Source organism: Periplaneta americana, chromosome 14 (assembly GCF_040183065.1).
Source record: "Periplaneta americana isolate PAMFEO1 chromosome 14, P.americana_PAMFEO1_priV1, whole genome shotgun sequence".
Lineage (NCBI taxonomy): Eukaryota > Metazoa > Arthropoda > Insecta > Blattodea > Blattidae > Periplaneta > Periplaneta americana.
This window is the reverse complement of record NC_091130.1, coordinates 80,194,226-80,266,314: the sequence shown is the minus strand read 5'-3', so window position 1 is coordinate 80,266,314 and position 72,089 is coordinate 80,194,226. Positions and strand designations below refer to the sequence as shown.

At 34.8% G+C, this 72,089-nt stretch overlaps 1 protein-coding gene and 1 long non-coding RNA gene across 2 annotated transcripts in view; one reads left to right on the top strand and one right to left on the bottom strand.

Annotated features, from left to right (window-relative positions):
• LOC138713500 (uncharacterized) overlaps positions 1 to 3,016 on the bottom strand; it is a 34,482-nt gene extending 31,466 nt beyond the window's left edge. Inside the window, exon 1 of the long non-coding RNA XR_011335877.1 lies at positions 2,659 to 3,016. This is a non-coding gene — a long non-coding RNA (uncharacterized lncRNA). The remainder of the gene's footprint in view (positions 1 to 2,658) is intronic.
• A 17,463-nt stretch (positions 3,017 to 20,479) lies between these two features.
• LOC138713498 (uncharacterized) lies at positions 20,480 to 56,124 on the top strand. The gene is made up of 2 exons (XM_069845666.1): positions 20,480 to 20,882; positions 52,455 to 56,124. The coding sequence occupies exons 1-2, from the start codon at positions 20,544 to 20,546 to the stop codon at positions 52,941 to 52,943; spliced, it is 828 nt and encodes a 275-aa protein (XP_069701767.1). The 5' UTR covers positions 20,480 to 20,543; the 3' UTR covers positions 52,944 to 56,124.
• The last annotated feature ends 15,965 nt before the right edge of the window (positions 56,125 to 72,089 follow it).

Below are 72,089 nucleotides of genomic sequence, written 5' to 3'. Positions count from 1 at the left end.
ACTGGGACATCACTTTTTTTTTTACTTGCATTTTTATTGTGCAAGTACGATTATTTAATCCTGACAGTCGCCGGAGATGTGCGCCTGGCTCAGGCGAGTCCATTTAGTTACTCCAAGTGGTGTTTAGGTTAGTCACTCGCTTGCCTTCGGAGCGATCGGATGTCATGCGTTCGGTACTTGACTCCCACCCCTTGCAGTAATGTTCTTCCTCCCGTCAGCCACACAAACTTACGGCCGCTGTTGCATTCGAAGTCTGCTATACCTGGTAAAGTTTATCTTGTCTCAGTAGCAATACAACCAAGTCACTTCAAATGAGGGTGGAGATTATAGAGGGTTGTAAATTTTCAGGATTCCTTTCAAAATCTTGTTATTGCACAGGCTACCGGAACTCAGGTTCTTTAAAGACAAGCTCAGTGACGGAACTACACAGTACGAAGAGAGATATTTTGTTATTTTATTTTGCGCTACAGAATTTATCAACTAGTCCCTTCCGCCACTGGATGGATGGACGGCACCGCTCCACTCCCCCTTCACCATAAAAACACAGACGAAGTAAGACATATCTCCTTTCTCTCTCTTTTCACAGTGAGACAAGATACATCACACAGACTTTAGCAGTGAAGTAAAGAGTACAGAGTTAGTGTGTTTCAGAAATATGGTTACGTTTTCTATAGAAGAAAGAGAAATTATTGAAGTTTATTTCCAGGGCAGGTATTTATGGAGATTAATTTTATCATTTGTGTTTTTTAATATTGGTGTTGGCGGAGATTGTTGGCGATTGATTTGTACTCTTGGTGGATATTAATGGAAATTTTGTAAAATACAATGAAAAATGGAGAGGAAGATGCTAAACAGTAAACATCACACTCAAACACAGACTACGTAACGAAGACGTAAGGAGCCAAACACACCTCAAAGACGCAGCAGAAACGGTGGACACACATCCTTACGACATGAGACCCAAGGATTGTAAACTCAACGCTGGAAGACAGACGAACGAACTTAGATCGCCAAGAACAGCGAAAGACCGACAACAATGGAAGCTCATCACAAACGGTGCTATTCATAGACATTTCGCTAGACCGCGCTACGAGCGTGCTAAACAGGATTCGTGTCATATCATATCGCTGACACTGGTTTATGAATACGAAAAACGTTAGTTCACTGGATCATCCACCGAAAGCCCGCGCTAAGAATGTTTATGAATACGGGCCATAAGTGACTTTTGCAACCCAAACAGTGACTAGTGAACAATGAACCCTTCAACTATGACATTACAAAAGTGACCATCATTCCCGGAGTGGCTAACCGGGAACTGCTTGACAAGCCGCCCTGCATAGTCAGGAGGCCCTTGCCCTTCAAGGGATTTCGTGGCTAATTCTAATTCCTAAGAGATAAATATTACTTTCCAAATAATTAACATTAAAGTTTCGTTGGATCCTGGTAAAGGTGCGGTATAGCCAATAGACAATATTTGTTGGATTGAGACTGTATTTAGGCTAACACACATTCATTAAAAACGAAAAAAACTTGCAGCCCTCAAATTAACACTTTCAAATTATTAGTGAAATGTTGAATTCTCCGTCTTTTGAGTTCACTAATGTAATTAGAACATCTGGAATACCATGCAATGTAGTCTACTTCAATGTATAACAAATTCAAATAAAAAAAAGTCCGAGAGAAGAACTCAGAATATGAAATTTGCTATAAAACGACGCAATAATAATTCGCGAATGTGTTTCGCGATTTGTCGTGACTGTTTTATCCGCATATTATTAATCAGAATCACTTAATTGGTAAAGATTAGTAAAAATCTATTGCATATCTATTTTGCCGTGATTTTCGCGATCTCCATAAACACCTGGCCTTGCTTATTTCACACAGGTACGGTGAGTAGCATGACTGAATAACTTTATCTGTGTGGATTGGGCAGAAGTGAAGATGAGAGTTACCGAAAATACGGTAATATGCTGAATAAAGTATCCATTATATAATGAATAGAACCGCCTGAAGAGTTGAGTTTGTGAAAAAAAAAACTGTTACTACTCTACTGTATTTTGATAAAATACCGTAAAAGTAATAAACAAACTGAAAATCGTAATATCGTATTTTCCTGTAACATAAATGGATACACTACTTTTCTCTCCTCCTATAGCTAGTAAAATGGTTTGTTTACATTTTGCATTAGTAACACCAAACTCTTGTAATGGAAAGGGGTAACAGTGCTTCCGAGTATACCCAGGTTAATGTTAAAAATGTTGGTAAAATAAAGTGTTGTCCCTGTATGTATATTTCTATATAAAATACCTTTTCTTTTAAGTTTTTTTCAACATTTTCGAATTTTTGTCTCTTATATTAACCTTTCTCATTTAATAGGGGACACACCTAAATCAACAAGACTTGTATTTGAGCCGTTCAGAGCAGAAGTGGTGTAAGTCAAAAATGGGTAATGAGGGTTAAAGTAAAAATTCTGTAAAATACAGCGCAAAGTAGCAATTAATATGTCCTTCGTGCTATCCACTGATTACTAATAATTTCAATAAACTGAATATTAATTGCTACTTTGCGCTGTATTTTACAGAATGTTTACTTTAACCCTCATTACCCATTTTTGACTTACACCACTTCTGCTCTCAACGGCTCATTTAATGAACTTACATTTGCTGTAGAATCAACGTATTCTTCATAATTAGTAGAGTCATTCTCAGGATTCTGCGTCACTCTTTCAATAGCATCATATTGTATTTTTATTTCTTTGCGACACATACTGCACACCTTTTGTTTCTGTTTTAAATTAGGAAATACATTAAGCATCCACGACATAACATTTCTTAAATTTTTCTTGTAATTACAATGCCGTGATTTCTCGAAGGGATTGCAGCAAACATAATACTTAAAACGCGACTCCATTATATCACACGAAACTACCACATATCCACATACTACAAAAACTAAAGACACTGCTCTTGAAACAGACCGCACATTTTGTATGTACTGTACATTCGAGACTCTATAAACTGTGAATCATGCATGATGGCGATGGCTCGACAGATCTGCGTCGCAGATAATTCAGACGAGAACGAACTCGCGCGCATGGCAGTGTTGGTGTAAGATTGGTTCAAGTGCTACAAACCAATACACTCACATTTTTTTTACTGATGTTCCCGAAGCCTTCCCAAAATAAAACTTACACCAAGGGGAGAATGCTTTTAACTCTATAACATATTTTTTCCCGCGAAGTAATTTATGGCCTGCATTTTTAGATAGGCCCTATTCATTGTTAAAAATGTTTCACGTGACCATTCAATAAAAAATTCGTTACTTTAATACAAACCTACAGCCGCGGACACACTGTAAGTATTGGAACAGAGGGTTTTGACAATGAGTTACGCTTATAATTACTAGAGATTGAGAGGTATTGGTTTGTTTGATTATGAAGTGTATTCTTCTCTTCCTATTGTACATTAATCTAAAAGGATATTATAAACTCCCTTCCTACAGGATAGAAAATTATTATCCTTTTCACATGATTGCTTTCTGCTAGGACAAAAGTATTGGAACGCACCCTTTGAGTTAGTACACAAACCCCTTAAATCAATATACAAAGTACTTGGTAGGTGTCGTGTTGTTAGTATATACGTATTCTCCTCTTCATAGAGATAAAGTTCGCTTTGTCATTACTCGATCAGTAACGATTACAGTGAACATGGAACGTAAAAGAACGGAGACCAGCTCTGAAATTAGAAATATAGTACTAAAACTATTAAAACGGTGCAAAACTTATGCAGCAATCGCAGAGTCAGTACAAAAAAGTCGAACAACAGTCTCCTACATTGTTAAATGATACAAGAAATGCAAGACGGTTCAGAGTCAAACCAGACCTGGCAGACCATCGAAGCTAAGCCCAAGGGAACAGAGGTAAATAGTGCATCAAGTAACGAAAACTCCAATGGTTTCTGCAGTGGAGATTACAGCAAGCTAGTGAAATTCGAACTTATAAAAAAAAATACTAAACTCGTAATTAATATCAGTACTATATTAATATATAATAATTATTTTATGTATTGCGTTTCGTTGTGGTTACAATTCAAGATTATAGTCAGATAAATGTAAATAAATACAGCATATGGTGTGATACATGCACTTGGATGATCAATAGAAAATACGCACGGAGACAACACTAGAATATCAAAATTATTAGGAGTAATCGTAAGTAATTATTCTTAAGCATATATTTCAAAGTGGCATTCGGTTTTCGGAGTTTCTACGTGACAAAACAAAATACATTTTTAGGTTAGATCTCATGAATCGTAAACTGTATAGTCAAAGCAATAAATTTCATGTTGTCAGACAAAATACATTTTAATATTAGATCATATTAATCTATTAATTTCCAACATAATGTGCGAGAGGTCCAGAAGGAAAATACAGGCCTACTCTTTCACAAATTATTGAACCATTTAGAAAACACCTCCCAACATAAAGATGAGATGTAGTAAATAAAGCATCGTTATTGTTAATAGTATATTATTATTATTATTATTATTATTATTATTATTATTACTGTACATGGCATTGTGATTTTACCCTCTTTGGTGATATCTGATATTAGTTGGCAACACTGAAGAGACGGCCAAATTAGCCTTTTTGAAACTGGTCTTACGTGATCCTAACTATATATTATGCAACACAGTTTCAAAAGACAGCAGGGGCGGTTTTTCGGGTGAAGCTCGTGAAGCGGCGCTTCATCTGTTTACTAAGCGCAACTTCACTTATTTACAAGTATTTTAATATTTCATTTTATTTCACTTCATTTTTGTTTTTTACGTTCTGCATTGTTATATGTTCTGCACTTAGGTATTCTGCATTACATAACACTAGTCCCATTGTCACTACTGGTTGGCGCAGAGTGGAGAAGGGTGACAATTGCAGCTATATCCCTCTTTCAGAGTTAGAGCTTCTCAATTTGCGGATTTGTTTACGGGTAACCATGGCAACGAACCCTTGTAAGATTTCTATGGAGTCTGTCTGCGAGGGTACTTGAATCGCTGACAAAACATTTCTCTTGTAGCTGCAAACACCTTATAGCCACCTGACTTGGCTCTTTTGAAAGGAAAATAACGGCAGGCGAATACAATGAGATAAAATTCCTTGTCTTTCACAGTGTTCACACTTCTTTGTACCTGTTAATTTCAGTGTGTGAGACGTGTGAATAGAGTGATAGTGTTATGTCTTGTTGCTAAAACGATATATTAGAAGATTAAGTTAACTAAGCAGTTATTTACTTTTAGTGATAGTTTTATAATTATTTTTAAAAGTGGTGACTCAAATATTTTTATTAACAACGAGGAATGTATCCTATAAACAATATAGTGTGTAGCATGTTACAGACACCATTTTCGCGATGGACTGAAGATGATGAAAGGGGCATTCCATGTCAAATCAACACAAAAAAGTAGAATTTTCAACCCGACCACCTCAGATTTTCATTAAATTTGGTGAGATGGTAAAGAACCTTAAGTTAAGTAATTATGTAAAATTTTAGCCCTCAATAATGCACGATATCCCTACAGCAATTCTGTCAATACGAGAAAAAATGTAAAAATGTCGCATGCTATGTCAACAAAAATAATTCATAACTTCTCTTCTAATTGAGGTAGAATCTTAAACTTGGGCTTATTTTAAAGCTAAGGGATCATACGTTTCAATAAAAATAGGTTTGCATCAAAGTAATGAATTCCTTATTGAATAGTCACGTGAAACACATTTTAACATTGAATATCTATAAATGCGGGACATAAATTATTTCGCGAAAAATGTATGTTATAGAGGTAAGAGTATTCTCCCCTTGGTGTAAGTTTCATTTTGGAAACGTTTCAGGAATATCAGTAAAAAAAATATATCAATATATTGGTTTGTAGCACTTAACCCCGTCTTACACCAACACTGCATGCGCACGAGTTCGTACTTGTCTGATAAGCTGCGTCATCGATCTGTCAGGCAGGCACCGTGCAAAGGTCTGGAAATCGTACTGGTGGCGCCGCGCAGTGTCTCAATTCCTAATTAACTACAGGCTAGCATTCATTCACTAGTTATGTGTGATATAGAAATTACATGCGGCTTTCTGCCGATAAAAAGTTGTAATATTAATAAGAATAGGTTCGTTCATTCATAGTGTTCTGACCAAGGACAGGTCTTTCACTGCAAACCCAGCATTCTCCAGTTTTTACGTATTTAATAGACGCAGTGGAAAGTTCAGTACTTTTAGAGGAGTGTAAAAATGTAACTACAGAGTTCCTGAAATATCAGTGTAGTTGTTTGGCATTTAAATCAGATTTCAGACCATTGAATGAGGCGGAATAGTCATATTACGAAAACATTGATATACTTACATTTGATGTCATGACGTGTGTAATATTTATATGTATATAGTGTCTCTATAAATTACGTATTTTAATGTGATTTAATTCTAGAAGAAGTCTTTTTTATGTTATGTTTTATTTAACGAGTAGTTCCTACTTCTTCAGCTGTTAATCTGTTATCATCAGACATCGGATTCTAGGGCAAATGCCTATTTTGTTTCTTTAGGAGAAAAGTAAAAATAATTATTAATATTTGTGTTTCATGGAAATTGAAAGGTATTCAAAGAGTTTTATAGTACCCTAAAATGCCCTAAAACGGTTATTAGAGCCTAATTTGTTTATATTCGCCTAAAAATGCCTAACTCACTGTAAAGTTTCGCATTTTACTCTTACTTTTTATAATTTATACATGCATTCACTGCGAAATTTAAGGCATTTAAAAAGTGGAAAGTTTGCTTCACACCGGCCATGAAACCATTGATAAAGGAAACAAAATGTTTTGAATCTCACGACACTCGCAATAGATTTCACCGAATTTAACATGTTTGGAGGCATAAATGCCGACAAAGAACCAATCTTAGTTTTGAAGCAGGCAACAATCACAACATGTGCTGCTACCGATTCAGAGATATACTATACTATAAAAATGACTGTTTTCGGTCTGAAACCGATTAGCTGTACTGCCCTTCAGAGTGTCATAAAATCACAATTTTTGGAGAAAGAGTGTTTTTGAAATATTTATGAAAAGTCGTAAAACTGCGAATTAGTAGGGTAAACCGTTACAAAATATTTAAAAGAATGGCCCTCCTAGTGTTAACACTACCAGGAAATGCAACAATAAGTGGGACTTTGTATTTTTGTCCAATTGAATCTCAATAACAACGATTCATTTGAATGCTCGTTAACAGTTGCTCTTTCCCTCACCTTATTTGTGTTGAGAAGTTTTGAGCGGTAGGACGTTTTCCTGTGAAGTTTAACGCGATAATGCCGAAAAATATAAGTGCAAAATCTACATTGATCCGGCAATGGCTAACAGAATATTCAGAATTCACTTATGATGGAAAAATAATATTCTGCAAGATTTGTGGCAAACAGGTATGTAACAATAGTTGAAATATATAAATTCTATTAATTTTAATGAGTAGGCCTATAATATTTATACATTGACTGAGCTATCCCGAGGTATAATTCTTTTTAAGACCACTACACTTTAACCTTTTAAATTCCGATACGGTAGTTAAAGTATTTGCAGGTCATTAAAATTTTGATTGTTCGAACCCACTAACTTTGTGATAGAAATAAGGCAATATAACAATTAGGATTTTATTTTAATTCAGTTTACTTTACATTTTTAGATTTCGCAAGAAAAGAAGTGCCACCTAAAGCAGCATGTGCAAGGAGCGGCTCATAAGGCTAAAGCTCAGCAGAAAAATCAACTGCAACAAACTTTACTAACACAGCCTACTTCATCCAATCTCAGCAGCAATTTCTATGCTGATTTAACCAGAGCGTTTGTTGCTGCTAACATTCCCTGGAATGCAATTGAAAATCCGGTTTTAAGACAGTTTTTACAAAAATACTGCAAACAAAATATCCCATCTGAGTCGACCCTAAGAAAAAATTACTTAGACAGAATATACAATGAAACTTTAGCTTCCATTCGGGAGGATATAGGTGATTCTTACATATGGGTCTCTGTGGATGAAACCTCAGATCCTATGAATAGGTATATAGCAAATATGGTAGTAGGAAAACTTAGTCCTGATGGACCTTCGATTCCACACCTCGTATGTGTTAAGGAACTTTCGAAAGTGAATAGCAAAGCCATTGCTTATTTTGTAAATAAAGGCCTACAGTCTTTATACTCAGGTAATATAGACGATTCTAAAGTTCTGTTGTTTTGTACTGATGCTGCCTCATACATGGTTGCTGCAGCTCCACTTCTTAAAACATTTTATCCTAACCTCACGCATGTAACGTGTCTAGCACATGGCCTTCACAGGGTTTCTGAAACAATCCGGAAGGAATTTCCTCTTGTCAATTCGTTTATTTCTAACACAAAAAAATGTTTTTGTAAAGCCCCATCCAGAATTTCAATATTCAGAGAGAACTTTCCAGATATCCCACTCCCACCTCAGCCGGTTGTTACACGATGGGGAACCTGGATTCAGTCAGTGGTGTATTATTCTAAGTATTTTAAAGAAGTGGTCACAGTTATTGATAAATTACCTGAAACTGATAGTGCAGCGTGTGTGAAAGCAGTGAAAGATTGTCTGAATGACTCATGAGTGAAAAACAATATTGCCTACATAACATCAGACTTTTCTTTCATACCTGCAAGCATTGAACAATTAGAACGTGAAAAACAATCTCTTTGTAGCCAAATAGCAATAGTAAAGGAAGCTCAAGTGAACATACATTCTGCTTTGGGCGAAACTGGGAAAAAAGTTAAAAATAAGTGGGACAACGTATTAAATAAGAATGTAGAATTTTCATTGTTGGAAAAAGTATCAAGAGTGATATCGGGGGAAAGTGTAAATGTTCCAGTAAGTACTGATGTTTCTATTGCACCTAATTTAAAATTTGCGCCTCTCACATCAGTTTCGGTTGAAAGAAGTTTTTCTGCTTTCAAAATGATTCTCAGTGACAAAAGGCAAAGGTTAACTGTGGAGAATTTAGAAAAAATTCTGGTGGTGTACTGTGCAGATAATTATAATAAAGTCTGAGCATGGAACTGAATTTCAATAACTTAAAATGAGTAATCTTGATATCAATAATCATTATTTCATTAGTTTCAATATATTAAATTTGTGCAGCTCTGTTTATAAATATAATATAGTATTATTTTTTAATGTGTAAACATACTTTTTTGTGCGTATTTTAGTGTATAACTAAAAATTTCAGTGAAAGAAATAAGTATGATACCTTGATGTGCCTAAAATGCCTATTTTCATTAAAATAGAGCCTAATTTTACAAATTTTGAGCTTATTTTAGGCGCCTAAAACTGCAATTTTTAGTGCCTAAAAATCCGATGTCTAGTTATCATGCAGATACGGTAAAGTAACAACAATGATCCCTTTATCGGAGAGGTTTGTTTTTATTCCGGAAAAACCTGACTTCATCACCATCTTCTAACAGAATAAATAATCCGCAATCAGCTGTTATGAATGTGTCACTCGATCTGCCACCGTAGCATTTAGATTTGAAGGCCACCATTTGATCCACGTTACGTGGCGTTTCACTTTAACTTCAGTACAATCAGTTGTCACTCTGCATTTTGAGTAGTGTACTTTCTTTGCAATATTGCGGGCATTGTTTCGTGAATACTTTTTCTGCTAGGCCAAAACACAAAACTACAGTAACCAACAGCAATAAAGTGGTGGTAAAAATACATCATAATTATAGTTGTCCGATGAACTCCGAACATCACCCTCATAGCAGAATACGATAATTCAGTTTTCAATTTAATTTGAAAATATGAGCAGACGATTTTCTTCACTAATCTTACTGTATGATTGTGTTTCAATTGGCAGCAATTTTAACAATATAGCCAAAACCACAAAATGTCACTCCCACTAAGTCTGGTAGTTCTGTCTCATCTCTTTTTGAAGAATAATCTTGGAAAATTTGCATTTCATTAAACATATCATCTGTTCCTGAACTCTTGCCATAACATTTCTTATGTGACTTCAGTTCGGGACGTAATGGAATAGACACTTGAGTAGACAATTCTCACAATTCAATTGTGAAAGAAAAACCAAAATCACTCAGAATGGCTTCACTTACTTCTGCCTGTATGGCTGGGTATTTCATTTTTCGAAATAACACTTGTTGAGCATTCACCTTCCATAATACTTAAATTTTCATCTTTTCTTCTCCTTTTTGCGTCTCTTTCATACCTTTTCTAAGCTAGTTGAGATGAGGCAACCTTTTTCTTTAATCTATTGGTAAAATACTGGGAACAGTATGTTACTTTTGGGAGTGTCCTGCTCTCTGTCCCAATAAAATGAATACCGCAAATTCTTATTGCGAGTGTTGGTTCTCAAGGTGAACCATTAGCACTTGAAGTCAAGAATTAAATATCGATATGAATACGTTTAACAATAAATATATATTATTGTTTCTAATATTATACGTATATATATATATATATATATATAACTCGGCAATTATGTACTATGGATTTTTTTTTTTTTTACTTTTAAATATAATAGCATATACAACATTGGAATTGAAATTACAAATTCCCGTCGTTGTTAACTTAATGATTATTTATAAACATAATATAACATATACCTTCTATTTTTTACATTAATATATAATAATACTATGATTATTTACAAGCAGTGCAGCCTACTTAATTTCGTCTGCGCTTGGATCCACAATTACCGACGTTCCGCTTCAGTTTTCTGTTTTGGAAATGAATATTCCTATAAGAATTACTGCACCCAAGAACACAGTAATTTGTGTTACCTTTCCGCTTTTTAGGATTATCCATATTTCTAATCATTTAACCTGAGACGTTAAAGTACATTCATACGCTTCAAGCATAACTCTATCGCTGCTGTCCTGCAGTTAGTAACAACAGTCGCCACCAGAGGAGCTTGCACGGTGCCTATAGTCTTCAATTTATACAGATCTGTTTCAAGTGCAGTGTCGTTAGTTTTCGTAGTATGTGGTAGTTTTGTGCGATGTAATGGAGTCGCGTTTTAAGTTATAGGCCTATGTTTGCTGCAATCCCTTCGAGAAATCAGGGCACTGTTATTAGAGGAAAAATTTAAGAAGTGTTATATCGTGGATGCTTCATGTATTTCCTGATTTAAAACAGGAACAAAAGGTGTGCGCTATGTGTCGCAAAGAAATAAAAATATAATATGATGCTATTACGCAGAATCCTCATAATGACTCCAGTAATTAAGAATACGTCGACTCTACAGCAAATGTAAGTTCATTAAATACAAGTCTTTTTGACCAAGGTGTGTTCCTTATTAAACAAGAAAGGCTACAACAAGAGAAATATAAGAGACAGAAATTTGAAAATATTGTAAAAGACAAAATCTTCGATATAAAGATGCCGAGGAACCAGGACCTTTCTGATTCTGAAATTTTGTCTCAGTTGCAGGAAAATTTTCAAAATGCAGGTAAAAGTGAGAAAATCACCATTTTAACACTACTACCTAAAAGCTGCAGCGTAAATAATATAAAAAAAGAGTTTCTTTCAGCTTTCGAAAACATAATTCGGAAAGCAAAACTCCTGGAAAAGGGAAAGGGAATTTTGTGTTCACCAAATCCGAAACCTGGAAAACCCTTGCTCGCGGCTGTTGCCGGTAAACTTAAAGAATTCTGTTGTTCTGACGAGATAAGCAGAATGATGCCTGGTAAGAAATATTTGTTGTGATTAAAGAATCAGGGAGTAAATCACATGAGCAGAAATTAATTATATGCAGTGTTTAAAAATTCTAACCCTAACCAAGAAATTGTATTCTAGCTGGAGATAGTGGATTATACTGTCTGTGTTTGTGTCCTATCAGAATGTAAAACTTATGCCGGAAGCAATTTATTAAAGTTTCAGGTCTACGTGGATTTCAAGAAAATTTTTCTTTATACTTTCCAACTTAACATTTCTTGGCTACTATGGTGTGCAATCCTCCTCATATAAATTGCTTGTTCAGGAAATGTACAGAATGTCCTGAACCATTCAAAATAAGAGAGGGTTTAGAGAAATGTTTCGTATAAAACTTCAGTGAATCAGTGACCTACAAGCAGTGGATGACGACTGACCGATCAACGCCTGAGACTATAATGAAACCCACAGACAAATTTTTGGACTGTCTCCTGGAGAAACTTGGTGATTTACTGACTCACTCATTTATATCATCTGAACAAAGTAAGTTTCTACGTGTTATGAAATCATTTCTACAGCCATGCCAGCTTGTTGTGTTATGCGACATCGCTGAAAACTATTATTTCGTAATCCAAGATGAAATTCAGTCATATCACAGGACTAATGTGCAGACTACCATTCATACTTTCGTAATATAACATAACGAATCGTCATCCGATACAGTCTCTATTAAAAATCTGGTAATAATTTCACAATGCCCGAAATATGACTCTACAGCTGTACATCTGTTTAAAAAATATCTAATGGAGATATTAAAACTAACATCTGTAATTCACCACAAAAATTATGTATTTCTCCGATGGATTCTCTGCTCAGTATAAAAATAGAAAAAAATTTCCTGAACCTCACATTACATGAAGAAGATTTTGGATTTCCAACAGAATTGCATTATTTTTGCATATCGCATGGCAAAAGAGCATGCGACGTTGTAGGTGGTACACTTAAAAGGTTTGCGGTTTGTGCTAGTTTGCAGAGACCATCCGATAAACAAATAACTACACCTAGGGAATTGTACGATTGGACAAGGCATCATCTCCCAAACATTAATACCGTTTATGTGACTGAAAAAAGCTATACTGAAGAGGAAAAAATGCTTGCTCTTCGATTTGCAAAATCCACCGCAGTGCCTGGAACACAAGTTTCATACAGTCCTGCTGTTTAGGATGGGTATTATACTTGCTAAGCAGTTTTAAAATGCAGTTGAAACAACGCAGTATCCTGTCTGGAAAGATGATCAGGCTATTTCATCTCAGCAATGAAAGGTAAGCATTTCTTACAGAACTTCAGGTTTAACAAAATCCATGTGACAATAATTTATTTCAGGTAATAATTTTAAAAATTCGAATTATGTACTACATGTTAAATTACATAGCGAAATTCAAGAATATGATCAAATATAATTAAATACAACGAATGTGTGGGACATAATTATCGCGACTTATACAGTTAGCTTACGCTTGCAGTGACATAATAATTTTTATCTTTATAACCTATGAAGATTCCAAGTTGAAACTTATCAGTTCATTATATCACTAATTGAGGCGTACTATATATTTTTTTCATTAAAATAGAACCCCTGTATTTTTAAATATGAATATATGAAAATTGTTTCACCATGTTTTTTTTAGTGTAATTGAATACATGCAGAAAACAAATATAAGTAATAAAAACTATCGCATATTAAGAAAGTATCACCCATATTTTGTAAATTTATCTGGAGACGTTGTTGAGATATATAATTTTAATTGAAGCGGCGTGCTTACAAAAATGTTCATGTTTGAAACGCCACTGACAGAAAACGAAAAGCACAGCACATATGAAACTCGGTAGTTTAAGTTAGCGCGGCAGGTCAAACAAACCCTCAAAATTTGAAAGAAATCTGAGTCGGTCGGGTTGAGTGCCTTGTTGATTTGATATGGAATGACCCGAAAGAGATGTAGTATTAGCGGGGAAACCACCGGCGTGGCTCAGTCGGTTAAGGCGCTTGCCTGCCGGTTTGAAGTTGCGCTCGGGCGCGGGTTCGATCCCCGCTTGGGCTGATTACCTGGTTGGTTTTTTTTTTCGAGATTTTCCCCAACTATAAGGTGAATGTCAGGTAATCTGTGGCGAATCCTCGGCCTCATCTCGCCAAATACCATCTCGCTATCACCATTCTCATCGACGCTAAATAACCACGTAGTTGATAGAGCATCGTTAAATAACTGACAAATTAAAAAAAAAATTGTTATCGGGGAAACCAACATTTGTTATTAATTTATCGGCAAAAAAGTTGAAAAGGAAAGGTGCAAAATCTTACAACAAACATTTTAAAAGTGCGTGGTTCAATGAATATCAGTGGCTGTGCGGTAGTTCTTATTTGGAAAAATTGTTCTGTTGGCCCTGTTTGTTAGTTGGAATAAAAAAAATCGCATGGACCTCGGATGGATTTTGTGAAAACAGATGAAGTTTTTGTCAGTTCTTTTGAAAAGGCTAAATAAAGGGGTGAATTTTCAGGGCGGAAATATGTTAAGCTGTCAGAATGTGAACTTTTTCAAAAGTACAAACAATTATTTTTGAAATTCTTGACGTCATTTTCATGCAAGTTAACACTACATATCAAGACATTGAACAGCTTCAGTTTTGCTCTTTTGCCAATACTTCAAAATTTTTTCAGTATTCAAATATTTTTCCTTCTAATGCTCCTGCCACTCTACAAAAGACTTTCCTAAATTTGTTCAAAGTAAGTCGTTTGGAAACAGAACTAGAGCTTCTCAATGCAGATCATGAGTACCAGAACATTTCCTCTGATGCAAGCACTAAAACTTGTAAGATAAAACAAAGACGTATTGAAGAAACCTATAGGCTCTTTTCCCTTATTGTGACATTACCGTCAACAAGCGTTTCAGTGGAGCGAAGTTTTTTTGCACTCAACTGCATAAAGACAAATCTTCGCAATTCAATGGCACAAGAGAGATTAACATCATTGGCGTGCATCTCCATTCACAAGGACTTGCTACATGATCTGATTGAGAAGTAACCATTTCATGACATCAGTGACAATTCTCCATCCGTAGAGACAGACGAATCAACTTGATCTACAAAAAAATAGGTAAGTCGTACATCATGTTCCTTAATAAAAGAGCTTCACCAATTTTTAAGGTTACGAGCCGCCACTGAAAGACAGGCCGAATTTACAGAGTTTCAAATTTTCTTAGGCATAAAACCCGTCTTTGCTACCAGCAGTGAAAAAGGTCCTAGAACATTATGGAGCTTTTATGCTATATTTTCAGGCACAACATTGAAATATTGTCAGGTATCCTCCACGCAAAAGGACTTGTTAATGAAGATCAGAGGTTTTGCTATAATTATCCAATTTCTTCTCAGTCACTTAAAAACCACAATAACAGGACATATAAGTTTAAATTACACTGTATGTATGTAAGATAGCAAACAGAGTTACATGTTTAATTAATGTGATTGCTGTAATGTTTTAATGTGTAAATTCATACATTTAATTGATAAAAATGTAGTATGTTAGTGTCTATTTCCTCATTTATTTCTTGTTAGATACATACAGATGAAGTGCATATGAAAAAAAAATTAGAAAGTGGTAGAAATCTGGTAAATTTTTTGTTCAAAAGTAGGTGAAAAATATTTTTTTTATCTGGCAACACTGCACACGAGTTATGGTGGGTTTTGGGTTTAAAGCCTGTGATTGCTAGATTGTAAGGGTCTTAAGTTAATAAGAATTATTTAGTTAGGATGCGAAAACGATTCAGTGAGGCTCTTTATAGAAAACAATGATAACATGAATTAGGAAAGAAACTGAAGTACTTAGAAAATTTAAGACAAAAAGACTTTTTTTTTCCCCCAAGAAACCGATGCGACTATATCTTCAGTGTTGTGTGATACGACTTCTGTTACAACTACGTACTGTAATTACGACAGTGGAAGTGAAATTAATGTCAATATTGATCAATGTCTTAACGAAACTAATAACATCGATGAGTGTGGAAATGAAACATGTAAAATTTGTGGTGATCCTCAGCGTTCTGGGCAATAAACCGGGCAACTACAGACTATTTCATTAGTCGTGGGATGAAAAAAAAAATTGGAAAATTTCAGATCAAGCAAAAGCAGGACGGTGATCGCTGGAGGTACTGTACTACAGCCCCTAACAAAACTTTAAGACCGCCTGTGCTAGTGGGATGTTTTTTTTTGCAATAAACACATGTGCCCCGTGGCTGCCCTGGGTTCGTTGCAGCCGTGCCAAGTCCCGAAGAGAGACAGCGAGTGAGTGAGAAAGAGACGGAATACCGATCGCTGAGAGGGTTGCACGCGTGCAAGGGGTAGAGTGAGCCAGTGAGGTTCATATATGGATAGCATATTTTATGACACATAGGAAGAATTCAAGAATGACAACAATTGGCCATTACAAAATAATACAATAAAATAAAATTGTCCTTTCTTCTGTAGTTAGGAAGACAGTAATGACATTTCTTCGATTTCTTTCCCTTTCAACTATATCAGGGAATATTGTTTGAGTAGAATGAATGCGTAACACTGCTTCCAACGCAACATCGAACAAACATGATCTAGTTTTACTCTTATTCAGGTTCATAACTGAGAATATGTGTTCGCAAAGGTATATACAGGCAAATATAACAATTAACTTGCATGTCAATGCGTGAATAAACGGAAACTCTTTTTTGTTCCAAGTTCTTATAAAACGCAACGAGGCCGCCTGGAATATTGTAATATATATCTTTCAAAATTGTGTGACACTGAAGCCTTATCAATTCTCTTTGGAATTTGACTGGAGCCTGCTCAACATTTACATAAAAGGGCGTCATAAAAATGTTCACAAAGTTCCTACACGCGGCGACAGATTGTTTCTGGAGAGAGACTAATTTACTCAAATAACGTCATCAGGAAAATCTCTGAAGTTGAAATCATGCACTCCTTTACAAACATTCCTTCTGTAAACGGCCAACTACTTTTGGCGATATTTAGGACAACAATATAGCTTGCATGGACAGCTCTTTCGGAACTTGGCTCAATGTGCTGCGACAGAAAGGAAAAATTAATTTTTAATGACTTAGTCACTATACAAAAAATACATACACGTTAAACGGACAGGAAATCCTTTAACAGTTTAACAAACGTTTTTATAATAATTCCCATACATTGTTGACAATTGTTCAAAATAAACTTACTATAACTTAACCATTAATTTAATCATATTGCCCTTAGAATACTTAATTCGTTGAAATGATCTCGTCGTAAGAAGGTCGCACTTTGACCTTTAGTTTCGTTATTAATGTCTTTGTCTCTTCGTCGATAATATGAGCGTGGGTATCAGAATGTTTAACTCTAAGTGACGCTTATGTTGTACGTTTTTGTCTGTACATTGATATGGTATATTAAACATTGAACATTGTTGTGAGATTAGACAAGATACAAGCCCTTCCAAGAGCGGTTAAATCCTGAACCGACTATCGACGCACTTTTCTTCATTCTTATTCAAAGCAGTTAAGCACAAACGATAGTACACCACATGGATGAATGAATGACTGATGGAACGTATAACCCAGCAATGCCTGGAGCATATAATAGAACAGACGAGTAGAGTTGATGATCGCATGCATTCGTACACCACCATAGCCGCAGCGGTAGAGAGGAGTGGGGGTCCGTCCAGGGCAGGCACAGGGCAACGTCCGGGCGCCATAGCCCTCAAACGCTGTGTTGGAATGGTCTGCCCTGGTACATGAAATAACTCTGCACAGACACACATCATGTACCGCGTGGCTCGCCGAAATGCGGAACCCGAATCACACAAGTGAAGTGGGTAGGCATTAGATACACACATACACATCTTTCTTGCAATGGTATGTTTAACTTTCATGTTATTAATTCGTAATGTATTTTATTAAAGATAATGCTGAAAGACATACATTTAGGTACAAGAATCATAGTAATTGAGGAATTGGTCTTAAAAATTATTTTTTATTTTTAACACTAAAACTTTAACAACATAGTTTAAAGATTCCTGGCTCCTCTCAAAAAATGTTAAAATAACTCAACGGAAAAGTATACTGAAATATGGTGCCAATGCATTACCAAATGCTTGGGTTCTTTTTTTATGTACAGTCAATGCAGGTGACTCTGTACCAATAATTATATATTTTTTAATTTATTGTCAAGCTATATTTTTTGGATAGAACTAACTTCACAAATTATTAAGTAACCATCATGGTTTCTCTAAATTACATTAGAGTTAAATATGTTTTTTATTATTTTTTGTGTTATGAATATATTAATTGTGGTACATTCTTACCCGCCGGGTGACTTTGTACCAGTATTTATTTTTAACAGATTTCTCCACAATATAAAGGTTTTTACACGATAAGGCGAATTCATACCAACTTGTTACAATTTATAACTCTCTACTTTACATCCTGACTTTTTGTTTACATTTTTTCACATTCTTATACATAGACACGATTAATAAATATTTTATAAAAATTAGTGCAGAATAATCCAATCTTATTACACATTTAAGAAATAAAACTCAGTCAAATTAATATATCCATAATAAAAGCAAACATAAGTTAATTGAGAACAATTTCTAACCTAACCAGTGCTTTGCAAGAACATCATTTTCAATGCAATAAACGCCTCCTTTTACCTTCCTAACACAACCTTGTTAACTGTCTTAATCACACATTCAACAACATAAAGTAATTCGTCTTTTTCTTTAGGCCACTTCCATGATCCCTTTAGACCCCGATGCATACATGACACTTTCACTTGCTGGTTCTTTGGATTAGTACATACTTGTGACTATTCCTAGGGAAAGCGTTCCTTCGTAATAATTAACAATGACAAATTAATTCACGGCAAACAAAGTTCCATTTTGTACATCTTTATCTGCTCTTCGATTTTTTTCTGCTACTACATGGCTCTTCAAATGACAATTCACCATCAAGATCGTCTTCAGAAAGTGTATCAGTTGAATCGTCAAAAATTAAATCATCTTCAGCTTCAGATTCTGAAGTAGGTATTTCTTGAATGCGAGCTTTTCTTGATTTTCTTGTCTGTGTTTTTCTCTTTTTTTGAAGTTTTTTTTTATTCTCTCTTCTTCTTTTTCGTTTCCTCTAAGTACTTTGATACTTCTTCACAACAGACTCTCTTGCCAGACTTCTTGAAGAGATCTTTGTGGTACTGAAATCTTTTCTGCAGTTCTCAACAAACTCTTTAAAGACTTCACCCACTGACTCCTGTACCTCACTAGAAGTGTATTCACCACTATCTCACACACCACGCTGGCACGAACAGTAGACACCTCTTTATCGGCTTAGTATTTACTCATAGGTCACAAAGGCCAGAGGGAGAGAGAACAGTGATTCACATTCTTTCCGGACGCAGATTTAACTTGGGCGCGTAGTTAGGGTTACCATCCGTCCGGCAAAAGGAGGACATGTCCTATTTTTTAATAATTTTATCCTGTCCGGCAGGCATTTAAAAGAAACTGAAATGTCCGACATTTCGCATTTCAACTAGAATTAATATGAATATTGAATAATTTGCGATATTATGCATAGAATATATAAACAAATGGTGAAAACCTACGAAAGAATTTAACTGCTTTCAATGGTTGAAGCTGGAGCACATAAAATATCATGACCTATTGACATGCATTGAATTCTTACACTTTAAAATGTCACTATTCATGATTCTAAGCTATTTTATCAATTTTATTCTTCAATGTACAAAGATATGCCAATCAAATTAATTTGGTCAAAGATTTAAGTTTAGATAAACAATGGTGTAAATACTTCAATTCCAATAGTTCTGCGAGCACTGAAACTTTCTCAGACCTCTTAAAAGTAGGTCTATGTCAATTCTATTTCTCTATCCCAAGTCACAATGAAAGTGCTGAGAGAGTATTTTCCCTAATATCTGCTTAATGGACAAAAGAACGGGGCAATCCAAAGAACGAAATCGCATTCTAACGGAGACAGTCAGAGGTATCATCATGATGAAATATAATTTCAACGACATGTTCTATGAATAGATCCATAGTTATTTGGTACAAGATAGAAGTTTGTCTCTTCAGGTTCTTGTGCACAAAGTGGACTCCACCGATAAGTAGGGTACAGATGTAATACTGATCCAGCAACTAGTAAGAAAACCAACTAAGTTGAGTTTTTATCTTTAATTTTGTTCATACCACTTTTTAAAAAGTCCTCCTTTTTCAGCAATGTCCTCTTATTTTAGATTCTTTGTTCTCCTATAGAATTTTTTCTCGTGGTAACCCTACGCATAGTATATTAAACTAATACAGATGACAAACTTTTGTTAGCGACTGTACGTTATTAACATTTGAAGTTACACTTAATTTTCTTTTGTGTATCATTTCCTCTTTCTTTCTACTCTCATTTATTGATTTATTGAAATCTTTGTCTTCGCTTCGATTACATTTTCGTAGATCGTTGACGGGGCAGCATTTATTAAATGGGCCGAGACGGCAAAAATGTTACATACAGCCCTGATGACTGTAGGACTTGACTACATTCAGTAGGTCTAATCTAATACCGGTATCAATGTAAGCAGTGAGTGACCTGTTACTAAGGTATGCGATGCGGTGCGCTGTTGCCAATTTGCGCTAGGATCGATTCTGTCTCGTATCGTGCGGCGGCAGCAGCCAAGGCCACCTGCTTGCAGCTGCGAGCACGCTAGCTAGCTTGCTGCCTGCTAACAGTCGACGGCACAGCTCCGCGTGCGACAATCCAAGATGTCGCCTCCCCGACTCAGTGACGATATGGTGTTAAAGTTCCTGCAGCTCTACAAACGAGAAGTTTGTCTGTGGGAAACAAATCACGTGCATTATAAGGACAGGACTACGAGGATCTTTGCTGTAAGGAGAATTGTTCAGGAAATGAATCTAGAAGGCTTCGGTGAGCAGGAATGTAAGATCAAGATTAAAAACCTTCGCTCTCAATACTGCAAGGAACTCGGCAAGATACGCAACAGTGAAAGAAATGGCGGTTCTATCCACGTGCCTTCACTATTCTGGTTCGGCCTTGCTGATGAATTCCTGCGAGACAAGGTGCAAATTGACGACTATTTCCAGGTAAGCTCTCACCAGTGACAAATGCTGTAGCCGTTGGGAAAACTATCCCCGTACAGATAATCATAACTAGGCTAGACATAAAAGCGTTTATGGGTTCTGTTACATTCATGTTGTTTGCGGGAGTTAAAATGTCAGTTTGCATATTATTTTATATTTCGTTATTAATTATTGTTGTCACTGCCGACTGAGCGCAGAAATAAGTAACGAGTGTGAGACGTGCTTAAAAGTTCCTTCCACTACTCGTTCTGTTCACTGTTTATACGTTAAAGTACGCTGTACTCTTACCACAAGTCAATGCGTCCGACTTACTAAATAAATACTACAGTATATACAGGGGCGTATTTAGCTCTATGCAGACTAGGCAGCTGCCTAGGGCAGCAGATTTGAGGGGGCAGCTTTTAAGCTTTAAGCTGTACTGTTATTTTTATTTTATTATTTATTTTTTAACATTTTATTCATAACTCTTTAAAAGAGTGGAAAGGATATGAATAACATTGGCAACAATCAGTTCAAATTTAATCAACGGTCTGCCAACGGAAAAAGGTCAGTTTTTCAATAATAGTGTCACAATGCGATCATAGAACTTTTTTTCAATGTTATGCCCTCTTACCGTGAGAGTCTCACGTGATAACATTAAAGAACTTCCTGGTCTACTATATATTATCGCCGCGGCCTCATGCTTAACATGTCGGCAACATACAATAACGTGCGGTGTGCTTTTAAAACATAATTTTGCCGACCGATTGTTGCTCTGTAGGTTTCACTATAAGCGTCACGTTGTCACGTCTACTTCCTCGATGAGAATAAGCACTAGTTTGTTATATTGTTATGTGGCTATTATTATAATTATAATATTATTATTTCATATACGAGTACGTTGAAATTCTTAACTCTTAATAATAATTTTAATTACATACCTTAATGTTCGTCCTCATCACAAGACATTGCAACCTCGGTTTTAGTCCACGTGGATTAGACAAGTAGGTGTCATTTAATAAATGGAAGCAGCTTATTGGTTGCAATATTGAAATTGAGGCGAGTGATTGGAGCGGCGACATAAGAAATTGAAAACAATAATAAATTAAATATCAAAGACCTGCCGAATGTTATGCACGAGGCTGCTCAAAGACCTGCCGAATGTTAACCATGAGAGCGCGGCGATAATACAGTCGCGAAGCTTGAGTTGTGAGAGTGCTAGAAACAATAGACTGTGCCGGTATTATTTCGCATTGTCTGTAATGAGGCGATACTAGCTATCCTAGTGGTGAGCAACTATCTATGGATGCATATTTACTACGTATTGAGCTTCGTGACTGTATATACTAGACTGTGATATTACAATAAGTTAGGAAGGCAAATCTCGTTGCTCGCAATCATAAGCTTTGTGATGAGAGACGCCACTAACGCTAATAAGAGTAGCCAGCCAGTATCAACACTCAATAATGCCCATTCAAAGAAAATACCGCCAGCCATTGTAGCAGCCGGACGCTTGCAGTTCAATTTAATTTGAAACGGTAAAGAGTGCAGTTGTTTTGTACCTAGGTGATTTATATTTTAACATTCATTATAATGAGTGGCAGTCGGAAAAAGCTAAGAGGTTCTCAATATAGGAAACACCTCTGATTGAGGTTCTGGCTGATAAGTACATCTATTATCAGACAGTACATCTCACTTGACGATATGTGTCAGAGGAAGAACTGCATCTGAAATCTGACCAGTGTACGTAATATGTAGCTAGTCAGCGATGTATGTAATGGAAGGGGAAAGGAACTGGTCACTCTACCCCATTATCTCCTGGCCTTATTGCCTTATGAATAATGCCTTGATGGTGTCACTTGTGGGTTCCAGACCTGTCTTCGGACAGTTGACTACACAATATCGGAAACTCGCTACAGACAAGGCAGTAAAAAAGAGGAAATTGTGAGAAAAAGTGCAAAAATACATGTCCTATTTAAAAAAAAAAAAACATAGCCATCTTGTTCCAGATAAATCAGAGTGTAATGATATGGCGAACAGTAGGTACCGAAAATAGTGGAGTGTATGGTTTATCTGAGTCAGGCGTTTCCGATATTAGAAACAGTAATAATAACCCGGAATCAATTATTTCAAATGATCCGAATGACGCATATAGGGCGAAATAAGAGGCGGAAATATTTTTCTCTGCCTAGAGGCGCCAATTATTATCGCCGCGGCCTCATGCTTAACATGTGGGCATCATTCAATAACGTGCTGTGTGCTTTTAAAACACAATTTTGCCGACCGATTGTTGCTCTGTAGGTTTCTCTCTAAGCGTCACGTCTACTTCCTCGATAAGAATAAGCACTAGTTTGTTATGGGTTATCAAATCAACAAGGCGCTCAACCCGACCGACTCAGATTTCTTTCAAATTTTGAGGGTTTGTTTTACCTGCTGCTCTAACTAAAACTGCCGAGTTTCATATGTCCTGTGCTTTTCGTTTTCTGTCAGTGGCGTTTCAAACATGAAGAAAAATCATATTTTTGTAAGCACGCCGCTTCGATTAAAATTATATATCTCAACAACGTCTCCAGATAAATTTACAAAAATTGGGTGATACTTTCTTAATATGTGATAGTTTTTATTGCTTATATTGTTTTCTGCATGTATTCAATTACACTAAAAAAAAACATGGTGAAACAATTTTCATATATTCATATTTAAAAATGCGGGGGTTCTATTTTAAAGAAAAAATATATAGTGCGGCTCAATTAGTGATATAATGAACTGATAAGTTTCAACTTGGAATCATCATAGGTTACAAAGATAAAAATTATTATGTCACTGCAAGCGTAAGCTAACCGTATAGGGGAACGGAGGGTTGTACCGCTCAGAGGGCAATCGCGCTCATGCTAATATATCTCCTTGGTTTAAATTTTGAAGAGCTCAGGAGGTGATGCTATTTTGCGGACACTGTACTAAGTGCATAGTAGTTGAATGCTTACCGTGGGAAGGCACATTTCTTTGTTGTGAACGAGAATATTTTTGTTAGTATTTTGTTATAAGAACACGCATATTTCAAACTGAAGTTATGTGAACAAATATCCTTTAACATTATTAACAATGAATACGTTTATGTAGGGGATAAAGTCAGCTTCACATTGATATATTTATAAACATCTGTAATAAGCTTCTTTCGTCGCTACATGTTAAGAATTTCAATATTGCTATGGAGGGTTGTGGCGCTCAAGTGAGCGGTATTACCCTCCAGCTGAGGTTATTTCCTTGCAGAAAACAGTCCATTTAGGCCTATATTCTTATATTACTGCAATAAAATGTTATTTAAAGCATACAATATGTTAAATATTATTATGCTTTCTATTTTAACGAAGTGCGATGTCTCTATTCATTCTATTATTAATTAATTTCGTAATTAGACTATTAACAGATGCCGAAAAAAAGAGAAAGGTGTACAAATAAGGCAGCATGGACAATTGAGACCATGAAAACAGCTTTTAGAGCAGTTTCTTCAGGAACATCAATTCGGCAATCACCTCGGCAATTCAACATCTCTTTCAGCACACTTAAGGACAGAGTAAAAGCGGGAAAGTCTTATGCCCCCTCTTTAGGTGTTTTCAGAGAGGAACAAGAAAATGAAACTGAAGAGTATGTTTTGACGGTTTCTAGATTATACTTTGATATTACAGCTTCCGAGCTCAAAAAGATAGTTTTGAATATGCAGAAAAACATGAAATAAAAAACAATTTTTCCAGAGACAAAAGGGAAGCTGGAAAAGATTGGTTTTATGGTTTCCTAAGACGGCATCCAAAATTGAGCTTAAGGAAACCTGAAGCAAAAGGCGTTAACTGTATTCTGGCATTTAATGAGGATGAAATTCAACGAGCCTATAGCAATCTTGAATCACTGTTTTCAAAATTCAACTTTCCAGCCACGAGGATCTACAATGTAGACGAGACGGAGGTCTCAACTCTCCATATTCCTTCGCGCATTATTGCATCTAAAGGGACGACACAAGTTGGCGCCATTACGAGCTGGGAGAGGGGTAAGAATATTACGGTCTGTTGTGCAGTTAGTGCTGCGGGACATTACATTCCCCCGATGTTTATCTTCCCGCACCAACGAATGTCACCTCAGCTACGTGTGATGGACCTGCAGGAGAACTGTGCTCTAAAAATGGGTGGATGACGTCTGAACTTTTCACAGTCTGGTTACAACACTTTGCAAAGGAAACCAGTGCTTCCGTCGATAACCCTGTTCTCCTTATAATGGACAACCACAGCAGTCACACATCACTTTCTTCATATTCCTTTTGGAAAGAGAAAGGCATCCACATCATTTCAATATCTCCCACAGATTGCAGCCCCTTGACCTCACCTTCTGTGGACCATTAAAATCATCGTTCAACAAAGAATGCGAAACTTTCTTGAAGACTCGTGCAGCTCAAAAAATTACTCCATACGACATTGCAAGCTTTTCAATCAAGCATATGGTAGAGTTTCTTCTATGGAAAAAGCGACCAATGGATTCAAAAGAAGTGGCATTTGGCCCTTGAACCCAAATGTTTACTCAGATGAAGATTTTATGGCTGCAATGAATTTGAGCCCACCAGGTGAAGATTCAGTTCTTTCATTGATTGACGACGAAAATCAGATTGAAGGAACAAGTCAGCAACTAGTATCAACCAGTGTGAAGGCAATATGTCACAAGAATGTACCCACAATATCTTCTGTACAGCCGACGACCTCTCAAATTCCATCGCATCCTTCTGCATTAAAACAAATCAAAATAGAAAATCAATACCAATCACCCAAATATCACCTATTCCTGGCCCCTCAAAAACCACCAGTGAAAGAAGATCCGGCAATACCAAACAGCATTCTGAGATACTTACAGCATCACCGATGAAGGAAAAACTAGAAGTCTTAGAGAAGCGCAGAGCTGACAAACATAAGACTAAGAAGTCTGAAAAACCAAAATCAACCATTGCTCCTTTATCAAAGATCAGGGCAAAGAACATTAAAAAACATAAGAAAGTTATTCGAAAGTACATCAGAAGATGAACTGGATGAAGATGATTTGTGTGACGATGATGAATTAGATGATATTAATCCAAACACACTTCTTCCAGAAGTGTAAGAGACTTGCGCTGTGTGTGGAGAATTCGGTGAAGATGGTGAAGTGTGGTGTCGGTGTACTGTATGTGCAAACTGGACACATAAGGAATGCAGTGGAGTTGATCGATCACATAATTATAAATGCGATCACTGCACCTAAATACGCATGAATGTTATTTACTATGTTGAGCGCCATTGCCCTACAGTGTCGGGCAATACCGCTCATTACTCATTTTCATTGTTTTCCTAATAGTTCCCTAAATATAATATTTTCTTAAGTAATACTATTTCAGATGTAAAGAAAACTATTTCATGTCTGCATTTTGTGAATGGAGTATTAAGATCGACCATTGTTTTGAAAACAAATAATGGTTTTCCTAAGGTGAGCGCCAATACCCTTCCTTCCCCTAAGTCGCGATAATTATGTCCCACATATTCGTTGTATTTAATTATATTTGATCATATTCTTGAATGTCGCTATGTAATTTAACATGTATTACATAATTCGAATTTTTAAAATTATTACTTGAAATAAATTATTGTCACATGGATTTTGTTAAACCTGAAGTTCTGTAAGAAATGCTTACCTTTCATTGCTGAGATGAAATAGCTTGATCACATTTCCAGACAGGATGCTGCGTTGTTTCAGCTGCATTTTAAAATTGCTTAGCAAGTATAATACCCATCCTAAACAGCAGGACTGTATGAAACTTGTGTTCCAGGCACTGCGGTGGATTTTGCAAATCGAAGAGCAAGCATTTTTTCCTCTTCAGTATAGCTTTTTTCAGTCACATAAACGGTATTAATGTTTGGGAGATGATCCGTTGTCTAGTCGTACAATTCCCTAGGTGTAGTTATTTGTTTATCGGATGGTCTCTGCAAACTAGCACAAACCGCAAACCTTTTAAGTGTCCCACCTACAACGTCACATGCTCTTTTGCCATGCGATATGCAAAAATAATGCAATTCTGTTGGAAATCCAAAATCTTCTTCATGTAATGTGAGGTTCAGGAAATTTTTTCCTATTTTTATACTGAGCAGAGAATCCTTCGGAGAAATACATAATTTTTGTGGTGAATTACAGATGTTAGTTTTAATGACTCCATTAGATATTTTTTAAACAGATGTACAGCTGTAGTGTCATATTTCGGGCAGTGTGAAATTATTACCAGATTTTTAATAGAGACTGTATCGGATGACGATTCGTTATAATATATTACGAAAGTATGAATGGTTGTCTGCACATTAGTCCTATGATATGACTGAATTTCATCTTGGATTACGAAATAATAGTTTTCAGCGATGTCGCATAACACAACAAGCTGGCATGGCTGTAGAAATGATTTCATATCACGTAGAAACTTACTTTGTTCAGATGATATAAATAAGTGAGTCAGTAAATCACCAAGTTTCTCCAAGAGGCAGTCGAGAAATTTGTCTGTGGGTTTCATTATGGTCTCGAGCGTTGATCAGTCAGTCGTCGTCCACTGCTTGTAGGTCACTGATTCACTGAAGTTTTATACGAAACAGTTCTCTAAACCCTCTCTTATTTTGAATGGTTCAGGACATTCTGTATATTTCCTGAACAAGCAATTTATATGAGGAGGATTGCACACCATAGTAGCCAAGAAATGTTAAGTTGGAAGGTATAAAGAAAAATTTTCTTGAAATCCACGTAGACCTGAAACTTTAATAAATTGCTTCCGGCATAAGTTTTACATTCTGATAAGGACACAAACACAGACAGTATAGTTCCACTAACTCCAGCTGGAATACAATTTCTTGGTTAGGGTTAGAATTTTTAAACACTGCATACAATTAATTTCTGCTCATGTGATTTACTCCCTGATTCTTTAATCACAACAAATATTTCTTACCAGGCATCATTCTGCTTATCTCGTCAGAACAACAGAATTCTTTAAGTTTACCGGCAACAGCCGCGAGCAAGGTTTTCCAGGTTTCGGATTTGGTGAACACAAAATTCCCTTTCCCTTTTCCAGGAGTTTTGCTTTCCGAATTATGTTTTCGAAAACTGAAAGAAACTCTTTTTTATATAATTTACGCTCCAGCTTTTAGGCAGTAGTGTTAAAATGGTGATTTTCTCACTTTTACCTGCATTTTGAAAATTTTCCTGCAACTGAGACAAAATTTCAGAATCAGAAAGGTCTTGGTTCCTCGGCGTCTTTAATATCGAAGACTTTATCTTTTACAATATTTTCAAATTTCTGTCTCTTATATTTCTCTTGTTGTAGACTTTCTTGTTTAATAAGGAACATACCTTGGTCAAAAAGACTTGTATTTAATGAACTTACATTTGCTGTAGGATCGACGTATTCTTCATTACTAGGGTCATTATGAGGGTTCTGCGTAATAGCATCATATTATATTTTTATTCCTTTGCGACACATAGCGCACACCTTTTGTTCCTGTTTTAAATCAGGAAATACATGAAGCATCCACGATATAACACTTCTTAAATTTTTCCTCTAATTACAGTGCCCTGATTTCTCGAAGGGATTGCAGCAAATATAGGGCTATAACTTAAAACGCGACTCCATTACATCGCACAAAACTACCACATACTACAAAAATTAACGACACTGCACTTGAAACAGATTGCACGTTTTGTATAAATTTAATACTGTATAAACTGCCACCCATGACGATCTGACAGATCGATGACGCAGCTTATCAGACAAGTACGAACTCGTGCGCATGCAGTGTTGGTGTAAGACGGGTTTAAGTGCTACAAACCAATACATAGATATATTTTTTTACTGATATTCCTGATACGTTTCCAAAATGAAACTTACATCAAGGGGAGAATACTCTTTACCTCTATAATATACATTTTTCGCGAAATAAGATATGTCCCGCATTTTTACATATTCAGTGTTAAAATGTGTTTCCCGTGACTATTCAATAAAGGATTAATTACTTTGATGCAAACCTATTTTTATTGAAACGTATGATCCATTAGCTTTAAAATAAGCCCAAGTTTAAGGTTCTACCTCAATTAGAAGAGAAGTTATGAATTATTTTTGTTGACATAGTATGCGACATTTTTACATTTTTTCTCGTATTGACAGAATTGCTGTATGGATATCGTGCATTATTGAGGGCTAAAATTTTACATAATTAATTAACTTAAGGTTCTTTACCATCTCACCAAATTTAATGAAAATCTGAGGTGGTCGAGTTGAAAAATCCACTTTTTTTTTGTTGATTTGACATGGAATGGCCCTTATATTGTTAAATGATGATGATGATTATTATTATTATTATTATTATTATTATTTCATATACGAGTAGTTGACATTCTTAACTCTTAATAATAACTCTTTAATAATAATTATAATCACATATCTTAATGTTCGTCCTCAGGACAAGACATTGCAACCTTGGTTTTAGTCCACGTGGATTAGACAAGTAAGTGTCATTTAATAATGGAAGCAGCTTATTGGTTGCAATATTGAAATTGAGGAGAGTGATTGGAGCGGCGACATAAGAAATTGAAAATGATAATAGAATTAAATTTCTAAGACCTGCCGAATTTTATGCACGAGGCCGCTCAAAGACCTGCCGAATGTTAACCATGAGAGCGCGGCGATAATAGCTAGATTCGCCTCTGAGTATGTATATACTGTAAGTTTGCATAGATCATGTAGGCCTACAGTAGAACATGCTTTATTAGTATTAAATGAGAATATTTCGTTATTATACAATACAATGCAGCTAATGGCAGTTCATGATTATTTTCCTAAAAGGTAGAAGAAGAAGGGGACTGCATGAATTTGAATAGAGCACACTCAGTGTTGAATTCAGATCTTTTCCTCCGGGGGGGGGAAGTGAAACCAACAATAAAATAAGCAATAATTCTGATTGTAAAAGAGGCAATATGTATAAAATTAAACATAGAAAAATGCGGTAAATTATTAAAGAAATAGAGTTATCATTCTCTTCCTAATTCTTTTAAATAGTACTACTAAATGTGTGTGTGTGTGTCTAGACACTTTATTTTGCTTGATTGGAGTTCCGTAGGACTGTGACCCATTTTGAAATTGCGCACCACTTCGGCGGGCCACGTTATGCATTATGTGTATCTGTGAAGAGTTATGTCGTGTACTAGGGTGAGTGTATGTTAAGTGTTCGTGTAAGTAATGGGTGAGAAAGGGAGAAGGGGAAACCCGGTGCCGGCACGTAGCCTACTCCTGTCGAATAGCACCAAGGGGGGGCGCCAGGTTTGTCCCCATCCGACGGACGAATCACCACTTCATATGCACTGCGGAGAGATTTGGGATGTAACCCAGCCATATTGGTGCACAATTTAGTGATTAGAAGTTGTGCACCGCCATCTCTCCTGGTCCGAGGTAGAAATTGTAAAAAAAAATTTCTGACTCCACCGGAATCGAACCCGTGCCGGTTAGTCTGAAGGGAGGCACGCTACCACAGAGCTAACTCGGCGGACTGTACTAGTAGGCATTAATTTAATGTTGTTATGTAAAACATGGTTAATATGAACTATTCTTCTGTGTAAAATTTACAGAAACTCATTGTTAAGTGTTCTTTTCGCATAAACGCCTAAATTTTATACAAGTAATAATTTACTCAAAGAATAAATTAGGCGAATGCGTCATTCAGTAGCTTTTCTAAAGTTTTTGAAGGACAGTGTTATGAATACCCCACTGTTTAATGAAGAGCTTACAGGGAAATTTTGAATGCATATAGTTTACAAAATGTACCACCCTGAGTAATACAACCAATCATATCTTTTTCATCCGTTTTTATATTTGAATTCGGGTTCAACCATTTTATTTATTGACCCACCACTATTATCTGTGCATTTCGAACTGGCGGATCAAGGTCACATACAAAAGTAGAAACCACGCAAAAGTCACTGTACTGAAAACTGTGAACTGAACCCACTAATAATTCCGGCTGTCCCGGCCGAATTTAGTTGAGAATGGTCCAGTATTGGGGTAAGCACACGTGGCAAATGCAGTCCAGTGAGCCGCCAGTTCGAAATGCACAGATAATAACAATAATAGCGCAGTATAAGTTATTAATACAGTATGCAAACTGTGTGTTAAAAATGCTATAACTACATGCTTACCGTATCTATTAGTGATGAGCAAAAAATCACTGACCTGTGATTTTATCACGGTGATCGAAAAATCACGATCACACCTGTGATTAAACAGCTCTTTAAACGGTGATCACAGTTCGACGGCTGAACCACAGTCTACTATATACAGTCACGAAGCTTGGGGTGATTTTTTGCATTTCTCGCTATACTTGCTAGCCGCTTGGAGCGCTGTGAGTACTAGGAACAATAGATTGTGTCACTGCCATCGTGATCCAATACAGGCCATAAGGCATACCATGTGACTCGCTTATCCCGGCGTTTCAACCATATAAATTAAATGGAATACATAAAGAGTAACATACAGTATATTTCTCTAAAATGTAGTGTAATTGCATTAATAAAATTTAAAACAATGATTAGGAGACACTTCAGACATAATTCCCTGCGAGTTAAGGTGTAATATTATTTTTGGTGTGAAAATTACGTTGTTCGTATGTGTAATACCTGCCTTTATTTCGATTAAATATTGCGAAACGAATATTTAGATATGTTGAAATTACAGGTTATGTTTACTGTACCAGTTGCCCATTTCTGTCTAATTTTAGTGGTCTCCCAATGCCCTGCCACTACATATGTAGGCCTATGTTATGTCATATGGAAATTACAGGTTATGTTTACTATATTTAACTTATATTCCTATATTCGCAATTATACATTGTAATTAAACAATGTCATGTATGACACCCGTCACATTCTATTTGTCTGCATTTTAATACTACAATTGAGTACTGAATTATTGTATTTATCTACTACCTAAGAGACGCATTAACACAATCGTAACTAATTTCATAGAGTTGTATGGTAAATTTTCTGTCTACAATTAAGAAAGGTATATGTGCTAAATTAAAATCACAATATAAATTCGTTTTTATTGAACCTCAAAATAGCTTCCATTCTAAACTTAAAATGTTGATGCGAACAGATTATGTTAACATGTAAAATTCTCTTCCCATTAAAATAACACAGTTTCGTAATTAGTTTTGCAACATATTACGCAACAAGAAGTAAACGGAACTTATGGATACATTACACTAAATAAAACTTAGCAAGGATACGCAATTAAAGTTATAATACAGTATTTCATTGAACTCCATACACTGAAATAGAAAACCCAAACATACATTACGACCTGGTCTAGATCGAAAAGGCATTGACTGTGCCGTATTTCGCTTTGTTGTGAAAAGTTGTGTAAACTGTGAAATGTTCGTTATCGGTTGTAATAACTGTAAATGGCTAAAATACAATAATTTGAATAATAATATGGGACAAGAAGACGTTTGTGGTACTATAAATAATGTAAGAAAAAGAGGTCAGAGTTATCCTTCTTCCGAAAGATCCAGGAAGGTGAGTTTATAAGATATAATACATACTTTATGAAAATAATATATAAACCTTATGTATTTCATATTTCAATAGTGGAAGGAAAGTGTTAATTTTTTCAAAAGAATACGATAAGGAAAGTACAATACATTTTATCGTCTGCTGGGGAAAGGGTCTGTGATGAGGCGATAGTAGCGATCCTGGTGGTTAGCAACTATCTATGGATGCGTATTTCAACTGTCTATGTTTGCATATTTAGTAAGTATTGAGCTTCGTGACTGTATATATTGACTGTGCTGAACTGCTCACCAGCTGAGAGAGTTCATGTTCTTTTCGCACTGTGTGCGCTGCGCTGCTGTGTTTATGCTACCTATAGTCGCGTCGCTATTATTTCCGGCGCGACTCCTCCTCTTGCTTAGGCCTTAGGAAGTGAAGGCTCTATAAAGTCTACGTAGGTAGTATCGTCTGTCATTTTTGTTCTTTCGTTGCCGAGCTACCAGACGAGGAATCTATTTGCCGCACCGTTAAACATTATCATGTCGTAGCTCCTATGATAATAAATCGAACGCACTGCAATTGAGCAGCAAATAATTTTTTAATTAATTTATTTAACTAGCTAGCTAGTGAGTACAAATTAAAATTATAAAACAAAAATGTTTCTAGCCAGGCTCGTGTACGGTGTTGTCTTAGCCAATAATATAACATAAAATTTATAAGGAGAGTTTACTAAATACTGTAAGTAACTTCATTCAAACCAATAAATAACACACAAGAGCAAAAAAAAGCACATTTAATATAAATTGACAATCAGACAGAACCCAGTTATATTCAATAAAAACATGAATGTAGTAAACAGAAATAAAGGGTAAAAATACACACATTAATTAATATTATATATATATATCATAAATAATTTTACAAATTTCTGTTTTAAAAGTTCAATTTTAAAATATTTCAAATTTGGAAAATGGTTTGTAATTTTATTATAAAGTCTTGGGCCGAAACTAGCACCATGTTTAAGAGTTGCACTTGTATGACATTTAGGCTCAATTAACGGGAGAGTAGACTTTTTGATACACCATTTCAGTTAATGATTTCTATTGGTGTACAACAGGCCTGCACAAGGTTGCGCTCTCCGAGCTGGCTCACAGGTCATGAGCGGAATGCAGAATTAGCTGCGCTCTGTATAAGGGTGGACTGGAAGACGGGGTGATCTGGTACAAAATGTACAGTTGTAAAAAAAAAAAAAAAAAAAAAAGTGGCCGCACTCGTGAACAGCGAATATTTTCAAAGTCCACTTCGGGTCGCGGCGATGTTACACGATGCATGTGCTTGTTCCGGAACTATGAAAGTGTTCCATGTCTGCGCCTCATAGACTAGCGGTAGAGTGCTTGTTTAATGATTCACAGGCTGTGGGTTCGGGCCTTCTTCAAGTTTTCATTTTATTTTTTAATCGTTCTTTAGCGATGTAAATGATATTCAAATTATCATTTATATTCAGTTATTGTTCTTTATGGATATCAAGTTATTTATATTTTGTTATCGTTCTTTAGAGATATGAATAAAATTCAAGTCATCATTTGTATTCTGTTATCGTTTTATAACGATATGAATAATAATTATTATTTTATCTCCAATGGGGGTTAGCCCTATTTTACATATGTATGTTAGGGCTATAGTTTTATACACAAAAAAGATAAGCATAAAGAGAAATGGAAAAGAAAATTAAATTAGCTTACGCGATGTAAACAAAACATAAACAATCCGTAAATTAGGCATTGCGATTGCAAAACAAATATCAGGTATAATTTGAAACATACAAAAACATTAACAAAACACATACGTAACACTTCTATAACACAAATATGCAGCTTTCCGTACCATACATCATAAATTAATACACAATAGTCACACAAACACAATGAAACTATAATTACGACATTGCGACGACATCAAGCATCCCATAACTGACTCACATACATAACAAATCAAGCATCCGTTACAACACATACACTTCAACATAGTAATCACACTTTTAAAAGTTATAAATTTGGCTCCAGGAAGAATAAATAGGACACTGTTACTAATTACTATTCTTCTACAATTTCTTAAATACATCTGTAATAAATCTGTGAAATTCCGATATGAATAATATTCACGTTTTTTTTATATTCTGTTATCGTTCTTTAGCGATATAAATAATATTCCAGTTCATTTATATTCTGTTTTCCTTCATTAGCATAATAATATTCTAGTTATTTATATTGTTATTGTTCTTTCGCAATATGAATAATCTGTATTTTATGCAAGTAATTATTATAACACAAATAATCATCTTTCTTTGTAAAATAGGTTATTTTATTTCGATAATTAAATACGTATTATATAATATCTTATATTAATTAAACAAACCGATATTTATCATTTATATTGTGTTATCGTTCTTTCGTGATACTGTATAAATAATATTCAAGTTATTTATATTGTAAGCGTTCTTTAGCGATATAAATAACATAAATTTAATATTAGGTTTGGAAAAATTCAGCTGCATAATACTGGTATTAGTTTTTCTTTTTGTATTATTACATTATACTATCTTGAACCACAATAAAATGAAAAGGAGTAACGAGGAATTGAACCTGAAACGTTGACATCTAAATTCCGACGTTCGTCCGCTGAGCTACGAGGGCAAAAGTGTGGAAACATTTTCGGAAAAATTGGCCTAATCACACTCTAAGATTTTCTGATGATTCGTAGAAGCTAGTCCAGGATGCGGGGGGCAAAGGCCAATTGGGATTTCCCGGTCACTGATCGGGTCAAACATCCTGATAGAACTAATATTTAACCCTTGCCGTGACTTTCGGTGAAGTCCGGAGGGCCCAATTAGTCAAATCCACTCTCTTCATCTCCACGCTTGGGCCCCCTGGAATCTAATAAGATGCGAAAGAGATAATGGTGTGCGGAAAGCAACGGGATGTTACCGCATTTAGACCTATCCTTCCCAAGAAAAACTGCAAACATGAACAAAGGAAGCTTTTAATAGAAGAAGAAGGATCTTCTGCGGACCTCTGGAAAAAGAACTAAGGAAGAGACTAGTGAAGTGCTTTGTGTGGAGTGTGGCATTGTATGGGGAAGGAACATGGACATTACGACGAAATGAAGAGAAACGAATTGAAGCATTTGAAATGTGGATGTGGAGAAGAACGGTGCGTGTGAAGTGGACAGACAGAATAAGAAATAAAATTGTGTTTGAAAAAGTGAGTGAAGAAAGCATGATGCTGAAACTGATTAGAAAGAGAAAAAGGAATTGGTTGGGTCTCTGGTTGAAAAGAATAATAGACGACTTTAGGATATGTGGATCATATGCGGAGACTAAGAGGAAGGCAGAAAATAGGAAAGATTGGAGATTGCTGGGTTTGCAATGAAAGACCTGCCCATGGGCAGAACACTTATGTATGTATGTTCAGAATGCCTGAAATATCGTGTCTAAGAACAGTCGCTATTTGCAAAGACTAGTAGAGTCCATGCCCACTCGACTGCAAGATGATCGAGATAAGAGGAAGATAGACTAAATATTGAATTGTGGCTTTTTGTTTGTCTTTTGAACACTTAATTGTTTGAATGTTTTAAGGCCGACGCCAGTAAACTTGTTTTGTTTATGCCACGAAAGATATTTTTATTAAGAATAAAATCTTTTTTCTTTCCATTTGCAGCCACAATATCATAATGATAAAGTCATGGCATAATATATTAATGGGCCTGATGTTAATTAGGCCCTACTAAAATAATCGTAAGAAAGGAGCCATTATGTATAGTTTCTCTCTCTCAAAAACAGAACAAAAAAGAACATAAAAAGTACGAGGTTGTAGTCGAACGCAGGACCTCAGGAATAAGAGGCCGGAACGCTACCATTACGCTATCGAATAACACACAGGATACTTCAATTATACCTAGATATCAGGTAACGTGGTTCAACAACGTGTAATTTGACAACTGTACACAAAGGAAATACCATTACGAGTGTTCATGGAATGAATTCCCGTTCAGTCTTTGCAAAAGTATCTTGGACTATTATTAATTAATAAAGAAATATTTATTTTACAGAAATAATAGAAATTCTATAGCTACTTAAACGTACAATATCATTTTGTTATATTTTTATTTATCAGTACATGAAAACGAGGTTTTATGCTGTTGGCAGCTGAAAGGAACAGTAGCCTACTGTTCATAATGAAACATCAGTTACAGATGTTCGATACCTGTCTTTATTAAAGTTGATACAGAAAACAGTTGGTCACAAATATAAATGTTGAGCCAAACATAGCAGTCATTTTCACAGCCAGCCTGTGTAATCGTGAATATTATTGCTAATGTTTAGTTTTGTAAAACTCAACCAGGCTAGTAGTATTATTCAAACAATCTTTAGCCTTTAGGTCACAATGAAGATCAATAAGTTCGAGCTGTAAAACGTAAAATGTTAAATGTTATGTTTTATTTAACGACGCTCGCAACTGCCGAGGTTATATCAGCTTCGCCCGTGTGCCGGAATTTTGTCCCACAGGAGTTCTTTTACATGCTAGTAAATGTACTGGTATGAGCCTATCGCATTTAAGCACACTTAAATGTAATCGACCTGGCCCGGAATCGAACCCGCGACCTCGGGCATAGAAGTAATTAAGAAAGTACCTCTGATAAGACAATGTATTTCAAATTCATAAAAAATAAATGCCAACTGTACCTACCTCGGGTAATAATGCAGCTTTCAACTCCTGAACCTTTTCACTGCGATTTTCAGCAACAAAACAGTCGTAAGTATCTTTATGTCTGGACTCGTAATGACGCATTATGTTATGTTTCTTTCTACCTTTCAAAATGTTGTGGCAGATAAGGCACTGAGTATTTACTCCAGCAGCTATGAAAAAATAAGCATTTTCCCACGCAGCATTGAAAGAATTTGCTTGATGATCACTTTTCCGTCTTTTAGATTCCTCCATACTTGTATTATAGCAGTAGTAAGCAACGTGGAACAGTTACTGAGAATACACACTGCACTCCACTAGATAGCTGAGTGGTCGTTTCCCTCTCCTCTGCCCATAGCAAGTCTGTGCCATTCTGACGTATCTTCCCCACCGTTTCGGCGAGCGGTAAACACCTGGGTAAACACGACTCTCCCGCTCCGTAAGGAGCGTGCGCGCTCGTTGAGCGCTGTTTGTGCTGGTATGGTGTAGAACAGACCAGGACAGGATAGAGTACCGTGACGTCACCTCACTCCGCTCTGCCCTCTCGCTCTGCAGGGATGTGAAATGTTGACAGCAGTTTGTAGGGAGGGAGGAGAGGGTATTAGGCGTGCGGGTAGAAGTGATGTAGGAGATAAATAAAAGTGATCTGGTGTTCATAACAGTTCCATGCCTGGTTATCTCATTGGTAATGTCAACTGCTTGAATTGTAAATCTTGTGTACTGATTACTGTGCGAAAATCAATCTATAACAAAGTCATTCTCATATGATGGACACTTTCTTGTATCTAATAACAACGTAGTATTTCATTTCAGTTAATTTGGCGAAACAATATCGTGTAAAATAATACAAGTTTGTATTATGCATGTTCATTTGTAAGTCAAGATATCCTTTATTTATAATTACTGCAATCACACTACATGTTACAAATAATTACAAATAATTAAACTTTTCTCTGCAATTAGGAAGAAAGCACAGACAGATTATGTGGATATTTTCCTGCATTTTCTGTTTCTTTTTTCTTTAACTAATTTCTCAATATTGAGACACAATGACTGGGCAATATATAATCTAAGACTGCTTGTTAGTTTGTGATCTGATAAGGTACTTCTTGATTTAGGCTTAGCAAGTTTCATAACAAAAGACAATTGTTCACATACATATGACGAACAAAGCATACATAATAACTCTGTAGGAAGTGCATACAACCTCGGTAATCTGGCTTGGGAGAAATTTCTATAAAAGTCAGCCAAGTCCTTCTTATGTTTATATTTGTCCTTCAATAAATCATCACATTGTAAATTTAACAGTTCCAGTTAGTACCTGCTAGGAACATCGTTGACATCTACTGAATAAATTATTGCAAAAAGCTGAAATGCAGTAGAAACTGTTTCTACTCAAACTCAACTCAAACTGACGAAGAAGATCTTTTAGAATTTGCACATATTCTACAGAGAGACTAATGTTCACGCACTTGCGATAAATTTGAGAAATGCAGTGTTTCCAGCCAGCAGTTGATTCACCCATAGAGCCTATGGAAATTTTAAAGCTTTAACCCTGTAGCATATATCTGTTACGATGAGACCTTTGCCTTGAAGTGAGGTATTTAAATCGTTTAAGTGACCTGTTAAATCAGCATGGAAACCAAGTCACAAATCCAGATTTTTTCTTGCAACTGAGAGGCTTATTTAGTCCAGTCATGAATAATGTTATTATTTTCTTCTAAATAACTCAAACGCCGTTTATGCAGGTAACCTTGCATTACAACACTCTCGCCTGACGTCACACGAAATTAAGGATGTGCTCTTTCTCCACAAACGTCACACCGTCTGAAACTGTCTTCCGCTGGTGCAGAATGTTTAGTGGAAATAGTGTTTATAGCTTTATTTACTAATTTTCAAAGTTTTTTTTGGATCATGTTGGTTGTTCATGAATTTTTTTTTCATAATAGAATACTTAGTTTTTGCAGTTCAGGTATGAGTAGTTAAGATATTTCTATAATTTTTGTATTTAATTAATGATGCACTATTAAATGGCTGCTTTCTATCCTTATTCGCTAATTTATCTCTTTTACGAATAGAACGAATTAAACCAATAGTAATCCATGGTTTTATTATTTTTTTTTTATTTATTGGAAATTTTTTGTGAAGACTGTAATTTACATTTATTACTGTGACAATTTAATAATTGTTCATGAAATATATTAAAAGCTAAATCAGCATCTTGACATGTGTAAACATTTTCCCAGTTTTGTTTGTTCATGTCAGACATTAAAGTGTCAAAGTCAATATCAAATTTTAAGTGGGGAGTATCTCTATTAGTTTTGAATTATTATGTTGTATTTTAAATGTACTTAAAATTCCGAATTAAAGAAAATAGTCAGTAATTGAACTGCAATAAACACCAGTTTTATTTCCAATTATTGTTGGATTTGAAAAATATATGATCAAGACACGAGACAGATTGTTTTGATTGTAAAAATCCATGTCCTCGTATGCTTTCTGCGAACGCCAACGAAAGAGCCAAAATGGCGGGCGATTATATTAAATATTTATTGAGCCTTCACGCACACGTCTAAATCTGCAACGTGACTGGCTGCCGGAAATAAGAATGACGGGACTATAGCAGTGGCGGCTGATTGACTGAGTCAAGTGAGGCAGGGCCTCAGTCACTTGGCCTAACTGAAATCAAATTTTGTGTTTTTATATAATGTACCAGTTATTTGAATGAAGCATATATCGCTGTAGAAGCATTATAAACCCCCCCATCACAATGATTGTAAGAATTATTATGAAAATTGCACACGACAAAATTCTTACATCTCCCTCCAAACAAATTACGTTGTTGCGCCACTGCAAATTTCACTTATAAAATATATATTGGCATGCTAGGATCTAAATTCCAAATTTCAATTTGCATTTTAAAAACTTTGAGTTACGGTACGTCTATTATATTCTATACAGTGTACACTTTTACTTAATAGGCTATAGAATTTTTACCGTCAATATTTCCAATATGATATTATTGGGTTCCGGTTTTATATTCACTTGTGTACATACTGTATTATACTTTCACTCGTAGGCTTATATTGTCATAGACCACAGTAATAAAATATAGAACCCTGGACCTCTAGGTAGGTATAAACTAGAAATGAAATTAATTAAACTAGAAAGGTATGCTTAATTTTAACAGAGACGAAGAAAAGAATCTTCATTTTCAATATGAGTAATAAATTACGTATTTAAAGGTATGCTTACGTTGTACGATACATAGTCCGCCCTTACAAAAATACGCTTACTGTAACGTTCTGTTTCCTCCGGAGAAATGAAGAGTAATAAATTCATGATTGCTGTGCAAGGAAGTTTGGACATTTGAATGCACTTTCTCGCTTACAGTTTTTCAGGCGAGAATATCCATGCCAAGTGGTGCAATACAACCTTCAATTTTTAAAAAATTGAGTCACTGTTTTTTTTACTAGGTTATTTTACGACGCTTTATCAACAGCTTAGGTTATTTAGCGTCTGAATGATATGGAGGTGATAATGCCGGTGAAATGATTCCGGGGTCCAGCACCGAAAGTTACCCAGCATTTGCTCATATTGGGTTGAGGGAAAACTCCGGAAAAAAACCTCAACCAGGTAACTTGCCCCGACCGGGAATCGAACCCGGGCCACCTGGTTTCGCGGCCAGACGCGCTAACCGTTACTCCACAGGTGTGGACGAGTCACTGTTTCTCTCTCATTACGAGCCATAAAGTACACTTCGTTTTTACGTATCTGTCGCTTTATTTCTCAAGCTAGTGACTCCAAGATCTACCTATTTTTAAAGCGACTAAATAATGAAAATTGGGATAAAAATTACTTTAGTAAGAGTATTTAAACATAAGACACAATTATGGAAACAAGACGCTCCCTCCGCTAGTGGATATTTTCCGTCCTTGTCACACGTATCTGCTGACTCTGTATTTCACGTCTCACGCAACATGTGCCAACGCTGTACAGCAGCGAGCACTGTATTGGCTTAGCCCATATGCCTTCTTATTCTGAAGCCGCTATAACCGTAGCCGGTACTGGTCAGTTCAAACGTTCGAACAGAGTTCACGTGCTTCACTTAACTCTAGCAGACAATAACGTAGGTACTATTGTATTTAAAATATTTTTTGCAGCAGGACAAATTATTTCCTTATTCCCAAGGCGGGCTGAAACCCTAGCAATGAAGAGGACTTCATCCTATTATATGACCTGTCAAGTGGGCCTAATGAACACTGCCACTCTGTATTATTATTATTATTATTATTATTATTATTATTATTATTATTATTATTATTATTAAAGTCCAGGATAACAGAGAAAGTCTGGAATTGAACGGGTTACATCAGCTCCTTTATGCAGATGACATCCCTATGTTAGGAGAAAATCCACAAACTATTAGGGAAAACACGGGAATTTTGCTTGAAGCAAGTAAAGAGATAGTTTGAAAGTAAAGTAATTCCGAAAAGACAAAGTATATGATTGTCTCGTGACCAGAATATTGTACGGAATGGAAATATAAAAGTTGGAAATTTATCCTTTGAAGAGGTGGAAAATTTCATATATCTTGGAGCAACAATAACAGATATAAATTAACACTCGGGAGGAAATTAAACGCAGAATAAATATGGGAAATGCGAGTTATTATTCGGTTGAGAAGCTTTTATCATCCAATCTGCTCTCAAAAAAGCTGAAAATTAGAATTTATAAAACAATTATATTACCGGTTCTTCTATATGGTTGTGAAACTTGGACTCTCACTTCGAGAGAGGAACAAAGGTTAAGAGTGTTTGAGAATAAGATGCTTAGAAAAATATTTGGGGCTAAGAGGAATGATGTTACAGGAGAATGGAGTAAGTTACATAACGCTAGGGTTACCACTAGAAGAAATTCTATAGGAGGACATGAAATCTAAAATAAGAGGACATTGCTGAAAAAAGGAGGACTTTTCAAAAATTGGTATGAACAAGCTTAAAAATAAAAACAATGACTCACCTTAGTTCTCTCACTAGTTGCTGGATCAGCATTACATCTGTACTTATCGATGGAGTCCACTTTGTGCAGAAGAGCCTGAAGAGACAAACTTATATCTTGTAAAAATAACTATGGAAATGTTCACGGTACATGTCCTTGAAATTATATTTCGTCATGAAATCTTAAAACAAAAATCGGACTTAAATAAAAAACTAAAGATTATTCACAATAACAAAAAAAAGTAAAAGCCTTCATTTATTAATCAAATATTTTTAATAGGAAATGAAATATCCACAGTAAAATTCCTAATATTCACTACTTCAGGCACTTTACTTTTGTTGTTTTAAGAGAATCTTTTCTTTATTGGTTCTATATTTCTGGTTTATGATATATTCTCTTATTGATTGCTGGTAAATCGATTTTTTATAAATGTAAGGTATATATATATATATATATATATATATATATATATATATATAAATTAATTAATTATTTAAATACCTCTGACCGTCTCCGTTAGCATGCGATTTCGTCCTTTTGTCCATTGAGCAGATATTAGGGAAAATACTCTCTCTGCACTTCCATTGTGACTTGGGATAAATAAATAGAATTGACATATTTTTAAGAGTTCTGAGAAAGTTTCAGTGCTCGCAGAAATATTGAAATTGAAGGATTTGACCATTGTTTATCTAAACTTAAATCTTTGTCAAAATTAACTTGATTGGCATATCTTTGTACATTGCAGAATAAAATTAATAAAATAGCTTCGAATCATGAATAGTGAAGTTTTTAGAGTGTAAGAATTCAATGGATGTCAGTAGGTCACCATATTTTGTTTTTTATGTGCTCCAGCTTCAACCATTGAAAGCAGTTAATTCTTTCATTGGTTTTCACCTTTTTTTCAGATATTCTATGCATAACATCGCATATTATTCAATATTCATATTAATTCTAGTTGAAAGCGAAATTCCGGGCATTTCAATTTTTAAGTGCATGCCAGACAAGATAAAATGATTAAAAAACAGGACATGTCCTTCTTTTCCCGGACGAATGGTGACCCTACATAACGCGGAACTCCATTTTGTTCTTCACCTGACATAATTAGGAACATTGAGTCCGTCGCCCTCGGTAGCGTAGTTGGTATAGCGCTGGCCTTCTATGCTCGAGGTTGCAGGTTCGATCCTGGTCGAGGTCGATGGCATTTAAGTGTGTTTAAATGCGACAGGCTCATGTCAGTAGATTTACTGGCATGTAAAAGAACTCCTGCGGGACAAAATTCCGGCACACTGGCGACGCTGATATAACCTCTGCAGTTGCGAGCGTCGTTAAATAGACCATAATTTAATTTAACAATAAATCCAGATGTTTGAGATAGGCAGAGCATGTAGCACGTATGGGCGAATCCAGAAATGCATATAGAGTGTTCGTTGGGAGGGCGGAGGGAATAAGACCTTTGAGGAGGCCGAGACGTAGATGGGAGGATAATATTGAAATGTATTTGAGGGAGGTGGGATATGATGATAGAGACTGGATTAATCTTGCATAGGATAGGGACCGATGGCGGACTTACGTGAGGGCGGCAATGAACCTCTGGGTTCCTTAAAAGTCATAAGTTATTATGATTATTATTATTATTATTATTATTATTATTATTATTATTATTATTATTATTATTATATTAGAGTTTGATTAATATTGAAATATATTTAAAAAAGGAAGTGCATTATATTTTTTTCTATTTCTGGGTATTGGATTTGTGTTACCTCATCAGTCATCATTTTATTTGTATTTATTTCTACGAATTATGTTACCAATTACTTTAATTTATCAATAATATTACTCTTCACCAAAGAGAACATGGTTGTATGGAAGGCTAGTAATGTTGTAAAATAAATAAACATTATGTTCTTCAGTTCAAGATTCCACATTTTATTGATTATTTTATCCACTTTCCGTAATAGTAAATAATTCTGTGTGTTATTTTTTAAATGCTTTAGGCAGCGCTTCATGGAGCCCGTTTCTATCTTCTTTTTTACTTAGCTGCGGCGTTTAACGTTTACCTCACATGTTAATTTATTAGTAGGCCTATTATAAATTATTTTATCAATTTTATTTCGTCTGTCATATATAACAACACTGAAGGTTAAATAGGCATTTCATATCAAATAACCCCCCAAATAGTTGTAATCACGCGAATAAAATTTTCAACCGCCATTTTGCAATGAAGAGAAGCACTTTTTTTTTCTCGTAAATTGGCAAAGCGAAAGCGCTTTACTTCAACGCCTTTAAAACACGCTTGGTTTCACTTTCAAAGTACACTCTAAAATCGACTCAATCTATCCAAATTTTAAATCTGCCGGCACAAATTTGTACTCGGTACTATACCCTGATCAACCGAGTAATGACCTGCTCCGAACCGAACTGCTTCGTCCCCAGCCCTAACTCATTGTAGCTTCCCAAATTCGTCACGATGCTAGGTGGTCACCGATCCCTGAAAACTCAAACCAGCATGATCCCGCAGAGTCGCAGACCAGTCATGTCAAGCCCGGCCACTGGTGGCAGCTGCCACAGGTTTGCCATGAGCTCGGACCCAGGGCATCTCGTGGCCCGAGCTGTAGTTTTCTGTCCATTGCAATGAATTTCCAGCGCAAGGTTATTATTTAACGGTGTAAACTGTACAGCGAGTTGCTAGATTGAGGAGGCTATGAGGAAAAAGCGCACAAATGTCCTCTGGCATGCAATACGATCCTTTCGCCGTGTACACAGCGATAAGGAAAGTCTGGCGCTATCTCCTTCTGGCATGATCAGGTTAGATATTACAGCTGGCGCAGCAAGTTTTCTGTATGGTGCGAGATATTCCATTGTGATTATTGAAGAAAAACTACAGAAGAAATAGAAAATATTGTAAGTATTGATATAAATGATAATACATATTGTATTATTTATATAATGTAGGACCTAAATCTTCATTTATTATAGTAGCTTATATGATATAACCTCTTCAGTCCTGTTGTAGAGTATACGCTACATAATTTTCTTTTAATTTTTTTTTTTTTTGCAGTGTCTTGGATACATTTTAAAATTTTGAAAAATTAAATTTGATAGAAATGAAGAGCATCACTTTTGCAACATTTCTATACCAGAATTATAAATTAGAATTTAAAATTTGGGGGTACCAAGAGTCAAAATTGCCCCAAAATTTGATTTTCTGTGAATAGTTGATTTGGGATTTTTGGAACTCCAGAATGATTATGTGACCGATTTTTTTTTCATTTAAAAAAAATATAAATTCAGGACTGAAGATATATATACAGAATGAATCAAAAGTCTGGAACCATATAAATATCTTCCATATGCTTGATTTTCGGTTACTATAGGTGTTACCAGTATTTGTAAGACCAAATGCTTTATCAGTGGCACATTCGATTCTAGCCCTCAGCTATCTTAAAAGCCGCCATTTTGGATGAAACTTTGAAATTTTGAATGAAAAGGGAGTCATGTAGGTACTCAAAATCATGTGAAATTTTATGAAAAAAAAAAATCAATGGTGGAATCCGTTTTGAGATATCTCTAATCGTTTTCAAGTTATTTAAAGATAATTGTCATAATGACACAAACATTAGTTACTGTATCTACAGATATTTTGTAACATGGTGCAGTACTAAGGAGGCTTTGGAAAAGGTATTTATATGCAATTCTGGTAATTAACTTTTCCTGCTTGGCTGTTTGGTTAACCTGCGACAGTTTCAATGCATTGTTGTGATTATTTGAAGCTTTCCTATAACAAATTTCTTGATTTTCGTGATGGCATTATTGAAAGAGAGAAGAATTGATATCGTTCTTTATTCTGGTGGGTTAAGCCACAGAAGTGTTGCAGCAGACTGGACGAACAGTTCCCTAGACATTGGATTGGTCGGCATGGACCAATAGAATGGCCAGCTAGGTCTCCAAATTTAACACCCCTTGCTTTTTTTCTTTTGGGGTTACATAAAGAGCTTGGTATATGAAAAGAAAATTGATAATGTGGAGAAAACATTTTGTAGCATTTCCAGGGTGACTTTAGCATAGGCTTCAATGATAAGGTTCTTTAAATGTTCCACATTCTCAATTTTCTCTTCATATGCCAAGCTCATTATGTAACCCCAAAAGAAAGAAATCAAGGGGTGTTAAATCTGGAGATCTGACCTGTCATTTTACTGGTCCACGCCGACCAATCCAATGTTCAGGAAACTTCGTTCATTCTGCTGCAATATTTCTGTGGCTTAACCCATCAGAATGAAGAATGATATCAATTCTTCTCTCTTTCGATAATGTCATCACGAAAATCAAGAAATTTGTTATAGGAAAGCTTCAAATAATCACAACAATGCATTGAAACTGTCGCAGGTTAACCAAACAGCCAAGCAGGAAAAGTTAATTACCAGAATTGCATATAAATAACTTTTCCAAAGCCTCCTTAGTACTGCACCATGTTACAAAATATCTGTAGATACAGTAACTAATGTTTGTGTCATTATGACAATTATCTTTAAATAACTTGAAAACGATTAGAGATATCTTAAAACGGATTGCACCATTGATTTTTTTCAGAAAATGTCACATTATTTTGAGTACCTACATGACTCCCTTTCCATTTAAAATTTCAAAGTTGCATCCAAAATGGCGGCTTTTAAGATAGCTGAGGGCTAGAATCGAATGTGTCACTGGTAGAGCATTTGGTCTTACAAATACTGGTGACATCTATAGTATTCGAAAATCAAGCATATGGAAGACATTGATATGGTTCCAGACTTTTGATTCATTCTGTATATAAATTATTTATGATTTACATCAACACATTCCCAGGTCCGGGCGTAGAGCCTCTCTCTGGGCGCTACTGCTCGTTTAACCCTCAATGGGAGGAACAATATTTTCTGTGATGCACGCAATTGCGGGAGTAGGAGGAGACAAGTAACTGTAGGTCGGTTAAACTAACACGAATCGCCCAGCCATGCACTAACCCAGTAATATTGAATATTATGAGGTTGATATATACAGTAATGTGTAGAAATGGTTCTGATATTGTGAATTGACATACAGTAGGCCTACAATCAAGCATATTTCTTATTTTATTGAACATTTTGTCTTACATTTTCACTTTATTTGTTTAAGTCAAAATATAAAAATTACAATAAATACGTGAACGAGCAAGACTACACTGTAACTACCAATGCTACAAGGTCAAGCAGAACTCTCTAACGCTTGAGAATTCAGCGCGAATTTCATAGTGACATGTAGGCTAAACATGTGCTGCAAGGTCTTCCTGACAGTCTCTAGTGCTATACAAAAAATTGCAAATAGCGCGCTATTCTGGTCATGTGTGTGAACATGATGTGATATTTCTGTTGGGATATTAAAAACAGAGCTCTATATAACTACCCATAGCATCGTGGGCGAGTACCTTTATAACTTAGAGTCCAAGAAAAGCTATGTATAAATCCGTAGGCGTGATCCGCACTGAATCCCCTACTTTGCGTAGATTTTTATTTTTAATATACATAGAATGAGAGAATCTGTTCTTATGTTGGGTTGTAACAAATCATATTGATAAAGCGTCGTAAAATAACCTACTAAAATAAAGAAAAAAAATCATATGCAATGCTTACCTTCTTTATAAGAAAGTACAATATAAAACGACATTACTAGTTGAAACACCAAGCGGACTATGAAGGATTTGATGGAGAAGAACGAGCTGTTCTAGTAAAATGTCTAAAAGTGGATAAATGTGATGTACTATAAATAGTTCACTGATGCTGTGAGATATTACAGTTATTTGTCTAACAAGTTAAATGCTATTTAGCGTAGCTGCACAGTTTTAAAGCTCATGGAATTTGCTGATAGTACATGAGGACCTATTTACTGTTGTACAATTCTAAGAAGAAACTAAAAATTTGTTTCATAGAATCATAGTTAATATGTAAAAAAAAGTCGTACTAGTAATATAGGTGTTATTAATGAACGTGATCTGTATTTCGATGACCCAAGGAAATATAAAACTGATCATTAAATTTGTACTAGAGTTTGAAGGAAATGACAACGAATTTAAAGAGAGTGATATAAATAAACATGAATTATTCCGTAATGTAAACTACATATATTTTTATTATAATTAATTATGTATTCTGTTAATATTTGTTATATATTCCCTGCTATATACCGTATTTTATGGGTCATAAGACTCGCTTTTTTCTTTGAAAATAGGTCTGAATAGCTTGGTGCATCTTATGTGTCGGACTAACTTTGTGAATAGGTAAAAGGTTCATGGGATTTTGTGAAAACTGAGATAATAACCTGTCGGTTAGCAGACTGTTCTTAAAGTGTGTTCTTATATTTTCGTAGAACATGGAGGTCTATAGTGTTGATCCTGTGAGAGTAAGTTATGAACTAGCACGCCGAACTTATTCAGATGGACAATTTATTAAGGACTGCATTTTAACAGCAGCAAAGAAGCATTTTAACAACAGCAAAGAATGTAATGTCCGATGAATCTTCGAAGTTTGAGACCGTAAGCTTGTCGCTAAATACTGTAGCTAATCGTCAGAAGAAAGAAATTTTCCTGGTCTTTACACGGCATTGTGATAGGTCACAAAACATTGACTGCAGGCACGTTTGAATCATCTGCTTTACGTCATCTGCCCGGAATCTGGCACCGTGCTCTGTGTTGGATTATGGTAGCATTGAGTTTCACATGACTAGCCGTATACCACGCAGTCGCGATGCGGGATGTTAAATACATAGCTCGTAACAATTAGGGGACTACTCTATCATTATTTGGTATTTTTCTTTATTATTTACTTTCTTTTCTTTATTTTATCTTTCATATTCATTTTTTTCTTCCTTTTGACGTAAAAGTCTATATTTGAGGTACAAAAGAGAAAAATATTTACGTTTTGACATGAAAAGTTTACTTTGGTGTCACTTGTAGTACCACTGAAACAAAAATGTAAGATGATCTTCGTGCCTCGTGATTTTCGCCGCGGTCCGTCTCACTCCATTCTGTATTTAATGTGCCTCGAGGTTTTCCTCACTATAGTCATGGAAATATTGGGTATATGGATTATGTATACACATGAATATCAAATAAAATGTACTATAGTATAGTAAAGGAGGAAAGACCTGTCCTGTGACCTTATCATGTGCCGTGGCTATATCATCAACGGGTATGGAAGATGAAGATGGGTTTTAGTCTGAGATGAACTTCCTTGTTGGTAGATTCACATAATATTAACCATCCTGAAAGAAACTATTTCTGATAGCTCATTCTTTCCCTTCTCGCACAGCTCACGTGCCAGGTCTCGCCTCTTTACCTATACAGAGTTGAAGAAAGTACATTACTTAGGTAATTAGCTTATAATATAGACGTTTCATGCAATTACTGGGACTTCCTTCAATCTCCTGTCAGTATTTCCTTCCTTTTCTATTATCTTCAGTGTCTTCATTTCTTTCTAATTTAGGCAATTGCGGAAGAAGAGCACATAAGACAATATGTTGATTCGAGTAATTCTAGTTTAAAGATTTTGTTTTAATTTATTTCAATGAATACTTTATTCTTGCATACAAGAATAAATTACATATATGTAGAATATCATTAAGAATCCACTTTCACAATACAAAGCATTTTTATCAATATTTAATTTTAAAATATTATTTGTTATAAGTCATTATGTGCCCTTTTTCCAGAAATCAGTCTGAATTTTAAACTATAAAGAATATTACTGATAAACTGATTTAACTGTCAAAGCACAGTAAAACTTTACAATACCAGTACTATATGGTTTTACAGATTACGTCTAGCCTATGTATAATATGAATATAGTATTGCCCTAGATCACATAACATTATTTATTTTTCTGGTTACTGAAACAATGTTCAAACCATTCTGTCCAGAGCGGAGAGATGTTTTAGGCAATATTTGGTTGCTGGTGGCTTTCTTCAAACATGCTGTTCAGCCAGGAACAGCTTTCAGCGTCCATGTACTGCAACAAATCTCTGATATTTTCTTCTTTTTCTGGCTTTACTGAATTGAAATCCACCATGGAAAGTTTAATGGTTTTCAGACCTTCAGTACTGTATTTCTGTTTCCAAAGCCGGAAGGATTTTTAATTACCTGTGCATGTTATTGAGGCTAGTATAGAATCATCGGCGGTATATTTCAGGAGATCATGCTTCTGTACTTGAAATAAAGTTTTTTGGCCATCGGGTTCTTGAAAACATATGGTTTCATCACCTTCTTTCCAGCTTTTTTATTATGCTTCTGTCCAAAATAAAGGGAGACGGATGACTTCTGGCCATCATCATCGCTGACAAGTAGGGTTTAGCAGTAGGTATGCTTCTTCTTTCTTCACTTTTGACTTAATAAGGACAAAGTTTCAATCACATTGGCCAAACGAATATCCCCGAACTGGGAAAAGGTGAATAACTCCACATTAATAACTTTAGCTACCATGAAGAAAATGACATCACCACTGAGTTCTTATTCTGACCTCCACAGGCACCGGAGAGCAGAACAACATGATTCACATTTAGAAACTCCATCAACTTCTTTTCCAATGCATCATGAATGAATGATACAACTGAGTTGAGATTTTTCTTGGCTTGCATTTCCATGGAACAGTACATAAACGAAGAATTGTCGTTGTGTATATATGGACGTTGACAGCATTTAATCACAATAAGCATTTATAAAATTGGCTAGTCACATTTAGTTTGGGTACAGGAAGATTCTGTGCGTAATGGAATTCAATAACAAGATGAATGCACTTTTAGCTTTGTGAATGAAGTTCTGCTTTATTTTTAGGTATGTTGTGCATTTCTTCTGTGGACCATGTATACTTCTTTGCAAGGATGATTTTTGTTAGCTTTGAGTATCATTTCACAAGCAGTGCATAAATCACAAACATAAGTTATTTTAGGCTGTTTAAAGCTGAAGTAACAGTGTTGTTTGAAATATTTGAAGTTACGTAACTCATTTGGCGCTTTTTACCTGTATCCTCTAAGAATTTCTTTGAGAAATGATCGTACGGTATTCTGATATTTAGATTCGGATCTTCGAAATACCTCAAAGATGATTTGTGTGAGCAGTAATGGCTTTCTTGGCTGGGAATTGTGCTTATGCGTTCTTCTAACATTTGCAAAATATTAGCCTCCATTTTGTGAATGTTTGCCTCTTCCCTCCACAAATGAATCATTGGCCAGTGTTCTATCTTGAATAACTCTGAGTCTTTTAACTGATACCTCATATAGCTTTAATGTCAAAGCATGACAAACTTTCAATTTAGTGCCATCTGTATGGAGAAAATATTCCCAAATATTTTCCCTGAGAGTCTTTGGATTTAATGTTGCCTTCCGATTGTGTGTACCTGACTTCTTGGACATACATTAGCTTAAAAATGAATCTTGTAATACCTTACCTTGATCACTATAGAACGTTTCAAAAAGCTCTTCTTCCTTACTGATAGATATCTTGAGATAGCGCTGTTCTTGACAACATGATGATAATGCCGAAAATGTTTTTTCTTTTATATTAATTCCATTTCTTGAAATGTAGATCTGACCGATCTGCTGTTTTCTCTTTTTTTCTTTCTTGTTATTATAATTGTCGTAAGATAGTTTTTTTTTTTGCCCATTAATATGATAGGAATAGAACAGCTATTGTACTAACAACCGCAGCCTGAACCTACTTGTTGTATTAGCAATGAATATGAACAGTTGTACACTCGCAAAGAAAATGCTCTCCTGACCTCTAGCGTTGAGATAATGAAACAAAAGTTTGGTGGAATTATCTACCTAATATAGCGGTTACGTTTTAACAATTTCCCGAAAAAGGGCTTATTGGATTAAAGGCTCATCTTCCGGAAGTCGCCTCAATTGTCTTTATTTCTTCATATCTTACATCTTCATGATTTTCAAAGTTGTCCTTTAATTTTTCAACAGTATATCAATAGAGCATCAAGTGTTCTCCGAAGCATTGTAACCATGCTGTTTCTGATTTCGATAACAATCAAATTCCTGTGCATAGCAAACTTTCCATTTCACAACTGTACTTGCAATAATCAATGCAAATTAAATAAAAACTCCTAAATTCTAAAGTTTGAAACTTTTCGCTGTGCCGGACGGAACGTACTGAAATCCGGGATTAATATACCCATTCTAGGGTGATTAGAAAAGTTCCTGGCGGGTTGCAGCCATATTTGGGTTCCTAGTTACTAATCACTCATTCGTTTGTATTATGTTTCAGAGGAAGCGCGGCAATGCAGTGAAGCCAGACGAACTCTTTCTTATCCAGAATGACAGCATAGAGATCGAGTCAGACAATGAAGTGAAGCCGCTCTTCATAGCGACCGGGAGCCCGGAGAACAGCATAGAGATAACACCTTCAGTGCCAAAGAGAATACGACTAGAAACGGTAGAAACTCCAGTCGAAGATTCCGTGTTGCAATCGGAAACCCCTTCCACCAGTATTGCCAAAGGCGACGGACTCACTGAATTCGATCTATGGGCACAGAGCATTGCTCTTCAACTGAATCAGATGGATATCCAGCGAGCATTGAGACTCCAGTTCAAACTACAGTGCCTCGTAACGAAGGAGAGGATGAGGTATTTGGCGAAGAAGCGCCAGCAGAAGGTGCCATCCGAGGCTTCCCCACTGCGCTTCCACAAAGCGGCAGTGCCTTCACCTACGTTATCACATGAATCTCAAGACGACTACATCGAAGACATTTTCTGATTGCTTCTATATAATATACAATGTTTCGAGTGTCAATTCTTTTGTCATCAGGACAAGGAACGCTTATGTTTGCAACTTTTGTATTACACAAAATGTGATATTACAATAGGGAACATGCATTAATGTTATTTTCCATCTAAAGATGGATATTTTAGTAAAAGATACAGTGTGATAATAATCTTTCAATATGTATTCACAAACGTAAGGAATCTTACCTATCTTGACAAAATTCAAACAAGATGTGATTAAAAAATATATCACGTTGGAAAACGCCATCAGTGATTCGACGTCATAACCAGGGTTAGGAAGTTCATGCTCTAAAAACTCTTGTAATATGCATGCAACTATGCTCTTAAAATGTGAGAAATATGCATAAAAACATACACCAAAAATGTTTAGATTTAGCAATGTACCCATGCAAATATGCATTTATTGTTGAGAAATATATGCCTTTGACTCCACATCCAAAATAAAAGATGAATAATTATTACAATTTACCATTATTGTGTGACGGATACTTTTCATGGAAAATCTTTACCTGTTGTCTCTCAAGATATTTTTTGCACTAATAGCCGTTGGACACTTTCACTTGTCACACTTTTTTCTAGCAGTTCTTTATGTTTCGCAGTATTAATATGTTGAATCACCTGAAATCTTTTTTGACTCCCAATATTTTTTACACATGCCTTACAATACAAAAAACCACCATCTGTACTAACGAGATCACTAGAAAATTCACTCTCTAAACTTTTAAGCCTGTTTAAATTACTTGATTTCATTTTCGGCATTTTTAATACTCTCTATTTCTCTCACTATTCACAAACACATTGTTCTGTTTTCTAGACCCTTCCTTGTGTAATATGATTTCCCCACTTCTCGAGACAAGGGCAACATCACGTGCCTCTTAAACACCAAGCCAGGACATTCACTATTCATGTGCCCGAGCGATACTGATGTCATGATGTGACATTATATAGTGCTTCAGTGAAGAGTAAAAAATAGTAATACCCATTTCACTAAAATACCTATTTTAAAGCTGTTTGGAAGATATTTTTAATTGAATATTAAAATTTGTCAAATAAGCACATGCTATAAAATAACATATGACATGATAATTTAAAATGGTATAATAGTCAATGCACAATAAAATTAATTGAAGACACTAGAAAATTGGGATAATTAATAATTAATAGAGACCGGATTTTAAAGGGAAATTTTTTCATAAAAAAGATAGAAAAGGGAAATTTATAGCAAAAAAAAAAGAAAAAAAGGACTTGAAAAACGACTATATTATTTCCCAAAACACACTTCAGCACATTCATGGATATACATGGCACAGACAATCTTACATTTATCTCTTCACAACATAAGAAAAGTGTCGTATTTGATATAGTCAAAAAAGGACTTCAAAAAGGACTATATTACTCCCTCAAAAGGATGATATTTTAATTGAAAACACTCTTCAGCACATTCATGGATAAACATAGCACACACAAGCTTATATTTATCGCTTCACAACATAAGGAAAGTGTTGTACTTGATCACATTCAACATTTCAATATGATTCTGCCTCTCTGAATGCGGAATGTCTTTATAAACAGAAAATGACCGTTCAACATCAACTGAAACCAGAGGTGAAAATTTTAATTTTATCCTGAACTCTAAATCAGCACACTTTATTAGTTTTTCAATGTTTGGAATCAGAAGAAGAACGATATTTATTTTCACATTTTTAATACTCAGGAAGTTATAGGCCTATCGGGAAAACTATAGGAAAATTATCTAAATGTTTGCGATGTTCTGTCAAGAAAGGACCAAAATAAGAGAGGTTTTTAAAAATGAGGAAATATGGGAATTTGGACTATAAAGGGGGAAAAAAAGGGAAGTCAAAACCATATAATTTGGTCGGTGGAAGATAGTTTTGAACATCGTAATTAATTATTTCATGTTTCGTATTGAAATAAAAAAGGGATTCCCTTTAAAATCCGGTCTCTATTTATTAGCATATCAATAAGAATGTTTAAAAAATATAGAAATGCACAAACTTCCTAAACCTGTTGTATTCAACAGTTGTGTCAGAGATGGATACCGCGAATCAATTTTGTTTAGACATTTCATTTCTATCAATTGCCTGTTTGTCAGTCACTGTAAATTCTATTCTTGCTGTAAAGTGTCGAGCGAAGAAATGTTGCGTGTGGTGTATTATGCCAGGGTACAATAATTTCTCTCTCGCTCTCGTCACCTGTGCTTAGGAAACATTTTGCACTTCACAATGCACCTGCCACTTTTACGCTTAATTGGAATGTACAGCTTAATCAGTGTAACTTTCTGTTCCCACACTGCTTCCTACTAAAGAAAAATATATATATTTAAATAAACTTCACACCATATCAGTAGCCAAAAATTGTTTCTAGAGCCCGCAGTTCCGCGCCGTAGTGCCGTGGTCTAGGGCATTATGCCTAGGATTCGCGTTACGGAATGCGCGCTGGTTCGAGTCCTCATGGGAAAGGAATTTTTTCATGAAATTTCGGCCAGTGTATGGGACTGGTGCCCACCCAGCATCGTGTTGAATTTGGGGAGCTACGATAGGTAGCCAAATCCGGTTCCGCGAGACAGCTATAACGCCTGGTAGGGTCACCGTGCTAACCACACAAAACCTTCGTTCTGGTTGGATGATCGTTTACTTCTGCTGAAGCCTTCAGCCGACCATGGCCCTTCATGGGCTGTAACGGCACAGACTGAATTTAATTTAAAGAACCTACAACAATGCTTCTTGCTTTTTGGCATTTGCGCTTCGAATTGTGACGGATAAGAAGCAGTAATTTTCTTTTATGAAAGTAGTAGCCATTATATTATAAATTTACGTGTGGTGAATTATCGGATTGCTCCTTCTTGAATCCTTCATCAGCCACATCTTTAGTGTCGGACGTATGTCTATACTTTCCTGCACAATACATAGCCTTTGACATAGAAATCGCGTGCTATAGCGTCACATCCATTTCCAAATGTCTCACAAATCGCCTAGAACAATTAAGACATGTTACTGCGGTAAAACCATAACCTTTTCCCCCTAATTAAGGATTGCAGTCTCCATCAAAACAATATAATGTATGTTTCCAATATATTTTGTACAAGACAGTCTGTGATGTATCATATGGGTACTCTAATCTGTACTAATAATAAATCTGTAGCCGAAATTTTTCTGGTAATTTTCAATTTTCCAAAAATAATTGGTCCTAACATATATAATTAACCACCCTGAAACCGAAAATCGCATTTTTGAAATTTTTGTTTGTATGTCTGTCTGTATGTTTGTTACCTTTTCACGCGATAATGGCTGAACCGATTTATATGAAAATTGGAATATAAATTAAGTTCGTTGTAACTTAGATTTTAGGCTATATGGCATTAAAAATACTTTAATGATTTCCGATAGGTTTTATTCTTTACAAAATTTTGATAGGACTGATATTTAATGAGATAAATGAGTTTTAAAATTAAAATAACGCCATCTAAGACGGTGCAATGAAATAACAAATGACTTCGTCTATAAGGGGCCTTGGATAACAATCGAAAAGGGGGCCTTGGACAGCAACAATCGAAATCTATTAAACTTAGCCTACAGACAATGTTTCTGAGTTTGTATGAAGTAATATCAGAAGCTAAATTAACCGATTTGTATAATTAATTATTATTTCACCATTGGAAAGTGTAGTTTCTCTAGATGGATATACTGCTATAATGTTATTACAGTAACTTATTAGTAAATCGAGGACAGGTAAGATTAAAATAGCTTCCTATGCACAGAAAATTTGATAGGCTTTTTTGTACATTCGTTTTCTGTATTTCTTAAAATAATATTTATGTACACACTCATTTTAATCTCGGAGAATTAACGAACAACGAGAGTGTATTGATTTAGTATGCAGTAATAGTACGTTAGCTTAGCAATCCATTATTTTATAATTCAAATTTTAACTATGCTCAATCGAATCGTGTTAAAATACATAAAATAGACTATATATGCAATAAATGCAATGCAAAAAAAATTGGGTAATGAGATAAGCAGATTATGTTGCGCTGTTGTAAAAGTTGTTGCTTCTGAGATTCAAGAGCCCCCACAACAAATTAAAAACTTTCTTATCGGAGTACATCCGTTATCAATGCACTTTTTATATAATATAATATAATATAATATAATATAATATAATATAATATAATATAATATAATATAATATAATATAATATAATATAATATAATATAATATAATATAATATAAAATAATATAATATAATATAATATAATATAATATAATATAATATAATATAATATAATATATACTAATAATAAATATGTAGCCGAAAATTTTCTGGTAATTTTCGCTTTTCCAAAAATAATTGGTGTTAACATGTATAATTATTGATCCTGAGACCGAAAATCGCTTTTTTGACATTTTTGTATGTATGTCTGTCTGTCTGGATGTTTGTTACCTTTTCACGCGATAATGGCTGAACGGATTTCGATGAAAATTGAAATATAAATTAAGTTCGTTGTAAATTAGATTTTAGGCTATATGGCATTCAAAATACTTCATTTAACGGGGCCTGAATTAAATCGAAATATCTCGATTATTATTGCTTTTTTGTGAAAAAATGTTACGTAACAAAAGTTTCCTTAAAAATGATTTCCGATAAGTTTTATTCTATGCAAAATTTGGTAGGTCTGATAGACTTTTAAAATAACAATACAATTCGTTTTCACCGCCGCCTCAGATTGTAGCGTTGTTGTTCCTGCAGTAATTCCCATGTGCAAAATATAAAATTTTTGAGTAGGAAGAAAAAACACATTTATTCATTCCATGGCAATGGTACATAGGAGATCGTGAATTCTTACATTTTCGGAAGAAAGAAATATAATTACATATCACTGTTTATGCTGTATCACTATTTAAGTTATTTGAAGGTTTCAGAATCATAGTGGGCCAAGCGCCATTTACTGAAGACGTAGAAAACAAGGGTTAAAATTTAGTTATTACCATAATTTAATGGAACCATATAGCAAGTAATATAAAGTTTACACATCAAAACTAAATGATATGTCAATCTTCATTAAACTATAGTTGCATGTAATAACAATTAAGAAACATATTAAAGGAATTGTCATTGCACCAAATGAGTGCTCTCTGGACCAAAATGATCGCAATCTAATTATTTAAATACAATTTCAATTAAGTAACATATTAAACGATTTATCCTTCTAACAAACACGAATGTTCTCTGGATCAAACGTCCTATTTTAATTATGTATTTACTTTATATTTATTTCTAACAGGTGCAGCGGAGCGCACGGGTACGGCTAGTATAAAATAAAGATGTTCGCCGCTGTGATGAAATAATGAGACTGCACCCTTTTATACATTAGTTAATGTAACGATAAATGTATAGTGTGTCCGCAGAAACATTCCAGGGTTAGAAACTGCTATAATTCTGTCACTATGTGTTTTACGAAATTCATACCGGTGTTATTAGAAAGAACAGCTCACAGAATTTCAGGAAATGCGTAATTGATAACTGTTGATCGAAACAACAGATGGTAGCACAAGAAGAAAAAAAACGCCGTTTCCACTGTTTCGCTTGTCATTAAGGCATTGTTGGATATAAGCAAATTGTGTTAAATAATCTATTATTATTATTATTATTATTATTATTATTATTGTTATTATTATTATTATTATTATTATTAGTTTTATTTTATTATTTAAATTTAAATATACATAATACACAATATATAGAATACACAATAGAAATAGAAATAAAATAATACAATCAATTTAAAAAAGAAGCTACAGTAATATCACAGTCTACTATATACAGTCACGAACCTTGAATTGTGAGGGTGCTAGAAACAATAGACTGTGCCGTTAGACTACTATTTCGCATTGTCTTTAATGAGGCGATATTAGCGATCCTAGTGGTGAGCAACTATCTAGGATGCATATTTACTACGTATTGGGCTTAGTGACTGTATATAGCTATTACCACAGTCTAGTATATACGACAGTCATGAAGCTCAATACATAGTAGTTGCGAACCACTAGGATCGCTACTCTCGCCTCATTACAGACAATGCGAAATAGTACCTGCACAGTCTATTGTTCCTAGTGCCCTCACAACTCAAGCTTCGTGACTATATTATACTAGACTGTCGTAAAATTAACAAAATTTGAGGACCGAATGAGCAGCGCTCGTGTTCGGTCGCAGTTCAGATATATTATTAATACGTCTATAAGAGAATATATAAAATAAAATAGAACTAAAATTAATATTATAGCTACAGTGAAATTATATAATATAGTATATTAATATAAGAGGAATATAGAAAATAAAATAAAATAGGAACTAAAATTAAAATTATAGCTGCAATGAAATTATAAAATATAATATTAACATAGAGAAGAATAATATCGTACGTGAATAAAGTAGGACAATTTATGGAAGTTAAATTTTTACCCCTACAAACTGCAATTAGTGCATAAGTTGAAATCTGATGACCATGCAAAACAACGTGTTTTCTGTGAAAATTTGACACTAATGGCGGATGATGAAGATCTTTCAGCCAAATTCAATTTTAGTGACGAGACAATTTTCCACGTCAATTGAAAAGTAAACAAACACAATCTCAAAACAACCTCAAAATCTGCAAGAGCTCCAGTTTTCTATCACTGCCGCCATCGAGCCCATTCCTATAGATAGGTTGGAACGTCTGTGGCATGAGTGGGAATATCGTCTTGATGTCTACAACGTGACACGTAGAGCACACATCGAGTGTCTTTGAGGTAGGTACAAAAAGTTTGGAGTTTCTCTTTCTAATGATGTCGGTTTCGTATAAATCCGGCAAATGACAGACACGCTACAGCAGTTTATAACCCCGGAATGTTTCTGCGGACACACTATATATTCGCACACTGTTAAGTCAATAATTCCATTTTAAACAATAAAAATAGCTACGGTATTTATGTAGCAAGTTGCGTAATACGCACTTTTCGTAGTCTATGTGTTGTATACAAGATATTTAGGTAGTCGTTTTAAAGTAGTAATTTTAGTAATGAAAAATCAAATTCTTTTTTGTACAGCAGTCATATAATACGACGGCTAAGAAGTTACACATCGTATCTTCAAATTTGCAGGCGAATCAGAAATATGTTTCAAAAATTAATCTTTCTCAAACTACACAAATTTTTATAGGTACCTATATGCTTCTGCTTTACAAGATCTTCTACTCGAGGACAAAATATTAGTTAAGTATCCAATTTTGTAAACATAATAATAATTAATATGATATCATTAACAAGACACATGGCCTTCGAAATTAATATTTTACTATGATTCCGAAGACCGTGATAACTTAATTGGAAATTAACTCTTTAATACCGTTAATTGTACAACCGAGGGCCAAAATTAATACTATGTATTATTCCAGCTGCTGTGAAACATTTAGGTTTTACTAATGTCAAATTATTACTCCGTGTAGTACCGTGACCTTGTGCCTGTATATTATACTTAATTTCGATTTTTAAGATGATATTTTAACAATCCTTATGTAATATCACAGACAATAATAAAAAACAATTGACTATAATTTAGTTAGAATAATACCGTGTGAGTTGGGTCAGACTGTAGCGTTTGAGACTCGAACTCGGGAGGTCTCGGGTTCAAACCCTGTTGCTGATTAATGGAAATTTTCATGGTTTTCCTCAGTCACAGGGGCGAGTGCCGGATTGAAATTTGCATGCCATGGTTCATCACCGCCTCAATCACCAATATCATAAACATTAATCAAAATCTATAGTCAGCCGCATAAACACAAGGCCATCTGCAACATACGATCACATCTAGTATATATAGTCACGAAGCTCAATACGTAAGGAATATGCATCCATAGATAGTTGCTGATCGCTACTATCGCCTCATTACAGACAATGCGAAATTGTACCGGCACAGTCTGTTGTTCCTAGCACCCTCAACAACTCAAGCTTCGTCACTGTGATACAATGGAGGCAGGAACTCTGCAATGGTGAAGGCGGCCTGTTGGTATAGCTACAGATTTTGGGCACGCGGTATAACCACGGATGTTAAAGCGTGTATAAATAAATTCAACAAAAAATAAAATAGTGTAGCTAATAATAATAATAATAATAATAATAATAATAATAATAATAATAATAATAATAATAATAATAATAATAATGCAGTTAAAGTAAATGACAGTATTTTCGTAGACACAAGGCATCAATTCTTAGGGCTGTACTGGAATTGGTTTCCAAATCTATGAATTAGTTCCCAGTTCGTCCCAGAGCTATATTCGAGTTGGTTCCAGGTTGATTTCTCCTGTGTACTGCAATTGGTTCCCGCGCTAGATCAAGACAGAAAACATTTCCCTTCCCATTTTATACAGACTTAGAACTGTCAACTACTGTCTACAGTAGTAGGTAGGTTAAAAATGTTTTGTGCTTGGCGGACACGCTGCGTCGAATAACTTCACAATTTTATTTCTGTACTGGTAAAAATTTGAAACAAACGTGTGGCAGGAATGCATATCTATTTACACAGCCTTCAGAAAGCTTTTCCATCCAATTTTTCACAAAAGTTTCCTTTTGTTGCATTATCTTAGGCCTACATTTACTTTTACTCCTAAGCTTAATGTAAGTATCGCACTGAACCTCCTTCAGAGCATCTGCAAGTGCAAATATATTTGGTTGTGGAGCACAAAAGTGGGCATTAAGTTTACTGTGAAAAGATTCACAACAGTTGGTTGTTCGCTCCAAGGAAGAAGTAAACTCAGCCCATATTGGAGGTGGATGCTCACTTGTTGGTGTAATATAAGTATGGAGGAGGTAATCAAAGAACTGGTCCAATCGATCGTCTATAGGTTTGACAGCCATTAAGTCATTAACAAAATAATCTTCAACTTCTTGAGGAGCCAATAAAGGCAGTCCGAATATAGTTTTTAGAAGCTGACCAATTTCAGATTCCTTACTTTTAAATTCCGCACTCAAACCTAAGGATTGAATTTTCCTCCACCAAGATTGTGCAAGATGGAACCAACAATCTCTCAGTTTGGCATTAGGGAATACGTTTGAAATTCCATTTTGGATTGCTTTTTCGAAGTCGGCATAAACAACTGGATTTACATATTGTTTAATTGAATTGAAGGCGTAAGTATATGACGACTCATGTTGATCTTGTAGCAAGAAGAACACCAAAGGTACGTAATGATTATCTGCCACATCATGCACTGTAAAAAGTTGTTTGAATAATTTAGGACACGCCTTGAATGTAACATCAACGAAAATAGTGGTCATTCTCTTCAAAGCTTCTAAATTCGATTTACAGGAAAAAGCAATAATGTTTCTTTCGGAATCATTTATAAACAAAAACTGTTCGTTTTTATTAGTGCGAAGACATTGTCAAATGTAGTTCAACTAAAGCTTGGGGTAATTTCGGTGTTACAATTAAGTGGCTGCGGTATACATTATTCCTTACCTCATAGATGTCACTGTTAGTCAGCGTCTGAAAATCATCTTTTTCCATTAGCTCAAGGCGAATAATTTTCGATGGACGTTCGTGCAAGTGCTGCACAGCTTTTCGTTTCACTTGGTTGCTAAACTTTTGACGATTTAAAGTTGCTGTGTCACACGTGTCGTGGTTATGTTCTACGTTGAATTCCATTATAATATCTGAATCAGAAAGTTTCACGAAACACTTACATCCTCTTTTAACACAAGTATATCTTTCCACACCACCAGATAATGTTTTCTGAAAACCGAACTTGTAATCTCTGATCACTAAGAGTTTTTTCCCCTTTTCACTGAGCATAGTAGTAAAATCCATAATTAAGTGCAATACAGCTGTCCTGTACTTCCACTGCCACTGTAACTTATGATCGATTAACATCCATGTCCCACACAGCGTAGATGGAGTCACGGGTCGTGATCGATTATAGGTGGCGTTATAGGCAATAACAACTACTCTGCTACATGATCGATTAACATCCATGTCCCACACAGCCTGCTACAAAATCACAGCCTTGGATATTTGAACATGGGGAACCAACTCACGTTGATGATATTTGAACATGGGGAACCAACTCACGTTGATGATATTTGAACATGGGGAACCAACTCACGTTGATGATATTTGAACATGGGGAACCAACTCACGTTGATGATATTTGAACATGGGGAACCAACTCACGTTGATGATATTTGAACATGGGGAACCAACTCACGTTGATGATATTTGAACATGGGGAACCAACTCACGTTGATGATATTTGAACATGGGGAACCAACTCACGTTGATGATATTTGAACATGGGGAACCAACTCACATTGTTGATATTTTGTTTGGGAACCAACTGCAGAACAGCGCTTCTTAGTCATGGATTAGTGATCACTCAATTCAATGGTTTCTCGCAAAAAGAGACTAGCCATAATTTGGTAATAATGGAGAAAAATTGGCCTTTGAATTCATTTAAAAATAAAATCATTACGCCAAATGAAATAATATCAGTTTCTTTATTAATGAATAAATTCAAAAGCGAATTTTTCTGCATTATTACCAAATGATTGTTAGCCCCCCTTTTTTTGCGAGCACCCATTCAATTGTCATACTCGTTGCTAGGGAGTTTTAAAATAATGATCCATTTGACGCCATTAGTGTAAAACACGTTACTAAAGTGAAGCTCATAAAAAAGTAACTGAAAAGATTCTCTTGAAAAATAAGTGGCTCAAAAATTTTTGGAAGGAAGAAGAAAATAAGTTGAAAGAAGGAAAAGGCAAAAGAAAAAGAATAAGTACACACACATAAGCAAAATCTCCAAATGTTCAATTTTCCAATTTGAATAATTGTAAATGTAATAAATGAATAATTAAAAAGTCAGTTTCTTGAATATTTCCACTTTTATACACTTGTGCTTAAAAACGCCACTTTATCACGTGTGTGTAAAAGAATGTCACTTTGAAACTAAAATGAGAATAAAAATAATATATTTTCTGCGACAGTGAGCAAAGTTGTATTTCATGGACTGATCGGAGCGTTAAGTAAGCATTCACGATACCAGGGCATGCAAACAGCAACTGTGATTGAAGTATATCATTTCACGTACTGTTGTTGCACTTCACGCACTGAGCTGTAACTTGGAACACCAAGTAGCGTACAGTTAAAATATATTATTTACTTTCACATGCGAAATATTAAATATTTAAGTGAACTATAGACAACACTTCAACATGCCTTAACGCCAAAGTAGATTTTAATGTATAGTGATGAAACCAAAGAGTTCCGGGATTCAATAGTTTTCATGCTTCACAAAGTAAGTCAGCAGAACAATTTCGTCATAATTACTTACTGTTACCACTCTATAAACTTCTTATATTGCTGTTTATGTAATTTTCTGGATCTTGTGGGTAACAAATCAGAACTTATTCCGCAGCATTGCATATGAAGACATTATTATAAAAACAACCCTTGTCAAAATTGCCATTTTTCAAGAGAACAATAAAAATAAATAGAGGAACACATATCAGCTGTTTCGGTACAACTGGTATTTATCCTTATGGCTATTGCACTAACATGGGTCGTTTTTTGGAGTCTATAAACATTTGAAATAGTCGCAAATGTGTCCTTAGCTCAATTTCATTAAAAGTCACTAGAGCTGTTTTTGTAATAATGTCTTCATATTTATCAGAAATACAACTTTCATTATCCTAAAGGGGTCGTGGAATTGCCTATCTTAACAATGTTAAAAAACAGCTTGTTAAGAATCCATACAATAAGCTTCGGAATGCGGACTTATGTGAGGGGGCAATGAAGCTGCGGGTTCCTTAAAAGGCATTTGTAAGTAAGTAAGTAACAATGTTAAAATATGTCTTCGATTAAGGAACTTTTTCTCGAAATCTGTTGAAACTAGAAGCTGATTTTTTAGAGCTCATGTATACATAACTTGTCTTTATGCAGAAACAATAGTTTTTATTTAATTTACTAGCAATACCCGTGCGCTTCGCTGCACTTGTTAGAAATAAATATAAAGTAATTACATAATTAAACAGAACATTTGGTCCAGGGAACATTCGTGTTTGATAGAAGGATAAATCGTTTAATATATTACTTAATTGAAATTGTATTAAATAATTAAACTGCGATCATTTTGGTCCAGAGAGCACTCATTTGGTGCAATGATAATTCATTTAACATGTTTCTTAATTGTTATTAAATGCAAATAATTAAAATAGGATCATTTGGTTCAGGGAACATCCGTTTTTGGTGCAAGGATAATTCGTTTAAAATTTTCTAAATTAGTCTTGAATGTATCCTTTATTAAATCACTCCAAATTAATGTCAATATACAGAGGATTGTGTACAAAGATAATATTTTATGTTGGCCTCACTGTGCATCTTTTTTCTTTGTTAAGTTTATTTTATTCCCGCTTTAACATCTGTGGTCATGTCACGTGTTTAGAATGTGTGGGTATATCAGTAGGCCGTTTTTACTCTTGTTGAGTTCCTGTTTCTATTGTGTGTTGTAGATTCCTTGTGTTCATGTAGCTGATCATAGATTTTGATTCATGTTTTTGATATTGGTGATTGAGGCGGTGATGAATCATAGAATGTATATTTCCAATCCGGCATTTGCTTTTATGACTAAGGGAAATCATGAAAAATCCCAGTCAGATTGATCGGCCACGGGATTTGAACTAGGACCTCCTGAATGCGTGTCTCAAACGCTACCGTCCGCGCCAACTCGCTCGGTTGTATATCATTGTTTATGCAAATGAAAAAAAAATGAGGTACCTACATAAATACTATTTTAAGAAATACAGGAAATGAATATGGGTAAATTATGAGTGCAGGAACGCCATTTCGTGACACTTATTAAAATAACTCAGCTCCAATGAGGTCAATGGTAAAATACTTATTTTCACTCTATATGTATGTATTTTTTGTCCGGTAAAATACTCATCTTTATGACAAAATTCTAAAAAATACTATTATGTTCTGTGGACAAAAAGAAACTGAAGTGTATAAAATTAGAGTATTTTATATGGACCAAATAAAGTTTAAATAATCAAGTTACACAATATTTCGACAGAATATCAAGTTTTCTGTGCGTAAAGGTCTATTTTAATCTTACCTCAGTCCTCATATGTAGCATTAGGGGAGAGTCGGGTAGTTCATTCATTCATTCATTCATTCATTCATTCATTCATTCATTCATTCATTCATTTATTTTATTCCATAGATCTTACATGAGCAATGAAGCTTTAAGATGTGGAACAAGTCAACATTTTACAATATTACAATTACAATTTTTACCAATTTTTATAGTTTTACAATTTAGTAATTTTCTACAATTTTTACAATTTTGTGCAATTTTTTACATTTTTTTTTTTTACATTTTGGCGAGATGTAGTGAGATGAGATGAGGTCCGAGGATTCGCCAAAATATTACCCGGCATTTGCCTTTTGGTGGGGGAAACCTCGGAAAAACCCAACCAGGTAATCAGATCAAAGGGGGGTAATCAAATTAAAGGGGTTGATGCCAAGGACTCGCCATAGACCATCCGGCTTCAGTCCCACGGCTGAGGAAAACCTCGGAAGAAACCAAAGACCAAAGGGAGATCCAACCAAAGCCCGAACGCAGCTCCGGATCAGCAGCCCAGCGAGTCTGCCGACTGAGCTACATCGATGGCTCTACTAAAAGTATACAATACATAGCCAATCAGATTATTAAATTTACAAACGCAAACGATCATTCATAAGTTGAGCTATATGTATAATACAAAACAAGTTAATTAAATTTAAGGCATAAACAATTCAACCAGTTGTGATATACAGAAATTGATAATACATATCATGCAAACAACTTCAAATTACAAACACAAACAATTTATCAGTAGAGCTATATAGATTACTATTCAATTTAAAGCATATACAATTAATCGGCCAAAACTATACAAATATATACAATACAAAGTAGCATACTTTCATTAAGCTATACAAATTTGTGCAATTAATATCAAGTAGATTAATTCAATTTATAATCATAAACAATTCATCAGTTGAGCTATACATATTACCATTCAATTTACAGTAGGTCTATATACAATTCATCAGTAGAGCTATACATACTAGTAATCATTTTAAGAACATATACAATTCATCAACCAAACTATACAAACATATACAATCAAATTAGTTCAATTTACAAACTTATTTTCGTTAAGCTATACAATTTATATGAAATAGATTAATTCAATTTATAAGCTTAAACAATTCATCAATTGACCTATGCAGTATACTATTCAATTTACAGTACATACAATTCATCAGTTATGCTAAACAAAAAAATACAATACATAGTAAACAGATTAAGTCAATATAAAACATATTTTAGTTGAGCTATATAAAATTGTACATGTCATTTAAGTAGAATAATTCAATTCACAAGCATAAACAATTCATCAATTGTGTAGAAGGTATGAGTATGTAGAAATTTGGTTAATTCTTTTCTGAACCTTTTCTCGTGGTTCTTCAAATCTTTAAGATAATTAGGCAGTGCGTTGAAGACTGTTATACATGAATAGCGAACTCCTTTTTAAAAACAGCTTAGACTAACAGAGGGTAGATGAAGATCTGATTTATGTCTTGTATTAAAATGATGAATGTCTTGATTAGTACTGAATTTATCTTGGTTCTTAATATACAGCATCATTAGGGAAAGAATGTATTCACAAAGTAAAGTCAAGATTTCTAAGTTTCGGAAAATATTTTTACATGAGGTCCTTTTATGCACACCGGCCATTATTCCTATAGCTTTCTTTTGTAAAACAAAAACGTGTTTAGCTTCAGACGAGTTACCCCAGAATATTAATCCATATTTCATTACAGAGTGAAAATATGCAAAGTATGACATTTTAAGTAAGTTTATATCACCAATAGTAGATAAGGATCTTAATGCATAACAGGCAGAACTCAATTTACGAGTAATACATTCTATATGCGTTTTCCAATTCAAGTGATTATCCAATTCTAAACCAAGAAACTTTGTGCTTATAGATTCTTTGAGATGAGTTCCATTTAATCGAATACTGTAGGAAACCTGAGCACTATTGTGTGTACTAAATTTGACTGCACTGGTTTTATCAACATTAAGTGCTAGTTTATTTGCATGGAACCATTCATTCATTAGATTCAGCACTGTATTAGAAGTGTTTATAAAATGATCGTATTGTTTGCTTGAAATAATTACACTTGTATCATCTGCAAATAAAATTATATGGGATGAATTGTTTATGGTCAAGGCTAAATCATTAATATAAACTAGAAACAACAATGGACCTAAAATTGACCCCTGCGGAACACCATGTTTAATATTTCTAAATTCTGAATAAGTAACTTTATGACTATTTGGTACATTTATTTCTACTTTTTGTTTTCTATTTGATAAGTACGATGTAAACCAACCCAACATCTCATCTTTAATACCATAAAACTTCAATTTTTTTACTAATATACTATGGTCTACACAATCAAATGATTTAGCCAAGTCACAAAAAATCCCACCTACATGTAGTTTCGAATTTAATGAATTTAGTATTTCATCCACCAAACTAAAAGCAGCATTCTCTGTCGATTTTTGTTTTCTAAATCCAAACTGTTCTAAAACTAATATATTGTTGCACTCCAGGTAATGATATAATCTATTATACATAACTTTCTCAAACACTTTTGAAAATGTTGTTAATAATGATACGGGTCTATAATTAGCAATAGTACATTTATCTCCCTTTTTGTATATTGGTTTTACTATTGAATATTTGAGTCTTTCTGGAAAAATACCACATTGCATTGACAAATTGCATAGATAGCTTTCAGAACTTTGCTTGGAATTTCATCATATCCAGAGGAATATTTTGTTTTTAGTTGTTTTATAACATGCATGATTTCTGCTGCGGTAGTGGGAATAAATTTGAGACCTAAAAACTCAGTGTTAAGTGCATCAGTTAGGTAACCAAGTGCAGCATCTTCTGCACAATCTTGAATGTTTAACTTCTGAATAATATTTATATAGAAGTCGTTAAAATGATTTGCAATTGATTTCGGGTTATCTATTTTACTATCATTTATTTTAATGCAAGTAATATTTTCACTCTTTGAATATCAATTAGTTTCATTTTTAATAATATCCCAAATAGTTTTAATCTTATTATCTGAATTTTGTATTTTTTCATTCAGATACATTTTCTTTGCATCTTTTATAACTTTTGTCAAAGTTTTACAGTAATTCTTGTAGTAATTATGAACATGAGGATCATCACTATTCCTACTCATTAAATATAGATTCCTTTTTCTAGCACATGATATTTTAATTCCCTGAGTTATCCACATGTTTTTACTTTTACATTTTTTCACCACCTTGAGTGGAAAACATTCATTGAAATAATTCGTAAATGTAGTGAAAAATGCATTAAATTTAGTATTAATATCAATGGTATCGGTATTATATACATTTTCCCAAGATTCATTTTGTAGACATGTATTTAAATGATGAAGAGATTCAGCATTTATAATCCTTTTTTTTTATTTTTAGATTAACACTTTGGAATTTTTCACTCATATTGAAAACACTTAGAATTTGTGCATCGTGATCAGACAGGCCATTGACTAATGGTACTGTTGAATAGGAATTCAATCTACTTTTATCTATAAATATATTATCAATGGCAGTACTACTTCCAGCTTGTGTTCTGGTTGGAAAACTTACTGTGTGACTAAGATTATAAGTTTCAAGAAGTGAGTTTAATTTTCTTTTACGTGAGCTTTCTGATAGATAATCTATGTTTATGTCACCACAGATTACAAATTCGGTATGTGGTTTATAAAGTCTTTTCAATAATGAATCTAAGTTAGTTGTAAATTTCTTATAATCTCCCATTGGCGCCCTATAAACACATAAGATAATTAAATTTGATATCTCATAACCAATTTGTATTCCACAGATTTCAATATCTTGTTCAAGACAAAAATCAGATATATCAATTTTACTAAATAATAGATCCTCTCTGATAAAAATACAGGCACCCCCTTTTTGGAAGACATGTCTACAGAAATGAGAACCTAATACATATCCATGTAAAGATAGTTGTAGTATTTCCTGTTGCTTCATATGATGTTCAGTTATACATAATATCTGAGGTTTATGATTTTGAGTTGCTAAAGAAGTGATCAATTCATCAGTTTTTTGTTTTAATCCCCTAATATTTTGATGAAAAATAGTGAAGTTACTGTGTTCATTACTAGAAACATGAGAGCATTAACAATTTAGTTGAACTTGTTTCAAACACCTTACTGGTGGGAGGTTTAACCTAAAAAAGGAGAAGCCCTAGCATTAACTAACACAGGAATATTACAACTCTGCTTTTTAACATGGCTGCCTCTGATGCTATTAGTATCGGATATCGGGTAATATCGGACAGTGCGTTTCTTTCATCTACCACTATATGGTAGTACCTGAATGACATGGTTACGTTTCTCTATGCGACATCACAGAAATGTAACCATGTCAATCGGGTACTATCATCGTGTGGTAGATGAAAGAAACTCACTGTCCGATATTACCCGATGTCCGATACTACCCGACTCTCCCCTACATCCATCTAGAGAAACTACAAATTTGAAATAGTGAAGGAATTATCCAAATCGGTTAATTAGCTTCTGAGATTACTTCATATAAACACAAACATTCTCTGTATATGAAAATTGATAAACATTTGCATTATATTTCCATCATACAATAGAAATATATCCATATAAAAATAGTCTAAATGAATAATATTCTCCGTTTGTTGTGTGCAAAGCCGTCTTAAATAGGCGGAGTCATTTGATTTCATTTCATTATAGCCTATTATCTGAGGTGGTGGTGATGAAAGTATTGTTATTTTAAAACTCTTGTATCTCCTTAAATATCAGTCCTAGCAAAATTTTGCATAGAATAAAACTTATCGCAAATCATTTTTAAAGAAGCTTTTGTTATGTAACATTTTTCATGAAAATCGATAATAAGCGAGATATTTCAATTTATTTAATTCAGGCCCGCTTATAACCCCCACCCCTTTTAAATTAAGTATTTTGAATGCCATATAGCCTAAAATATAAATTAGAACGAACTTAATTTATATTCCAATTTTCATAGAAATCCGTTCAGCCATTATCGTGTGAAAAGGTAACAAACATCTAGACAGATAGTCAAACAGACATGCGAACAAAAATTTCAAAAATGCGATTTTCGGTCTCAGGATAATTAATTATACATGTTAACAACAATAATATTTGGAAAAGCGAAAATTACCAGAAAAATTTCGGTTACAGATTTATTATTAGTATAGATTTTCTTACTGAGAAATAATTTTTTCCCATTTCATATATTTTTTTCAACAATTATAAGTATATTATCCTCTGCAAAATCTCTAAAATTATTAAAAAAATTATAACAGCATTGTTTCAGTAGATGTAAAATATGCAAATAAACAATTTCTGAAAATTTCAGCTTTCTAGATGAAATAGAAGCTGAGAAAATATTCCTTTTGTGTGAGAAAACTAAACTTAAGGAAAATGAGCGTTTTTTAAGACATTGAGGGCACCATGCCAGAAGGGCGTTATCAAGAAAACTGCAACTTTACATTGTTGTTGTTGTTTAATCAACTGTCCGAAGACAGGTCTGAACCTCACAAATGATACCAATATGACACCACTTATGAGGCAACTAGGCCAGGAGATAATGGGATAGTCTGGCCAGTTACTTTTCCCCTCCGTTGCATACATCGACGATTAGCTACATATTACCCTAATCAGACTTGAGATGAATACAAACAATTGAGGGCCTTAGAACAAAAAGCAGGTAAGTGACATTATTTAAAAAAATGAGGCAAGTGCGTGTTGTGATAACCCAAAAGAATGTTTCTTTGGGATAAAATCAGGTAAGTGATCACACTATGCAGTGCTGCTATATGGGCATCATTTCACCAAACTAGTGTATAATATTTCATTGCATGTAGAACTTTAACTGTAATTTCCTCAAAACTAGGT

Coding starts and splice junctions, on each gene's coding strand:
- LOC138713498 (XM_069845666.1), top strand. CDS start 20,544: ATGTCGCCTCCCCGACTCAGTGACGATATGGTGTTAAAGTTCCTGCAG. Junction 20,883..52,454: donor AAATTGACGACTATTTCCAG/GTAAGCTCTCAC, acceptor ATTATGTTTCAG/AGGAAGCGCGGCAATGCAGT.